The sequence below is a fragment of the Bubalus kerabau genome, chromosome 17 (genome assembly GCF_029407905.1).
Source record: "Bubalus kerabau isolate K-KA32 ecotype Philippines breed swamp buffalo chromosome 17, PCC_UOA_SB_1v2, whole genome shotgun sequence".
NCBI lineage: Eukaryota > Metazoa > Chordata > Mammalia > Artiodactyla > Bovidae > Bubalus > Bubalus kerabau.
The window spans coordinates 10,002,722-10,074,810 of record NC_073640.1 but is presented as its reverse complement, the minus strand read 5'-3'; the positions used below and the strand labels follow the sequence as shown (position 1 = coordinate 10,074,810).

General features: G+C 44.7%; 1 long non-coding RNA gene across 1 annotated transcript; it reads left to right on the top strand.

The window, feature by feature from the left end:
• Window positions 1–18,401: 18,401 nt before the first annotated feature.
• On the top strand, window positions 18,402–48,005 carry LOC129630846 (uncharacterized). The gene is made up of 4 exons (XR_008703781.1): window positions 18,402–18,724; window positions 43,328–43,467; window positions 44,179–44,419; window positions 47,761–48,005. It is a non-coding gene; the product is annotated as an uncharacterized LOC129630846 (long non-coding RNA).
• Window positions 48,006–72,089: the final 24,084 nt, after the last annotated feature.

Below are 72,089 nucleotides of genomic sequence, written 5' to 3'. Positions count from 1 at the left end.
AGAAGAGTCAAAATTTTGATATATCTTAAAGGAATAGCCAACAGGACTTACTGATGAGTTGGATGTAAGGACGATGGAAAGAAAGCAAGGACAGCTGCTTAGTTGTTGTTGTTGTTGTTTTTTTAATTGAGCAGCTAAGTACAAAGCAGTACCTTTTACCAAAAGGGTAAGGAATGAGTCTGAGGAGGGAAATCATGGATTCTAGTTTGCATTCTAATGTTTGAGATGTTTATTCATCATCCATGTGGATATGTCAACTATGCAGATGAATGTGAATCTGGATTTCCAGGGAGACATCAGAACTAGATATAAATTTAGAAGTCACCAGCAAAGAGTTGGTATTTAAAGCCAAGAGGCCATATGAGGTCATCTTGAGAATGAGTTGTGGCTATGGGAAAGAAGAACATTAAGGTCAAAATCCTTGAATGAATCAACATTAAAGATTGGGAAAAGACCAAAGAATTGGATGGGCCAATGATGCTGGAGGAAAACCATGGAAGTGTAGGGACTGAAAAGCTAAGATTTAAAAAAAAAAATGCTTTAAGAAGAAATACCCTGACCAAGTATACCAAATGACACTGAGAATTCAAAGACAATGCAGTCTAAGATGGGAACTGGGTTGAAGGAGAGGAAAATGATGGGGTTTCACAAGAGCTGTTTCAGTGGAGCAGTAGTGAGGTAAGCTTTGAAGTTTTCTGAAAGGGTGGCAAAGAAATGGGTTGAGTTAGAAATAAAAAGTTGTGAGGTCAAGAGAAAGTTTCTTCGTTTGTCAGAAGGACATCTTTTGGCATGTTCAAATGCCAATGGGAATGATTCACTCAGTTGATGACACAGGCGATGGAAAAGTAACTTTATGAACAAAGTCCTTGGATGGATAAGGGTGGGTAGGTTGAGAGAGCAATGGAGATGTTTGAGTCATCATAACAGCAGAGAAGAAAAGACTGAATCTATATGTAGAAATGCAGGTAGAATAGAGAAAATGCTCTTCTGATTGATAAGGTAAGAATCAAGGTCACCTATTGACAATGAGAGTTGGCTGCCTTAGGAGTCAAAAGACATGCCAGTGGTCATCTGGATAAACGGGAGAAGGTTTTGACTGGGGAATTGTGTTTAGCTTTTCAGATGGTGCTTAAGATCCACTTGTGATATGTGGTCATACATCTAAAGTGAGGCCAGTAAGCGTGTGCCTTTTCCTCCAGCCACATTCTGCTTCAGGCACGGAGGTCCTGTCATGGAGCAAGAAGAGACATGAGTTCTAACAGGGGTGAGGTTTACCATCGCAGCAACAGAGGGATGGGGCAGAAACTGAGAGGGAAAGAGTGTTATTGTAGGGATGGACTGTGGAATCCAAACTGGAGAAAGGTGGGTGATCATGTGTGAAGCTAGGATTGGGGTCTGTGTTGGGGGTAGGCACTGTTTGTTGGGGAGTGTAGATTAGAAGAAGTCATTTGTTCATTGCTGAAATGTCTGAATGTTATCACCTAGATATAGAAAATACTGTGGCTGCTAACAACATACAGATTTGAGGTGTAACTTTGGAAGAGGATGGCTGATGTGTGCTAGAGAAAAATCACTAGAAGATCACCATCCAGAGAGAAGAAAATATAATAAGAAAATATCGATGTTATTTTTAGACTGCAGCTACTGAAAAGAAAAAAGTTGGGGTGGGATGGATTCCTAACTTGAAAAAATTATTTTGACTAGTGATTCCTACCCAAATGCATTGTCTCTTTTCTTAGCAGTTTTGAGGTCTGTTCACGCAATTTGTTGCTAATAATGAAGTATTAGCAGTGAGATAAATGACTTTTTTTTTTTAAAGGAAGACAAGACACAGCTAATCTTAATAATAATCTGACAGCATATGACTCACGTTGACCATTTTTTCTTGAATGTGAGAGAAGAGACGAATTTAGAACAGGGTGGGAAATGCTATGGATTCCACAGCCTCTCTTGGCAATAATGCAAACTGCAGGGAGCGACCTTGAACTGACGTGCCATTAATAGTTGTGGTGATGGTGCATGTTTGTGGTGTTGTGTAATTCCCGTGTAATCTGTGGGGCTCACAGACATCTGGACACCCCACGGGGGCATGCTAGTCATGTGAATGACGCTCAGTGTGCGAGTCTCTGTGGAGACAAGAGGGAGGGGGTGTTGCGTGCTAAGCTGTAGGCAGACAATGTAGTCTCTTGTGGAACTGGCCCCCGTGGATCCCACTTGCTGTGCACACGCTCCTTCATGATGGGCCTTCACTCCTCTTTCCACCTAGAAATAGAGCTCATTTCCCACGATTTGTTCTGAGTTGACCTGTGGCTTGTTTTGACTAACAAAGCGTGGTCAAAAGGACATGGTGTGACTTCTGAGCATAGGCCTCAGGAGACCATGCAACTTCTGCTCTCGTTTTTCTGGAACATGGACACCTCCACATAAAACTCCAGGCTAACACTTCAAAGGGTGAGAGGCCCTACAGACAGCTGGCCCTGACAGCTGGACTTGTAAAGGAGGCTGCCTCTGTTAGGTCACTAACTGACTGCTGCCATATCCATGCCCCACACCAAGGCCAGTAGAACAGCCACCCTGCTGAGCTCAGCCCAAACTGGCAACCCTTGGAGCTATGAGCTGGGGAGTGGACTATTGTTTTATGCCACTAAGTTCTCTGGTTGTTACACAACAATAGAGAGTTGATGTAACCCGTAAGAGTTACTAACAACAGAAGCAAGGGAGGGGGAGACGTAACATTTATTGGGTACCTACATGGCTGTTAAGTAACTCCTGAGAATATTATCTTGATTTTTGCCTGAGAACACCTCTGTAAGGAGGGATCACAGTTTTCCCCAGGGAGGATACTTAGTAACTGCTCCAAAGTTGCATGTCTAATGAGTAATAGAGCTTAGATAAAACATGCCCAAATCTCACTCTTGAAATATATCAGTTTCACAACTTCAACTCTTAAAACATCTTCCTAAGTTTTGGCATATGTTTATACTATCAAAAGTACTATTTATTTAAGGCTATATTTTTTAATTGGCTCACATGAATAAGTAAACAAATAAATATATTTAAAGCAGAAGCACTTTGTTACTAGGACAATGGCCATGGCTAATGTTAATTGCATGCTTTCCCCAGGTGAGCTCCCTCCTGATTACTTTGTAGGAATTAATTGCTTTAATCCTCAACGCAGCTCATGGAGGTTGGAGCCACTGTGTTCATCATCCCCTTTCTGCAGACGAGGGAAATGAGGCACGGGATTAGGCGCATTGTCTAACTGACAGTTAGGCTCAGTGTCACTAAAGAAATAAGTGGCAAAGGCATGCTTTATGCTACTGTCACCCAGCAGGTGGAGGCCAGGGATGCCATGCTGAACGTCCAGTGAGGCACAGTGCAGCCTTCCCACCCCAAGAGAACAGCATCCAGCCCGAGTGTCAACAGCGCCAAGGTTAACAAATCCTGTTTCTGCCTTTCTAAATGGTACACAGAAGCAAGTATCACTTGCAGTGACTAGAAACTCTGCAAAAACCAAACAAGACTGAAGATTCTCTCCAGAAGCTGTTGCTTGCCAAGGCTAAGAGCCTTGGGATCTCTCTTTTTCTTGAAAAAGTGATTAGCAAAATGTTAGAGGGAAGGTAAAGGCTGGCCCCCTACAGAGACTTTCTCCTTGATATAATCAGAGGATTATGAGACTTAAATTGGAATGAACTCTTCTCATGTGTTTCTAAGTTATCTACACCATGTCTGTGTACCTATCAAATCATGCCATAATCCACTGGCACATAGGCTGTCTTGGGAAATGTGATGCTAGTGGGCAAATTGTGCTTCTCCAGCTCAGCCCCTGTTTTGTAGATAAAGTTTTATTGGAGCATAGTCACACTCATTTGGAGAAGGCAATGGCAACCAACTCCAGTACTCTTGCCTGGAAAATCCCATGGATGGAGGAGCCTGGTGGGCTGCGGTCCATGGGGTCGCTAAGAGTCAGACACAACTGAGTGTCTTCACTTGCACTTTTCACTTTCATTCGTTGGAGAAGGAAATGGCAACCCACTCCCTGGAGAACCCCAGGGACAGGGGAGCCTGAGTCGGACACGACTGAAGCGACTTAGCAGCAGCCGCAGTCACACTCAGTCATTCATGTATTGTGTCTGGGAGCTTTTGTGCTACAAAAAAGGGTGGCTTAATGGCTGGGGAGGCCATTGGCCTTCAAAGCCTAAAATATTTCCTCTCGGACCATTGACAGGAAAACCGTGCTGCCCTGCCTAGAACTATGCTTGATTCATAGTAGGCACTCAGTAAATATTTGCCTCATCAGTCAAGCCCAGGGAGACACCGTCTGGGGCTAAAATCCTCTTTCTCCATTTCTCTTTCCTCCCTTTCCAACAGCATTTCCCTTCATTATCTGTTAGTTTGTTTATTTCTTTTTGCATTTCCGTGTTGCTCATCACAAACGACAGCTCCATTCTTTAGAACAAACACTTTGTAGCTGAAACCGCGAGCTACTCCATTGTAGGGCTCAGAGATATAAATGGGTCTCCCTCTGAGGCGATGGTGATGGATCACCGGCATCCAGGAGTCTGAGCCCTTCCCATTCTCCTTGTAGCTGTTGGCATTCACCGCACTCTCTCAGCTCCAGCGCTAAGGGATATATAATAGACACGGGAAGACCTATAAAAGTAACATCTGAAACTGCCGCAGAGCTGAGTATTGATTTATTCATTACTATAAATTTTTTGTCATTACTATGCAATTGCTCTATCTCAGGAAGAATTGATAGATGTGGTTGGAAGCTGCAACCCACTGTGCAAAAACTTTTCCCCCCTTCTGTAATTTCCCGTAACTCTTCTAAAGAATCATTATTCCTTATTACATGGCTCTGGCATGCCACCTATTTAGATAAATGTGTGAACAAGTGTGCAGTAAATATTCATAGTGGCCCATGTGTCAACGATATATGTCACTAATTAGATAATTTAGTGGTTCAAATAAATAAATAAGAAAATAGAAGCACACCCAGGAAAATAGTGAAATAAAACACAGACTCCTTGTAGGAATCTGGGGGAAAAGGACAGCTTTTTGGGCTATAGTATCATCTTCTGTGCTGGCCAGTCAGAAGGCCACAGAAGGAGTGAATGAGGCTCTTTATACATGGGAGAAAGCCGGACCCACAAGGGCATAATCTGGCTGGGTCTTGTCAGCAAGTCGCATACTCGTTACCTAGACTTGTCCACTCTGGAAGGTCTCAGGGGGTTCGGTGGCTATTTGTCTCTTCCATCCTGTTTGTTCTGTTGAGTCTGCTACTAATGATTCCATTAATACAAAGAGAACTAGTCTCAGAGTCTGAAGATGATGAGTTCAAGTCTGACTCTAATGGGAAGCGGGTAAGTTCCTTATTCAACTCAGGCCTCAGTGTTCTTATCTGTAGAATGGGGATACTTATAATTTTGATGATAATAACAATGATGGTGATGCACAAATGAGGTAATGGAGGTGAAAGCCCTTTGCGGAGCTCAGAGTTTCAAACAGGCCTCAAAACAGGTTTCGTTTTGTTTTAAGCAAATTATCTCAAAGAAAGTGGAGCAGGCAGACCGAGCAGCTATTCAGGGACTCAGGAAAAGAGGAGCTACTGTTTACTGGGGCCTCTTTGTATCAGGCATTGAACTAGACCCCTTCTATGGGTTATCAAAATCCAACTCTGTACAGTAATGGATGTTTTTCACATTTTGCAGATGGGGAAACTGAGGATGAGGGACATTCCACGTACTTTGCCCAGGACCACAGACCTAGTAAGTGACACCTGACGCAAGTCTGTATCTCTCTGGCTTTCTCTGCACATCCTCTATACTACTACCAATGACATGCTGTGTTGCCTCCAGGTTCAAATTTAAATGACATTTTAAAAAAAAAAAAAAAATCAAAGACAAGACTCTAATCTATGTTGTTCAGATAGCATGACTGTCTTGACCAAACTCAAAGAGTGATCTTCCCCAACTGAACATTTGTGTACTGCTATCAGCCCTGGGATTTCTTTGGAAGGAATGATGCTAAAGCTGAAACTCCAGTACTTTGGCCACCTCATGCGAAGAGTTGACTCATTGGAAAAGACTCTGATGCTGGGTGGGATTGGGGGCAGGAGGAGAAGGGGATGACAGAGGATGAGATGGCTGGATTGCATCACTGACTCGATGGACGTGAGTCTGGGTGAACTCCGGGAGTTGGTGATGGACAGGGAGGCCTGGCGTGGTGCGATTCATGGGGTCGCCAAGAGTCAGACATGACTGAGCGACTGATCTGATCTGATACAAATGTAGTTACCCCAAACAGTCAGTTTGATTAAGGGCTTCTATGGAGACCTCATGAGGCGGTGTTAAACAAAAGTAATTGCAACTACTGAATTCTGCAGTCTGGCTGACTAGCTCCCAATCCATGAATCTAGCCTCAGCCCTTTCCAGTGGGGTGTTAGAATCTGAGGGAGAAGGCGTCACTCCATGAAACAGCTAAAGCCAAGTCTTGCAGACATGTCTAATCTAGCCATGGCCTTGCCTGGGCATGTTAATCGCTTAAATGTAGATAGGATGAGTCTTGCACACTACTATTAAGCAATCATACAGAAAGTGAACATGCTCATCTCAGCCCTAGGGCTGGCCAGATTATCTGATCAAGGGCCCGCCTTTCTGGTTTGGGTCTATCTAGTCATAACTGAGAACACTCATTCATTTAGCAAATATTTAATTTGCACTTGCTGTGTGTTAGTAGCTATGGAAGAGACTGGGAATGCAAGGATGAATTAAACGTATGTGATTACACCTACTCATGAAACGCTGGTTAGGAGCCCTTGCTGTAATTGTTGGACAATAAAAATGTAGACAAATGGATGGGTAAATGGAAGTGTCTTAATCACCTTGGCATTTTAAAGCTTCCTTCCGACCCTCAAGAAGGTTCTGAACCATTTATTAATATAACTATGACTGACTTTAGTACCAGAAGGAGTCTCCAATTCCAGACTCTTGTCTCTTGCTGACTTACTGTTTTGTAGCCAAGTCCTTCCCAACTGTTATTTTGGTCGCACTGTATGCAAGGAATAGAATCAGGGTTCATCTCTACTTATCTCTTTGAACCTCCTTGGGATCCACCCAGTAACCAATTGAGGGCCCACAGAGGTGGAATTCTACAAGCTGGATAAATGAATAGATGCCAGTCAATGGGAGACTGATGAGTGGAGAGGGGAACAGGAATCATATTGTTCATCCTTGTTCTTCCAACATCAAAATCATACCTGATATATAATAGGTTATTATAGGTTTAAAATATTATAGGTTTATAATGAGAAGGGGGCTTCCCTGCTGGCTCAGAGGGTAAAGTGTTTGCCTGCAATGTGGGAGACCTAGGTTCGATCCCTGGGTCGGGAAGATCCCTTGGAGACGGAAATGAGAGGGTGGTTAGGTGATTGAATAAATAAGCACTTGGGTGACTGAGGAAGTGATGCATGGAGGGATGCACCTATGCCTGGATAAATGGTTACCTTACTGGATTGGTTATTGGGTCAATGGGTGCATAAATGGAGGAACTGATACACAGTCGAGCAATTAAAACAGGGAGTATGGGTGGATGCCTGCATCATCATCAGTAAATGAGTGGGCAAGGGATGAAGAGCTGAATGGATGAGTGACTATATGGATGTATAGTTGCCTGGATGCAACTTGGGAGGATCAAGGGGTAAGCGTGAATAAAAACATGGATGGTGGGATGAATGCCTGGATTATAGCATTAAAGCCTGTTGGGTGCTGAGAGAGGACAGGCTGATACTTAAACTCTGTCCCGATTATGGCCAAAGTAAACAATCCTCCTGGTTTAGGGGAATGAGGATGCTGGCTTTGGGAGGATTAAGGGCATCACACACAAGGGCATGGAAAGTCTGACTGGCTGGCCAGAAGAGTGATAATGACTCGTGGTTTCCAAGCACTGTTTATAAAACAACCAAAGAGGCAATGAGTGTGTTTATTGGGTTCCTTGAGGCCACAGTGAGGAGGGCGGTAACCTCAGCAGGGACAGCCTCATGTAAAAGGCTGGCCAGCACAGAGTGCGTGACCGCTAGCCTGGAGGCTGCAGGCCCTCCGTAGCCACACGGCCTCCTTGCTATCTGCTAGCCTTTTTCTTTCTCGCTTCCTGTCTCTTTCTCCTTCCTCTTTCTCCCTCCCTCCCTCCTTCTTTCCTTCCTTCCTTTCCTGTTTCTTTGCTTTCTCATTATCAGACGTGGATGACCAAGGGCCAGGAAGACCCTTTTGGAAACTGCCCCATGCTTTGCCTTGATGTGTGGAACTTCACCCAGGAGGCATCTAGACTTCTGGTTGAGCCAGCTGGACGCTTTCCCTGCCCAGGGTGATTTACATCGTTTGTGTGCAGACTGACTGAGAGGAACTGTGCTACAGGAGGGTGAGGAAAGAGCTTGGAGCCAAACAGAAATTATAGTCTAGTGACCTTGGAGGGTTTTCTAAACTCTGATTCTGCTGTATCTGATAAACACAATGGAGAAAGAGTGTAAAACTAAAAACACTTGCTTCGTATGATTATTATATAAAAGAGATAATATGAAAAAGCAGTACTTGATTGACACATTCTAGGCGTCTTATAAAAGGTATCAATTCTTTTTTGTTGTTAACTGCTTGATCTCTCTTCTATAGTTAGGGCACACCTGCCCCCTATGAGACCTGGGTATAGGTGGGCTCACTCATCTGGTCTCTTCAAGACTTACAGAAGACAGTTTGGCAGCTTCTCAAAAAGTTAAACATGGAATTACCATATGATTCAGCAATCCCACGCTTAGGTATATCCTCCAAAGAGCTGGAAGCCAGAACTCAGGCAGGAACTTTTGCACCAGTGTTTTATAGCAGCGCTGTTCACACTAGCAAAGAGGTGGAAATAGCACAAATGTCCATGAACGGATGAATGAGTAAACAAAATGTGGTCTATCCAAATGATGGAATATTACTCAGCCTTAAAAAGTAGCGGGATTCTGGGTTGAGCTCCCTGTGTCCCACAGCAAATTCCCACTGGCTCTCTATTTTACATATGGAAGTGTATGCGCTTCCCCTGCCGCTCTCTCAGGGCCTGCCGCCCTCTCCATCCCACACTGTGTGCCCAGGTCTGTTCCCTAAGAGGGAGGGGACGTGAACACGTGAGGCTGATTCATGCTAATGTATGGCAGAAACCAGCACAATATTATAAAGCAATCATGCTCCAATGAAATTTTTTTAAGTAGTGAAATTCTGATAACACTATACAACATAGATGAACCTTGGAAACAGTAGCCTAAATGAAGTAAGCCAGGCACCAAAGGACGGTTATTGGATGATGCACTTATATGTGGTGACCTCGTAGAGACAGAAAGTAGACTAGAGGTTACCCCGGACTAGACGTTCCCTGGGGGAAGGAGGAGTTACTGTCTCATGGGTGCCCAAGCTCTGTTTGAGATCATGAAACGTTTTGGTAATGGATAGTGGTGTGGGTTGCACACATTGTGAATGCAAGTATACAACTGTATACTTACAAATCATTATAATGGCCGATTTTGTTGTGTGTATTTTAATCTCATTAAAAATCACCCCCCACCCCCACCTAAGAAAATCCTAAAAAAATAAAGCAACAACCATACCTGTGCCTGTGAGCTACAAAGGTGAAGACCCTGGTGCACCTCCATTCGTGGGTCAGAGACCCAGCTAAGGTAGTTAATCTCAAAATATAGTTAAGCTGTTCTAGCACAGGTTGGCTTTCCGGGATGGGAGGCAGGGGTGACCAGCATCAGTGGTCCTTTTTCTCATGTTCCTACAGGCACTGCTGTCTTATCGTTAATCTCACTGGCTTCAATGAGATAATTAATTATTAACTGTCCCTCGGACCACCAAGCCCATCAAGGGCAGGATCCTGCCAGGTCCCAAGATGAGTTGGGTCTCGAGACATGTTCTAGTTATGCTCCGAGCTTTGCCTCACATAGCGCTTGCGTGTTATGTAGTAATTGCTCGTGCAGGATCTCTCCTCCCCCACGGACATCACCATCCATAAGGAGAGACGGCATGTCAACTCGTTCACTGCTGGATGCCAGTAACACACACATAGGAGAGACTCCAGATGAAATGTTTAAGAAAATGAATGCGAAACTTGGTCTTCTTCAAAAAAAAATGTCCAGAGAGAGGTTTGGTTCACCATTCAATCCCCAGCTGCTAACACAATGTCTGGAAGGAGAGGATTTAGTTGGGGTTCTTTGATTGTAAGCAACGGAAGCCAACTCTGATGATCTGAAGCATAAAATGTGAGATGTGTTGAAAGACACTGGGCAGGTCACAGATTACAGGGAAGAGATGGACCACCAAGACTTGGAAAGGCCAGTGGCCTCGAATTCACAACCAGCCTCTTTAGCACAGAGACACTGGAAATGATTTAGCTGCCTTTGCTTTTGGACTGAGAGAGTGTGCTCAAAGTTTACATTTCTGAAAGTGAACGAATGACTTCACTACGATCTTAGCAGAAGGAGGAGAATGGGCTCTGGACAGACAAAGCCAAAGGTGCAACCCGTGGTCAGGAGACTGTCAAGGAAAGAAAATGCAAAAACCAAACTTGGAAATGCCCCATCCAGTGACGATGGAAGGGATAATGTCAGGACTGTCCTCACCCCTGCCCCCCGCCATCATCTCCGAGAAGCCTTGAAGACCGCCTTACCCCATCACCCTTCCTGTTCCCAGATACTTAGAAGCTTTGAAAAAGTGCCTGCGTCAGGCTGAGGAGGCCACAGTTGAACCAAGCAAGACTTTTCTGGCCCAAACATAGAATGGCATACGTGGAAAACCCGAGCCCTGCTGGAATCCTGTTACAATATGTGAAGAGCCAGAGCCTCAATTATGGGTACTCTGAGGGCAGAATTTCAGACTTTGCTCTGGCTTTTGTCAGCTTAAGACTCTTAAGGTAGTTTACACAGAGATTTGTATGTCTGAATTTTTCCCTGGCAGGTTCTCATTATAACCTAGATAACACAAACCCCAAATATTTGTGGTTGGCAACAATGAGGAATGTTCAAGTTGTCTGACATCTTCTAACCGTGCAGATCACCTCCCAGGATCAGCAGTCAGCCCTGAGACAAAGAGACACAGAAGGATGGTGGGAAATTTTTCCATGGTTTGTGCAGAGTCTGAGTTTAAACTTCTCTAACACCTTTGATCTCTCCCTCTGTCTCATCTAAGCCACACACACACACACACACACACACACACACCCCATACACCCCAAACCTTTTTGCCCTCCGAGCTAAGAAAGGACAATGTTGCTGTCTAATCACCTAATCTCGCATCACTAACTAATGCCTTCCAACAGTACAGGAGAGGAACGGGCCATCTCAGTTTGCTTTTTGCATTTTCTTTCCTTGGCAGTCTCCAGGCCATGGGTTATACCCTTTGCTTCCACAGCAAGCTGGTTTCAGATCTTCCTGAGTTGAGCAGAGCCACCAGACCACGTCGGTAAACAGAAGACTGTTTACATAAAAAATATAGATTTCCTTTAAGCACTTGGCTTAAGCCTTTAGTCAGTCGTATTTATGTTATTATTGTTTATGTTCCCAGAAGTCAGCAGGAGGATGGCCTTGCTGCAGTTTATGCGGTTTCATGATTCACACTTGATGAGGCAGCTATCTTGCAGGGCGGGGATGAGGCGGGGGTTGGGCAGAGTCAGGGAAGCACTGAGAAGATTAGAGCAAGCCCACTTGTGGGATCCATGGCCTTAACGTGATGGTCCAGCCAAGGGCCCGGGGATTTCTGAGTCAGTCTTTCAAATTCCCAGACATGTTTATCAGTTTTGAGTTTCAAAACGGGCCCACCCAGAATAAAGTTCTGTTTGCACCTGAAGTTTCATTTTGGCTGCATTTTGGGGGATTCTCCCCGATTTCCAAGCTCCTTCCCCAGCTGTCAGCCCGACAATGTGCTCGGCTCCTCCACCGTCTCTCGGGTCCTGTAAGCACCCGGCAGTGTCCTGCGGGGCCAGCCTGCAGGTGGCCGCTGGTGGAGCCCCTTCTCCGCACAAGAACTGCCCATCCTGCCGTGTCTCTGGACTTCGGTGGGAGCGGGTGTTGGAGAAGGGGCGCCTGATCCCCAGGGCCATAGGTTTGCCAGCATGGAAACTTGGTGGGTCATCCCGTGAGCTTTCACCCATGGCATGTCCAGCTCAGGGCCACGTTAACGAGTTCAGAGCCAGATTTCCAAGACAGGATGAGCCCTAGTAAGAAAGAGGGCACACTCTCTTTTATGAGCTTTGAACAGAGTGGACAAGAACCTGCATTTAGGAGACATTCAGATCTTTTTTGTTTGCTTGATTCTTTGTTGTTTTTGTTTTTAAGACCTCACTCTGCTTCTTGTTAGCCCTGTGGCTTTGGGGAAATTTCTTAACCTCTTTGTGCCTTGATTTTCTCGTCTGTAATTGAGACGGACTCTGTACCTCATAGGCTTCTGAGAGGATTAGATGAGATAATGAGTGGAAAGCACTTGGCATAGCAAGTGGTGAATAGTACATTCATAATGCCTAGTAGCAAGATATAAAAAGTATTTTTATTACTAAAGGCAGCTAGCAGAAAAACAGAGAGAACAGAGAGGCTTCTGAACCAGGAGGAGAATAAGCCAGGAGGAATTTCCTGGGCCAGCCATGTTGCCCATGGAGGTGTGTGTGTGTGTGTGTGTGTGTGTGTGTGTGTGTTGTTTATGGCTTTCATGTGAGATGCTGGGAATATTTCAAGGAACTTCAAGTTGCCAACTCTCCTAGGAGCTGTTTGAGAACCAGAATGCTTAGGGTATATATCCAATTATGGATGCCTTGTCCTCTCAGACCACAGAACCATCCTTTAATCAATTCTTCTGGGCCTCACATGCCCTGGACCCTTGATATTTTGACTTGGAAGCTTCCTCTGATTAAACCTCTGGTCACATGTGGCCACTAGATTTGAATTAGTGTTTGGGGGCAATGTCTATTATCAAAGTCGGCTGACTATAACCACCAGAACTCTCCTCTGAAGCTAAACCATTTGTTCCATGATTCCTTTATTACAAATATTTGTTGAGTACCTACCAAGTACCAGGCTTCATACTTAGTGCTGAGGATATTACAGTGAGTAAAACATACAAAACTTTATCATCATGAACATAGATTCTACTAAGGGAGACAATTATAAATGATCATAAAAAGAAATACAGAGTCTAGCTTGTTGTCAGTGCTATGCAGGAAAACTATAAGTTTCTACGAGAACATGTGGGAAGGTACCTCAGCATCTGGGGTGAGGGTTGTCAGGAAGGTTTCTCTGTGGGAAGAATGTTTGAGTTGAAAAATGAGAAGGAATTAGCAAAGCTAAATGGGCTGGATGGAGACTGAGAAGAGCCCGAGGGTGTTCTGGTTGCCTCCTGCTGTGTAAGAAATCACCCTGAAATGGTAGTGGCTTCTCACAGAACTTCAGTGAGAAGTTCCCCCAGTGCTGTGGTTGGCTGGGCTCAATTGGGTGGAATTTTGCTCGGGTTGCACATGGGTGTTGACTGGGACTGGACTGGACATCCAAGGCGGCTGTTCAGATAAGTGGCTGTTGCTGGTTGTGGGTTAGGAGCTCAACCAGGCTTGTTGACTAGAGCATCTCCATGTGGTCTCTGGGCTTACCAAAGCATGATGTCTGGGATCAGAGTGGGAGCATCCCGTGAGAGGTATCTGAGGGGTCCAGGTAGAACCTGCAAGACTCTGTATGACCTGGCCTCAGTAATTCCAGAATGTTACTCCTCTCTCATTCTGAGGCAGTTCAAGAGAGTTGCCAAAGCCAGCCCAAACTCAAGGACAAAAGGGAATCAGATTATACTTCCTGGTGGCAAGAAGGCATCAAGGTACAGGGAGGAAGGAACCACTGGAGCCATCTTGGGAACAAGTTATCACGCGTGGCTTTTGCCCTTGCTGTTTGTTCTGTCTGAAATGATCCTTCCCAAATATTCACATGATCTGCATTGTTTAGCTCTCAGCTCAAAAGATCTCCTCATTTGAAAATAGCTCCTCCTGAAAAAGGGCTTCACTGACCTTTGTATCCAGTCACTTTCTCTACCATGACCCTGTTTAATTATTTTCATAGTACTTATATGGCAAAATTATACCTTCATTGGCTCATTTGCTTCAGTCTTCTCACAGTGATCCTTGTCCTCATATGCCCATGAAGCATAAGCTCCGTGAGGTCACGTCACCACTGTGTCCCCTACCAAAGTGCCTGACACTTTTGAGTGGCTCTATTGAGTGAAGGATGAGGACCCAAAGCAACAAGAAATGGCCCATTCAGAGATCCTGAGGCAGAAAGGAAGCACGTGATCCAAGGCAACGGTAAAGCCACACACGTTGGCACACAGCGGCGAACAAGCAGCCACTGGCCAAGGGGCTCAGAGCAGGTCTTGCTTGTCCACAGCCAAACTGATCCAGCCCTAACCCTGGCCGCGATTTCTGAAATGCAAGTGTACTGACTTTCTGATATGTAAGCACTCCTGTTTGAATGTATCTGTGTGGCCAAAATTATTTATTCCATGGATACTTGGAACCCACTGAATTTGGGCTATTTCTTACTCTTTCCAGATATAACCAAAAGAACAAAACAAAAACCAAACAGACAATTGAGCCATGGCTTATGTTTTGAAAAGTTTTGTCCTTTTCCAGGTAGATACCAGGACTTTGTTTCGGTTATTTCTTACAACATGTCTATGAGGCTCATGTTTTAAACCCCTCATTTTAGTGCAAAAGATGACCCTAAGAACCCAGGAAAGTTGCTTGAGGTGCTCCAGCCTGATCCTCGTAGAAGCTGGGTTCAAACAGAGGCCTGCTTTACGTCAGAGCCCCACAAAGTTTTGGGTAATGGCCCAAGATGGAAGGAGAAAGAAATCAGGGAGATGAATGTCTAAACCAAACCCCAGAATGATATATTTCCCTGTGGCATTGAATTAACTTGCTGAGCCCCGTGATGAGTGGCCAGCTCTGATTATAAGGCAAGGATCTGATCCCTGCCTCAGTTATGACTGAATGACCACTAGTTAGGAATCATGGAAAGGTCCAGATGAAGGCATGGGATGAGGAGAAGGCTGCTGGCTGCCAGAGATGGAGGCAGAGGCCATTATAAGTGACGGCACTTCAGTCAAACCCAAACCGAAGCCACCAGAACATCATGTACACAACCAGGGCGAGGGGAGGGGAAGTGTGCTTGGGCAGTGTGTTGGCGATCCATCTGCCGTTCGCAGGCATCACTCTTGGTGAACAGAAGCGGGTGTTTAAGTCACCCTGGAGGGCTTCCAGCTGGTTGTCACTTACTGCCCAGCTCCAGGGCCCTCCCTACTAAACCTGTCTGAACCATGGTCATTTCCGTCATTTTGTGTGCTTGAGTAGCCTCTCACTTGATATCTCAGTCCATTCTTGAGCTATTTTTCTCTTTATTTTTGCTCCATATAGGGAAAACTTAAATACATTTTTTAAAAAAGGAGACGGCTATAAAAACTTTCCTTAAGCCAGACCATCTGTGTTGATGGAAACTTCAGCCTTTTGTCTGGGAAAGGAAATTTCTTTTTCTTCTTTTCTCCCATTCTTTGGGAAATCCATGGAATGGAAAAAAAAATACCTGCAAAGGAGAAAAAAAAAAATCTTTCATAGGAGATCTGGAAATAAGAGAAATTAAGATATCTAATGAACATTTCAACTCAAATATAAAGGGGGATACATTGAAGAATTCATATTGGGCTTGGACACTCACTTCTTACCTAGGTCGTGTGCGGCTAAAGCCAAGATCAACTTCTCGGAATAAATTCTAGGTAGGTTTGGAAACTGAGAAGAAAAGAAGAAAAAAGTGGTGGGTGGGAGGGGAAAATGGATTCAGCTAATGCTGCCCATCATTGAAGCTGGTCTTCTTGGCCTCGTCTTTTACTGCAACACCCTTCGAGGTAACTAACTGTGACCTCAGCTGAACCCCCACCTAACAGATGATACTCAGAGCCTTTAACCCCAGTTCTTGCCGGCCCCAGATCCTCCTCTGGCTCTTTCTTGTTCCCATCTTTGGCACTAAGGCTCACTCTGTGAATGAATCTACTGAGAATGGACTGCTGAGGTAACAAGAACCTCCGCACCCATGGGACCGACAAGTCAACAGCTGACGAAAGTCCAGTGGCTGCTCTTAGCAGTGATACGTTTGAACTCAGGCATGGATGGGAATTGAAGTGTCTCATTTTCTCACATCTGTTTAAAGCAAGCTATGGGTGGGCTTCTCAGGTATGCTAGTGGTAAAGAACCCACCTACCAATGCAGAAGACTTAAGAGGCATGGGTTCAGTCCCCGGGTCAGGAAGATCCCCTGGAGGAGGGCATGGCAACACACTCTAGTATTCTTTCCTGGAGAATCCCATGGACAGATGAGCCTGGCGGGTTGTGGCCCACAGGGTCACAAAAAGTGGGATATGACTGAAGCAACTTGGCATGCGACTTGGCACGCACGCATGGGCAAGGTGTGGTTTATGCCTGTTTTATAGAAGAGAAAATTGAGACTCAGGACTATTAACCTGTCTAAGGCCACCCAGTTCTTAAGTGGAAATGTGATTCTAGTCGAGGCCTCTCTGACTTCAGGGACTGAGTCCGTCAGTCACTTAAAATTGACCATAATGAACATCTAGCTGGAGGGAAGATATAACTTTATTCATTCATTCATCCATTCACTGTGTACTTATTTGAGAATTGCCCGCGAGGCTCACCAACTGACTTCCAGGCCCCAGGCTGCAGAAATAACAGAATAATAACAGAAAATAAAAATAATAAAAAATAACAAATAATAACATCTACCCTCACGGAACTCCTGGTCCACCTGAGTCTTTGCCACTCAAACAGTGGTCCACAGATCTTCATCTCTGAGTGCTTTTTAGAAATGTGGGGTCTCAGGCCTCACCCCAGAGTCCAAAATTAGAATGTTCATTTTAAGCCTGTCTCCAGGCCATTTGAGAATTCTAAAATTTGAGAAGATGAATAAAACCTAGAAGCAAGGCAGATGGAGCAGTGGAAAATGGAAAGTGGCCGTGCAGGCAGTGGGCAGGCTGTGCGCAAAGCATGAGCTATCTGAACATGGTCAGGAAAAGTGGGTGATAAACCAGAGCAGGACAGGAAGAGCAGGGAGAGAAATATTTGAATCCGGGCCAGACAGCTTCGGTATGTGGGCATGTCTGCCTCTCACTGGCTGCCAGACCTCACCCAGCCTCAGTTTCCTCAACTGTAAAATGGGGATAATATTAGTATCTGTTTCACAAAGTTGTAGCAAAAAATGAGCCAGTCTCTGTAAAGTGTGTCGTAGAGAACTTGGCATATGGCAAGTCCTAGGTGTATTGCGTATTGTTGTCGTTATTATTCCTGTGAACTGGCTGCTCTGAGGACTTCCTAGGTGGGGTACACTGCCTTCTCGAGGACCTGCAGCCGAGTAGAAGATGAAACAGGCACGTTAGCTGTTGAGACTGAAGGCAAAAGCCCAAGATACTTTCTAAATCATCCTCAGAAAGGAGCCCAAGCATCACCTCCTCTTAAAACATTCCATGTATTTATTCTTACATTTTTATTAGTGTTAACAATGTCACATCTAATTACATAATTACCTATAGATAACGTCAGGAAAGAAAATAGCCAGTGTTTACTGCACATCTGTTACGTGCACACGTGCTGTGTAAAGCCCTTCACAAGCATTGCATGTTGTGTGCTCAGGCACTCAGTTGTGTCCCACTCTTTGAGACCCCACGGACTGTTACCGCTCAGGCTCCTCTGTCCATGGAGTTCTCCAGGCAAGAATACTGGAACGGGTTGCTATTTCCTACTTCAGGGGATCTTCCCAACCCAGGAATCAAATCTGCATCTCTTGCACTTCCTGCATTGGCAGGCAGATTCTTGAGCACAAGCATCACCTGGGAAGCCCACCTCAATTTAATTCTCTGGAATCCCTATGAATAATCTCACCTCCAACTTCACAAATGGGGAAATTGAGACTTGGCAGATAGACAGGAAATCCATCTGTTGATGCTGTTGTATGGTGCAGGCACAGGCAGGGTGCTAGAGGGGCAAACAGAGGAGGGGCCGTCAGATGCTCAGCCCCTCCCCAACTTCTCTCCACCCACATCTCAGTCGCCCGTCGCCTCCTGCACCCATTTTTATCTCTGTAGTGAACCAGGTTCTAAAGATGTCCCCCGCAAAAGATTCTCACCCCTGATCATTTACTAAAATGCTAATCTAGGAACTGCTGTGAAGAGGTTTTGCAGATATAATTAGAGTCCCAAGTCACCGTAACATAGGGAGATTATCCACTTGGGCCTGACCCCATCAGATGAGCCCTTTGAAAGCAGAGACTTTTCTCTGGCTATCGGCAGAAGCGGAGTCAAAAAGTTTTAAAGCACCAGGAGGACTTGACATGCCATAACAGGCTTTGAAGATGAAAGAGGCCACATGATGAAGATCCTGAGAGGCTTCTAGAAGTTGAGAGTGGTCCTACTAACAGCCAGGAAGGAAGCTACCCCTTAGTCCTGCAACAGAGAAGAACTGGATTCCACGAATAAACTGAATGAATTTGGAAGGAGACTCCTCCCCCAAACCTCAGCGCCCCACCGGGCTGACACCTTGACTCTCGCCTTGTGAGACCCTAAGCAGGAACTCCAATGAGCCCACCTGGACTTCTCACCAGTGGAAACTGTCAGGTACTAAGAAGGTGTCATTTTAAGTGGCTAAATTTGGGGGAGTTTGTGACAGCCATAGCAGATGAACACAATCTCCATCCATGAACACATCACAGTATATCACACTGTTGGGTTTTCACTTCACAGCTCTTTTGGCTGCGAAATCAAAGGACATTGTTTCACTTGAAGTAAATGTAAAAGTGATCGAAGCGTGTTTCTTGAAAGAAAGACTGGGTGGGGGCATAGGTTTTTCTTCTTTTGACATCATGCTTCCCTGACTCAAAGTTCAAATTCTTCCCTTAGTAGTTGTCTGACCTTGAGTTTTTCGATCAGTCTCTCCAGGCCTCACTGTTTCATCCATAGAACTGGGATACTCATAGGGTTGTTAGGATTAAGTGATATAATACTCATAAAGCCCAGCACACAGTGATCACTGGATAAGTGTTATCTGTACATGGGATCTTTACGTGGGTGGGTTAATGAATGAATACATCCACAAAGAAGAAGATAAGACCATTAACATCATCACCATTAACACAGCTCTCAAGTTTTGCAATCCAGGCATGTTTTGTACTAGGTCAGATCAACACATATTCCCAGATCCATAAAGCTGATGGATGAGTCTCACAACAGATCCTGGAATACAAAGCCAGATCCTAAAAGAAAGATGGACAGTCCAACTGGAGACCCGGAGAGCCACAGGGCTCATCTGGGATGCCTCTGCAGGTATTGGAACCACTAACCCTTCAGACATCCAAACTGCTACCCCTGGGACTAGGCTACCCACAGAGGGGCCACTGAATCACAAGACTCCCATTCCTTCAAACTGGTTGAGCCAGCAACTCCAGGTGGACAAAGTCAGATTTAACTCTAGCCTCGTTCCCGGCATCTATTCATTTCAAGCCTCTCCAAGGAGCCAAAGGTAGAAATCTACAAACATGTTTCTGTTTTAACTGTGTATCATTCCATCTTTTTAATTTTTCTAAAGGAGAGGTAATCTGGACCAACGTTGGTATGGCCTGTCGTTGTTGTTTTAAAATCTACTTTTTTTTTTTTCTTTGTCAAAGACACATGCATCATAAAAGAAAACAGTTTGTCACTGGAAGAAAAAACAAATATTTCAGGTCAACCCCCAGTCCCGTGCACAACAGTAACTGGATTTTATTAGAGCTGGGTATAAGCTGACATCCTAAAATAAGCCACATAGGGAAAGGAGGAGGGTTTCCTCCACGCCCAGACAATGACTAGCGTCTCTCTTGCAATTTCCCCCCAACCAGCTCTTATTTGCAGAGGCCCTCATGCAGGTACTGTTGTGGCCACGCGTTCCGGGAAACAAACTCAGTTAGAAGGATGATGCAGATAGTGGAGTGCAGTTTAGTACACCGGCAGGCCCAAGGCAGAGTCTCCGCTTAGCCAAGGACTCCGGCCAGTTTTTGTGAAAACCTTATATACCCTAAGTGTACGTGCCCAAACCCACCTCCCCAAATTCTCTGAAACTAGTCTGAACAAAGGAAAAGAAAGATACAATCAAAGTTAACCTGTGATTTATATGCCTTAAACCCGTGGTTCGTACGCCTTAAGTCTGGCCAAGTTAACAGTGGACAATTATCAATAGGCCTGTGGTCATACCCTAGTAAGCATAATAGAGTTTATGATTCTATTTGGTTACATGGATAATTAGTGTATTCTTTTAGGCGATGGAAAGTCTAGATACGAGCCCTGGGGCTCTTCCATCCGCGGGCGGTGGGGAGGGTCTGGTTTTCCAGTTGGTTTGCCGTTTCCATAGATACTGGGCATAGAGCTCAAGTCCACAGCCCGGCCCAAGGTGGAGTCCTGCCTTCAGGATGGAGCCTGTTCTGTTTACTCCTTCAGTACCTCTTTCTACCTTTCTTCCCCCAAGTCCCTATTCTCTAGTTCTGGCAAGTTAGGAAAGATCGTGGCACGCTGTGGAGGAGGAAGCTGGAACACTTGTAAATAACCAGCGGATGCAAAGATCCAATTCAGCTGAAGGGAAAAGGAAGAATGCAGGGTGCGCGTGGTCCCTGCATGGGTGTGCATTCAGGGTCTGGAGCACAGAGGAGGGGACAAAAGCAGAGAGGGCTGGTCAGAACAATGGGCCGTCACAAATGCCACGTTATGTAACTGGGTTATTTGAATTCACAATTGTGAAGGCCACAATTGTAGGAGAAGGCCTGTCCCCCCAGCCCCGTGGTGGGAGGAAAGCAGGCTCCTGTGCCCCCACCCAGGTGCCTCGGGAGCCGGCTCTGACCCTCCCTGTTAGGCCAGCAGCCGCCACTCAGGACAGAAGGGCAGGGCTACTCCTGACAGCACGGAGGTGCCCGGTCACTGTGAAGTAGTATCTTTGGGTATTGGCAACAGAAAAAGGCAATGAGCCCATCATACACCTTTCCCCAAGCGGCAGTGGGCCATTTTGAATGACCTGATTCTTTCCATTCAGTGTACGCTCCTTGAGCTCAAATGGTGTTCTCTAGAGAGTGCTGTTCCACAGCAGGGTCAAGGTGTATGGACATGGATTTGCAGAAATTCATAGCATTGCAGGGAGGCCACAGAAGCTTCTTGGGAGAGCTGAGCTTTGAACACAGCTTGGCTGTGGTCAAGGTAAAGACATTCAGGGTCACTTTGAGGGCTGCTTTCCATTTTGGTGACTTGTGTGTAGCACCTGATGAAATGGGCAGGAGTCGTGAAAAGACTCCCAGGTTCTTGGCCAGTGCCCTTGTCTGCAAGCCCTGAGCTGCGGTGATGCCCAAGAATGCCAGGGGCGCCTTTCCCACCCCCTCATTCCTGACTGTCCAGCTCCTCCAGCCCTCAGACCTCATTGGTTTACATGTTCTCTTTCCTGGGCTCTCATAACTCCACGTGTTTAGTTCCTGCAAGCTCTTCTGTCACCCCACAAGCCTGGTCAACTTGCAGCCCTGCCTTCTCCACTGGAGTGCGCCCTGCATAAGGGCCGAGGCCGTGTCTTCCCACTTCTTTATCTCTCATGTTCAGCTCTAAGGTGGCTTTATAAGAGGTTGTTGTTTTTATTTTCCTGGATTCTGCGTGGTTGTAAAGAAGCTTTAGAATCAGTAAGCTCACTTGCAGATGCAGGCTGAATCCTTTCTTCCTTGCCCTCGTGGCTGTGTTGCTCTTGTGCATGTAAGCTGGGCGTGCAGAGTGCTGGCTCTGACTCTTCAGCAATCCTACCTGTCTGGGCAGTTTGTCGGTCTGATGTAGCTGATTTTTGGTTCCTACTGGAGAGCTTTCCAGGCAGGAATGGGGAACAATAACTCAGATATCTGCTCACTCCCTGGGGTCTTCAGATGGAAACGGGGACGATGCTGATGGTGCTGATGATGTTGGTGACGATGCCAATCACTTGAATAGGCGTTTCTGGGTGCTTAAGACCTTTCCACTTCTTTTTCTTGCTCACGTCACAGAGGATGGGTATGATTATTCTCTTTTTCCTTCCTTGAAAAAAACACTATTGAGGTATGATTCATGTGTAAAAAACTGTCTGTGTTTAACATGTACAACTCAGTGTGTTTGGGGAAGAGTGGGCTTCCCTGGTGGCCCAGTGGGTAAAGTGTCTGCCTGCCATCTGGGAGACCCGGGTTTGATCCCTGGGTTGGGAAGTTCCCCTGGAGAAAGAAATGGCAACCTACTCCAGTACTCTTGCCTGGAAAATTCCATGCATGAAGGAGCATGGAAAATTCCATGGATGGAGGAGCCTGGTAAGCTACAGTCTATGGGATTGCAAACAGTGTACCCATGAACCCATTACCACCATCAAGGCCAAAGATATACCCATCACTTCCCAAAATTTCCTTCTACTTCCTTCATTAGAGTTATTGCTATGTTGTTATGATTATTGTATGAATTCCTAACATATTCTACCCTCCTCGAGAATGTTGACTACAACTGAGTATTGCCAGCTACGAGCACTATGCTGTATAGCAAATCTCCAGAAATCATTGATCTTGCATAAAACTTACATAATGCCCCTCCCTCAAGCTCCTGGCAACACCATTCTACTCTCTGCTTCTACAAGTGTGACTGCAAAAGTCACACATCTGAGGGAAGGAAACACTGGTGCTGGAGCAGCCCCATTCCAGGGGTCTACATACTTCTTATCGCTGCTGCAACAAGTCTAAGCACGTGCACCCTTCTGCTCATGTGCAAACGTGTGCGGGTACTTGCAGAATTGGGTGTGTTACGTATGCTTGAGTGCACGTGAGTAGGCATGTTCCAGGGTGCGTGTGATTTTGTCTGTTCACAATAGAATGTCTGTCTACATGTGCAACATGTGTGTATGTGTCTCTCTCAACTTGGAAAAAGCTTCAGAGTCCAAACAGGGCCATTATTAATACAAGGAAAGTCTCCCCTGGTGTGGGTGCCCCACCCCTGGCTTGGTGGCCACCCCACCATCCTTGTCCACTCTGAATCAAGGAGACATTAGGCAGAGTCTGCCCTGGGGAGGGTGTTCATCTTCACCTCACCCCAATCAGTGCTGCAGAGAGAGTTACACATTTGGGGGAGGTAAACTTCCACCAGTGAAGACTCGCTTTTCAATGGGAAATTTACATTTCAATGCACCCTGTCATTTTTAATCTCAGGCACTTGGCACCATCACCTTCCAGGAGCAGACTATTTGTAGGGCTTACTTCCAGCCCTGCAACACCCAGGCTGCAGGAGCCCATCGAGGACTCCAGGGCCCAGAGGCATGTATGGGTGCGGATGGAGCCGCCTGGGGACGTATGCAAATTTCACTGTCAGGGGCAACTCAAATGCAGGCCTAGGATAGTGCCAAGGGGCATTTTTGTGTTACCAGGCCATGGGCGGTGTCCCCGGAGACAGGAATCCTCCTGGTAGGAGGTCGGAGTGCTGAGTGCCTTGTTCAGTCCCATTAAAGGTGAGAATGCATTGAAGGCAGCTGACAAGGCGAAGTTGCTGTTTGTCTCATAAAGACAAACAGTAGACAGTTCAAAGAGAGAAGCGAGCTTCCTCCAAGTTGCCCTCGCTGCTCCCAATTCAGGGCACAGGAACCTGGCTGGGCTTATTTTTCCTTCATTGTCAGAAAGTGAGCTGCTCACTCCCAGGGTTTATTTTGTTTTGTTTTATTTCACATTATTTTATTTTGTTCAGATTTTCAAGTTAGCGATTACTGGCCACGCCCTCATGGAGCCTAGTAAATAGGTGCACGTTAGGTCTTTATTTCTACGCCCTGTAACTGCTCATCTTGAGTCTGTATAAAATCTTCCTACATTTTCAAAAGTCCCTATCTGAATTAAAAGCTCACAGCCTTTCTTACAGCATCAAGCAATCTGAAAGGAGTTTTCTAACGTTTGCTGTGGGTCTAGAGTGTGAAAAGCCTTTTTGTTTTACACAGAAAGACACTGAACTCAAGGTCTGGCAGCATGCCTGAGGCCACTCAGTAAGTAGCCTTAGTAGAGCCAAGAACCTCAATGTGACAGGCAAAAATATCCAGAAAAAGTTTCAACTTGTAAACTTTGGCAGACCACTGGGTGATGTGAAATGAACCATCTATCATGGAGGATCATTTCAGAGAGTAGAGGGTCAGGAACAAGACTTGAGTCTTTATAAGTCTATCGGGTGAATGTCAGGTACGGAAAATAGTAAAGGCACGGAACAGCTGCTGATTTCGGAAATTCTGAAATAGTGCTTTTTCATTATATATTTAAATCTGGAGGCATGGTGGCTAGAAGGTATGAAGAAGGGATTAAAAAAAAATTTATATTTACATCACACAGATGTAACCCAGATTTCCTTCTAGTCTTTTTTCTGCTCGTGTGAGAATAGCGATCCTGGAGTTGGAGGACGGCTGAGGTCCCAGTGGTCTGTGGGACAGTGGAATATATTTCGGTTATAATCCACTCAGTTGGTGGTACCTTGTTATGGCAGCCCAGGAAACTTAATACAGTCGGATTCTTGTTTCTGTCCCTGCGTGAGCACTGGACACCATTTTTGCTGGCTGGTTTGTTTGCCTTGGCTCTTGATAGAAAGACCACAGGTCATAAGATGTAAACATTTGGAACCCGTGAGATGAGAGAATTCCTAGGGCTCAGCAAAGTACACGAAGAGCTCCTAGAACAGAGACTCAATGCCTTGTGTGTGCTAACCCGTTCCTCTTCCTGGCTAAGGTGATGACAAGCCTTCAAAGTCTCTATCGCAATTTCTCTTTTTCCACTGCTGTGACCTTGGAGGAAACTGCTCTATGCGCACAGAGACAAGTGGAGCGGAGCCGTCCACTCCCCGCCAGACTTTGTGCGCCTGAGAAAGAAACTTTATTTGTGTCCTGCTGGATTTGGGGCTTTATTTGTAACTTAGAAAATCCTACCCCCCATTCTGCCCCGTTCTGTTACCCCACCAGGGGTTGCTCCCTGAAAGGTTCAAAAGGGAGTCAATGTTCAGAGGGTGAGAATACAGCATGGTTGACCCTGGTGGCACAGACTTTTAAAAGAAGTCCACACTCTGAGACCCATCTCCTCCTCCCACCCGTATTCTCGCAGTTTGAAGAAAATGTCTTTAAACAAAGTGCAGTAATTATGGGCTTGGGCTCCAGAGTAAGAAATCCTGGATTTGAATGTATACTAGCTATATGACCCTCAGTTTACTTGTGTGTGTCATAGGTTGCAAGTATCTCTTGTTGAGAGGTTTCAAGCAAATGTTGCTGCTGCTGCTGCTAAGTTGCGTCAGTCGTGTCCGACTCTGTGCAACCCCATAGATGGCAGCCCACCAGGCTCCTCTGTCCCTGGGATTCTCCAGGCAAGAACAACGGAGTGGGTTGCCATTTCCTTCTCCAATGCATGAAAGTGAAAAGTGAAAGTGAAGTCGCTCAGTTGTGTCCAACTCTTAGCGACCACATGGACTATAGCCTACCAGGCTCCTCCGTCCATGGGATTCTCAAGGCAAGAACACTGGAGTGGGGTGCCATTGCCTTCTCCATCAAGCAAATGAGCTGTGTGCAAATGAGCTATGTGATGGTGATTGATAGCATCCATTCACTGATAAATCATTAAGCATGGTGCCTGGCACTGTATCAGTTTGATTGTGTGTGCACACTCAGTCATGTCTGACTCTTTGCAACCTCATAGACTGTAGCCCACCAGGCTCCTCTGTCCATGGGATTCTCCAGGCAAGAATACTGGAGTGGGTTGCCATTTCCTACTCCAGAGGATCTTCCCGACCCAGGGATTAAACTAGTGTCTCTTAGCCTCCTGCATTGGCAGGTGGGTTCTTACCACTAGCACCACCCAGGAAGGCCGTCCGTTTGACTAGCATGCCTTTATTTTATCAGGAAGGCTGCTGTCTTTGGTGATCAGGATGAGTTCTCTCGCTGGTGGTTCATAAATTTGTATATCTGAACACCAGTGTATATGTGCAGACCTATGAACTTCCTTCACAGTTAGGTCTCTCTCTCTTTCTTAAATTTTTATTTTATATTGAAGTGTAGTTGATTAGTAGCTAGTAGCTAGTAGCTCAGTCATGTCCGACTCTTTGCGACCCCATGGACTGTAGCCTATCAGGCTCCTCTGTCCATGGGATTTTCCAGGCAAGAGTGCTGGAGTGGATTGCCATTTCCTTCTCCAGGGGATCCTCCCGACCCAGGAATCGAACCCCGGGTCTCCTGCCTTGCAGGCATAGTAGATTAGGGCTTCCCAAGTGGCATAGTGGTGAAGAATCCACCTGCCAATGCAGGAGACACAAGAAACGTGGGTTCGATCCTGGGTCAGGAGGATCCCCTGGAAAATGTGAGGATCCCCTCATATTTTGTCCTGAAAATCTGGTGCAGAGGCCAGCCTGTTAACTGCATGGAATCACAGATTAGAGGTGATTAAAATCAGTAAGAGCAAGAGGGAGGTGTCTCTTTGGGTGGGGATTTTAAAAGACCAACTTCCTGAGTCACAGTCTCTGCAACAAAGGAACCTCCTCACACAGCCAGTGGGCCCGCTCACATTTCTAAATGTGCTACGATGCCCTAGCCGTTCAAAATGCCATCTCCTCACGGACCCTTTCCCCTCAGAACAACTCCTACTTTTCTTTCAGGAGTTTCATAGTTTTTGTTTGTTTGTTTTGCTTTCATGGCTAACAATCCTCTCTGGAATGGTTCTTTTCACAGGGTAATCCAAAGGTCAGTAGACCCGGCACCTCCTACACTAGAGGGTGTGCCCCCAAAGGGCTCGTACCGATACATCACATTCATCTCAGTATCCCAGGGTCTAGATTCAGGAACACTGTCTAGCCCGTAGCAGGCACATGACTTAAAGAATAATCAAATGGTGAATCAATAGGGAGTTTGGTCCTTCTGAGTTAGGCCTAGGGATTTCACAAACCGAGGAATCCCTGTGCCAGCCCTCCAACTGTGTTACAAATAAAAACATCAGTGCGATGTGTCCAGCCATTTGCTGTCGCCCCCCGGATCATTGCGTCATGGGAGAGTCACTTCAGCTTGGAGCCTGAGCCCCGGCTGACAGAGGCATGTCATCGTCTGCTCCATTAAGAGGATCCCCCCTCCCCCAGTAATTACAGGGTAAATGACTTGTTAAATCCGAAGCCCTCAGAGTACATCTCCCGACGTGTAGTTCATATTCCTTGGGTGGGTTATCGCACTTTGGAGTGGTACATATTTTATAGAGAACGGAGAGCTCTCCAATTAATAGTAATTGTGATCGAAGCGGTAATGCTCGTCTCCAGCCTCATTCCGCAAGAGGAGACTGGAAGGCCCACCTTAATTGCCACAAAGAGCTATGTCTATCCGTGGCAGTATATAAATAATAAATTAGAGGAAGGGAGAGCACTGCAATTCTTATGGTCTTCGAGGAGGTACGGATATTTATGTAGTGCTGATTGCTAAAAAAAATCCTCTCCAAGTAATTATTAGTAAAAGCAGAATGTCTACATTTGTAAGGGAATTTTAATTAAGGGGAAGGTGACTCTCATTATGGGGAAGAAGTAGCATGTGGGGATTAAAATGCAGGTCCCGGACGGCAGCGGCAGGCTCTGATTGGCCCTCCCTGCTGCCACTTGGACAAAGGTAGGAAACTCAGCTCCCCTGGGTTCAATTTCCCTAGTTTTTAAATCAAGGGAAATAAAGCAGTTATAAGTGCCCGAGTTCCACTGGATAAGAAGTCCCACAGTTGAAGGCTTCTGATCTCCTGGCAGGGATGGGGCGTGCCGCCACTCTTCCGAGCCTCCGTTTCTTCCTCTGTGACATGCGAATATCACCATTCGCACAGTGACTTTAGATGGAACAAGGGAGACCCAGTACCAGGAGGACGTGCGGCCACTTCCTGTATAACACAGGCATTAAGTAACATTGTGAGAACAGCTTCTATTGGCTCAGTTTCCTAAAGGGAATGCAATGGAAATATTTTGGCTCTCGTGATTCAGAAATAAGGAGGGCGTTTCATGGTTCTTGACCCCCCAAGTTGCTCACCATCTACAACAGAATGAAGTTCTCCCAATTCCTGGTCACTCTTCATTTCCCCATTGAGTATAGTGGTTCTTAAACTTTATTTGTTTTTGGTAGGAGCTAATATAGGCCATGCAGTCTCCTCTAGAAAAACTGCACATATTTTGCGGAATTCCAGATATCTCATGAAGCCCTGTGTTGGCCATCCACGTACCTTCAGTAGAGGACCCTTGGCCCAGAGGGCTGGGCTGTGGAGATTTATAGAGCTGAGTGCAGGAAATGGAGAAGCAAATGACCCCAGGTGAGGAGCGGGTCCCTCTTGCCCTGCAGGAAAACAGGTTAATTTCAGACTTAGTCCAGCCCCTTCTGCACACACCAAAGAGGAAGCACTTATATCCTAGACATGCATCCTTTGACAGGTGGGCAGGGATTCTCATTCGGCCTGCGGGAAACACCGTTTAGCTTTGTCTCCCAATCGTCTCAACTACTTGTGGACACAGACAATCAAGAAATAACAACATTTAAAGGGTCTGACCCTTAAAAGGGAGGAACAAATTCAAACAGAAGAGGTAATGTACAAGGAAATAGACTTAACAGGAAATAGACAAGTTTAAATTTATCCACCATCCCTTGACTGATTCAGAGTGACAACATAATATTAATATAAAGACAACTCTGTTGTTAAAGATTTGAGTTCCCTGAAATACAATTTGCAGTTAGTTAAGGGACTGACTGGCAGAAACTGTATGTTTCAGGCCAGATAAATACACTAGAACAGGGGTTGGAAAACTTCTTAAAGGACTGGAAAGTACGTATATACGGTTCTTTGGACCACAAAATCCCCATCACAACGATTCAGTTTTGCCATCATATCTTGAAAGCACCCCCAGACAACAGGTGAATGAAGGAGTGTGGCTGTTTTCCAACAAAATTTCACTTGTGAACATTGAAAGTAGAGCTTCATGTAATTTTCATGTCACAAAATATTCTTCTTTTTATTTTTTATAACCACTTAAGAACCTTAAAGCCATTATTAGCTCCTGAGTTTTACAAAAATGTGTAATGGGCTGGTTGCCTGCAGGCCATAGTGTGTTGACCTCCAACACAGAAAATGAGGCTGAGTGATTTTTTAAAATCAATTGGAAATGGACAGCGGTATAGAAATTAGGAGCAAGAAAAGAAAAGTAGAAGATAAGTCCAGCTAACTTTTTTTCTCACTGAAGTTAAAAATGTGTACCACTATATTTTTAAAAATCATTCATTCACTCATTCATTCACACTACCCTGAATAACTGGAAAATAAAGAGAGAAATTAACAATTGATCAATCGGTTTTAACAGGTTCATAAACATGTTATTTGTGTGCCCGACCTTCCTGCAGGGTGAGCGTGATCTCAGGTTTCAAGGTAAGGCGCCTGATACGGAACGGAAAGTTGGTCCCGTGAGCAGGGCTGCCAGCTAAGTCCAGGGGTGTCCGCTTCCGAAGCCCATTCACCTGCTACTTCACCGTGTGAGGGTTTTAATGATTCTTGACCTGCTTTTGGGCCCAGTACTTTATATTCTGTGTGCCATTTATTATCTCATTATAGTTGCGAAAGTCAGCGGTTACGAGGGAATTTCAGTCCTGTCGAGCTGGTATATGGCAGAACCAGGAGTCAGCATTAAGAACCTAAATTTACCAAAGGCACAAACAAACCCACCAACCTTAGAAAGTTGATACCGTAATGACGCAGATGGTTTTTCATTGCATGGAATGTAAGTTGCGAGGCCGTACAGAGGTGAGGGGGCCCTTCTGTGAAAGTGGTGGTAGCCTGCAGGCTTGGGTAGCTCCTCTTTGCCAGGAACTGTGATGAGAGCATCTCGTGCACGTGGCGGCAAACACTACTTCAGTCCCGGTTTTGGAGAAAGGAAACCCAGGCACAAAGAGGCTGAGTAACTTGGGCTCTGGAATTACTTGTAGGTGCTCATTACCTTGTTCATCATCACATCTCTCCTTTAGAATGTATTTTTCATACAGAAAGCATTTTCCTCTGACTTGCAGTTATATTTCTAGAATTTCAAATAGTGCTGCATGTATCAATACTTCAAAAATATTTGCGAAATAACAGAATGAGGAAAGAAATGAATGAATGAGTAGATGAGTGAGTGAATTTACCCACTGTGACACAGTGAACAGATCCCAGAGCAGCGGTGGATGAATGTCCACATCTCATTAACAAACTTCAGCTCCTGCAAAGAAACGGTAACAGGCATGTGAAGAATTACTGACCATCAGAAATGAAGAGAATGGTGATCATCTCTGGATTTATAATAAGCTCTGTGAAAATAGTACGATTTATGAAAACCCAGTATCCACTTTCATGGCCATATCTGAGCTGCAAAGCCAAGTATTGTGCCCACGATTAGACAGAGCAGTGGTGTTTTCTAAACCACATCATGTTTTCTTAATGTGTTTTAAGCAAAGGAACTCATCTAGGAAGCACTTCATAAATATTTGCTGTTAGGATTAGTACAGGGTACAAGAGGTGGTTTGTTGGTATGGCCAAGGGGAAAGACTTAGTACAAGTGGCTGCAGACGGTTGTGTCTGAGCTGGGCATTCAGAGAGGAGAGCAGGGAGGAAAAAGGAAGGCAGGAGGGGGGCAGCGGGGAAGAATTGGTGATTCGAGCTGGGGGGTGGGTATACCAATAAGCATATGGAAGCAGCCAGGGAGTGTTCTAGTTTCTGAGATTTCGTCAGTCTATTCTTGTCGACAAGGGGGTATACCTGCAGCATTTCTATTGAACTTGTGCTGGAGCCAGAGGGGCCTGGAGACCTATAGAGCAGGCTGATGAAGTGCTCCCAGGAGATGGCCTGGTGGCCACACAGGAAAGGGCAGTGATTCGGTCACATTGAGATTGGAGCCCCCGGCGGGCACCGAAGAACCACCGCAGCGGACATCTGCTGGGAGCCCCTGGAGTCCTGCCCGGCGCGGGGCTTCCTGCGGGCCGTCCATCTGCTCACGTGGCAGCTCACAGGCTGTGGTGTGTGGAGGGGGCCTGGGGCCTGGGGCCTGGCGGCTTTGGGCTGGTGTCTCCTCTAGGGGGGTTTCACCACCTCGACCGGACCTCTTGGACAGTGGTGTGCACACATGCTCCACACACACACACACACATTTATATAGTTGCTCTACACACTCTTGCATGCTCCTGCCTACTCACACACGTATACACTCACATACACGATAGTCCCCAGAATACTCTTATGCACATTCATATACTCACACGCACACAGACTCAAGTAAACATAGCCACGCATGCACACGCCACACACACAAAACTCAGAGAGACATAAACATTCAGCATACACACTCTCACATGTAACTCTCCCTCCCCCACACACCCTCATGCATATACACATTCACACATATACACTTTCACATGTGCACAACCTCACAATCCACACACACATATGACACTCACAATGACATATACACATACGCATGTACACACACACACAATGTGCCCACACACTTGTACATAGGAATACTCACATCTGTACCTGCTCACACACACAGAGACAGACATGCACAATCACTCATGTACATGCTGACCCAGATGCACTCACACACGCTTGGACACACGTTCTCCTGAACGTGGTGTTAGTCTCAAGCCTCAGAATTCACGTACAGTCCCAGAGGGAATTTGTAAGCCATGCGCCATGAATATGACCCACATGTCTCTCGCAGGAAGATTCCTGCTCGCGGGAGTCAGTCCGAGTCGGCCAGGCTACCTGCCAGGTTCAGGTTGCCGCCCCTGCTAGAAAATTCTCGAAGAACCAGATTAGACAAATTCAGGGCAAAGCTGGCTAGGGTCAGGGGGAAGGGCCCTCTCTCTGCTCAATAACGTGGCCATTTGTGCAGCCGCTATTGTGCACCCGCCTTGGCATTATTCAGAAATCCATACATGGTGTTTGCCTTTTGTGTCCTGGGTCCAACAGGCCTCGCTTTGTCATCGTTACAAAGGCCAATCCACTCTGTGTGGCAAATAAGTTTCAGGGACTTCTGGGCATGATGACTAATTGTAACGCAGTCTATATCCTCGAGACCATAAGCTGATATGAGAAGACAATGGCAGAGAGGGAGCCCATTGAGATGAGAGAGTCCCCTGGTCCCCCCCCAGGGGGCCGAGATGGGCAACAAGGCGGCTATTGATGACGGCCACCCCAGCTCAGACCCCGGCCGAGGGGGCGTGGGTGGCATGACCACATCGCTCGGCTCGAATGCTGCTTTTGTTTGCCTGGCAGTGAAAACTGGCACATTAGAATTCGTTCTGTTTAGATTGCTCAGAAACTCAGAGAAGAAAATTTTTGAAAAAGAGAGAGGGAGGCCTTCCCAGCCCCCTCCCCGGCCCCAGGCGTGAACCCCGGCGGCTCCTTGGCTACAGGACCATGAAGTTGAGCTCAACTGTGATGGATGTTAGAGAGATATGGAGGAGGAAGCTGAGGGGTGCCCATCTACCTTCCTCTCACTGGAACTATCCCTTCCACCTGGCTCCTCTCCTCCCTGTCACTGGGGCACCTGCCCTCCTGTGATGACGGTGTCATCGTCTGTGCCCAAGTCTCCGATGCTTAGTTCCTGGAGGAGAGTGGTCCTTCCTCCAGAGGCAAATAGCACTTGTTTACTCATTCGACAGGTGTTCCCACATGCCTTCTGAATGCCAGGTACCCTAGGAAGAGGGCTGGGAGAGGCTGGTGCACTCCTCACCCATATTCTCACTCTCTCTTTTTTTTTTTAATAATAGTCTTGATTTAATTTATTATTTTCTGATTTAAAAATGATTTCCATTTTGAAAAAAAAAAAACACAAAATGTCACTGAACAACTAACTTTGGCATACAGTGTTCAGCCAGACACGAGCAGGAACAACCTGGACCACCAGAAATTCTGAAAGCAAATCAATATGTTGGGTTTTATTCATTCTGATGCTACTTCTGATTAAAGTGGGCCCCTGACAAAATGACCATTAGGACACTGCATATAATTTGCTATTTTAGTTTTCTGTCCGTTGTTACTCATTAGATTCCCTCCTCTCATTCATGGTGTGGAGACTGGAATAGACCTCAGCTTCTTATCCTAGCCTACTTTTCGGCTGAAGGTCACGAAAGTTTTTATAAAAGGCAGTGGGCTTCAGAACGTAAGAAAATGTCGGAAGCTGCTACATCTATAACTTACTTACAGGAAAGCAAGTTTGTAATGGAGAAGTCTCCCCAACAAAACGCCAAGACATTATCAAAACTCTACATTTATATCCATTTTAAACAAACACCTTTAACAGCATTACTAATTGTTAAGCTGTGATTTTTTTTTTACATTTTTTTACATTTTTAAGATCAGCTTAAATTGTCCCTCCTAAAGGATGTAATTTCCCTGCCCTGTTGGACGTCCTGTTAGGAGAGGAAGAAGGCCCCTGCGGACAGAGGGAGACAGGTATTCAGAGAGAGAGCGGGCATGGGGACCAGGTGGGAGGAAGGACAGGAATGGGCAGTCCTCACAGAGCCCTGGAGGCCTCCTAACAGATGTGACTTTGTTTTTATTTTTATTTTTTTGAAAAAACAAAATGTATTTATTCAATACATAACATTAATGAATAAGAAAGACCAATAGTAATGGATACAGAAAAGATATTTTAAAATTCAGCATCTATTTGAACTAATTAAGAGAAATGTTAGTATAAGAGAAATTTTTTTATATAAATTTATTTACTTTAATTGGAGGTTAATTACTTTACAATATTGTACTGGTTTTGCCATACATCAACATGAATCCACCACAGATGTACACGTGTTCCCCATCCTGAACCCCCCCTCCCTCCTCCCTCCCCATACCATCCCTCTGGGTCATCCCAGTGCACCAGCCCCAAGCAACCAGTATCATGCATCAAACTTGGACTGGCGATTCGTTTCATATATGATATTATACATGTTTCAATGCCATTCTCCCAAATCATCCCACCCTCGCCCTCTCCCACAGAGTCCAAAAGACTGTTCTATACATCTGTGTCTCTTTTGCTGTCTCGCATACAGGGTTATCGTTACCATCTTTCTAAATTCCATGTATACGTGTTAGTATACTGTATTGGTGTTTTTCTTTCTGGCTTACTTAATTCTGTATAATAGGCTCCAGTTTCATCCACCGCATAGAACTGATTCAAATGTATTCTTTTTAATGGATGAGTAATACTCCATTGTGTATATGTACCATAGCTTTCTGATCCATTCATCTGCTGATGGACATCTAGGTTGCTTCCATGTCCTGGCTATTATAAATAGTGCTGCGATGAACATTGGGGTACACGTGTCTCCTTCAATTTTGGTTTCCTCGGTGTGTATGCCCAGCAGTGGGATTGCTGGGTCATAAGGCAGGTTAGGTCAACCACTTGTAAAAGAATGAAACTAGAACACTTTTTAACACCATACACAAAAATAAACTCAAAATGGATTAAAGATCTAAATGTAAGACCAGAAACTATAAAACTCCTAGAGGAGAACATAGGCAAAACACTCTCCGACATAAATCACAGCCACTCTCCGACATAAATCACAGCAGGATCCTCTATGACCCACCTCCCAGAATATTGGAAATAAAAGCAAAAATAAACAAATGGGACCTAATTAAACTTAAAAGCTTCTCCCCAACAAAGGAAACTCTAAGCAAGGTGAAAAGACAGCCTTCAGAATGGGAGAAAATAATAGCAAATGAAGCAACTGACAAACAACTAATCTCAAAAATATACAAGCAACTCCTGCAGCTCAATTCCAGAAAAATAAACGACCCAATCAAAAAATGGGCCAAAGAACTAAATAGACATTTCTCCAAAGAAGACATACAGATGGCTAACAAACACACGAAAAGATGCTCAACATCTCTCATTATCAGAGAAATGCAAATTAAAACCACAATGAGGTACCATTTCACGGCAGTCAGAATGGCTGCGATCCAAAAGTCTACAAGCAATAAATGCTGGAGAGGGTGTGAAGAAAAGGGAACCCTCTTATACTGTTGGTGGGAATGCAAACTAGTACAGCCACTATGGAGAACAGTGTGGAGATTCCTTAAAACGCTGGAAATAGAATAGACGTGACTTTGAACTGGACCGCAGGGCTGAGAAGCAGCCCGTGCAGAGAAGTCTCTGAGGGGCACGTTAGGAGGTGAGAAGGCTCTGGGCCCGGCTGTGTAAGGCGTGCGGAGGAGGTGGCCGGGGCGGCAGCCTGCTGGTAGGGGGGTGGGGGGAGGAGCTGAGCTGAGGGGGTGTGGCCAACTTGGGTGCGGGGCACACTCCCCCTCCGCACGCTGAATAGCAGTCCCTAGGTCTGAATCCCACTTCCTTCATCCCTTACTTCCTGTATGCGTGCTGGTGGATGAGTCTCTTAAAGTCCCCGAGCTTTATTTCACTTGTTTCTAAAACGGGTAAGCAATGGTTGCCTTCGGACGGCATTGATGACATCGTCCATAGACTAGTGCAGTGGCCGGCATCTGTTCAACATGAAGCCCAGACAGTGTCATCTAACGGTCGGAACTACGAATATTATTGTTAATAGTAAATGTGGTGATGATGTTGTCTGGTTCAAATACTCCTCTCAAGCCAAAGTACAATCTAGAGCAGAAATCCATGGGGTTGGGGAGGCCTTTCTAAGTCCTCAGTGTTTGCCAACCTCAGTCTCTAGTGCCGGGTATAAGGAGATGTCAAAAGATTAAGGGAGGTCACAAACTAACAAGAGAAGTAGATTACAGTGTCCAAAAAAATTCAATAAAATGTGTTACTGGATGCTGGGGAACACTGAGGGAGGCACTGAGCCAGTCGGAAAAGGAACAGACTAGCTCGGATGAGATGGTTGCATGGCATCACTGACTCAATGGGCGTGAGTTTGAGCACTCTCCGGGAGATGGTGACAGACAGGGAAGCCTGGTGTGCTGCAGTCCAGGAGATCGCAAGGAGCTGGACACGACTGAGCGACTGAACGACAGCAGTGCTCCTTGGAGCAGGTGATAGTTGCCAGAGCAGAAATTTCTAATGGGAACTAGTCTGGCCGAGAAGGGGGAAACCGGGTGGGCTCCAGGTCCTGCACATTCAAAGGGAGGAAGACTCAGGTGCCCTTGGCATTCCTGTGAACTCCCTGGCAGAATGGTCAGCTAGAATACAAAGCGTGGAGATAGAGGAGATGAGGGCATGAGGTGGGTGTGGGGGTAACCGGGAAGCCCCCCTGCAAAGCCAGAAGGCAGAGGAGAGAGGCTCTGAAGGCAGTGTCAGTCACCCTCGCCCGGCCCAGAGTTTGGTTATAACCTAATAAACTTCCCTCTTTGCTTAAGCTATTGTAGCCCGCCAGGCTCCTCTGTTGGAGAAGGCGATGGCACCCCACTCCAGTACTCTTGCCTAGAAAATCCCATGGACGGCAGAGCCTGGTGGGCAGCAGTCTATGGGGTTGCTAAGAGTCGGACACGACTCAGCAACTTCACTTTCACTTTTCACTTTCATGCATTGGAGAAGAAAATGGCAACCCACTCCAGTGTTCTTGCCTGGAGAATCCCAGGGACAGGGGAGCCTGGTGGGCTGCCATCTATGGGGTCATACAGAGTCAGACACGACTGAAGTGACTTAGCAGCAGCAGCAGCAGCAGGCTCCTCTGTCTGTGGGATTCTGCAGGCAAGAGTACTGGAGTGGGTTGCCATGCCTTTCTCCAGAGGATCTTCCCGACCCAGGGATCAAACCCTGGTCTCCCACATTACAGGCAGATTCTTTACAGTCTGAGCCGCCAGGGAAGTTGTGGTATTAAGAGTCTGAAACTGGGTTTTTCTCATTCCCACCTATGTGATCCTTACACAATGACGGGATAAGTGGAAGGCTTTTCAGAGCAGAGCAACAGGCGCCCTCAACTCTACTGTGACCCACTCAGAGCCACAGAGCCCTTGACTGGTGCTCTGAGGAGTCATCAGCCACCAAGTAAATCCAATTTTCAAAAATTAATTACACAGAATAACCTGTCAAATTGACGGGCATGGTGTTTGATTCTCTCTCTCTCTGGCATTTAAAAATTACATCACGTAACTCTCTCCCAGCTTACTGCAATTTGTAACTGGCCTCCAGGGTCTCAAATCTTGCGCGCTTAGCAACCTCCCCACGCCCTCTGCATCCCCTTTTGGCCAAATGAATTGAATCCTGTGCAGAGCAAACCAGGCCCCTCTCCCTCTCCCAAGTGAGCTCAGAAGAAAGTGCAAAGGGCTTCTTGTGGATTATGAGGCTCTCGATAATCTGCGCCTTCCTCCTCTCCAGCTTCTTCTCTCATAAGGCTCTCCAGCCTCCGTTCTCCAGGCCCGCTCAGTCACACTGAAATCATTTCCAGTCTCTAGAATGCGCTCTGCTGTTCTATCCAGACCCTTGAACGCTGTTAACCATGATGGAGCTTCAACTGGAGATCGTGTCCTTCCCGCATCCTTTCCTTTACCTCTGCATGTCTCCAAGGTTTCTCCTTGGATGGCCCTTTCTCTGGGGCATTAGAATCAGGAACGCTTTCCTCAGATGCTTGAAAAACCATATCCTTCCCGTGCTGTGTGGCAAAGACGCCAAATGACTTGTGTTCTCTTCTTGGGGTCATGGCTAGTCTAAATACCCCAGCTTCCCTAGCAGTTTGGTGGGTTGTGTGATGGACTTCTAGCCAGTGAAAGAAGAGGTCAACGTCAGTAACAAGCAGTAGATGGAATGTAGACCCTGTCCTTGTCATCATCTGTTCTAGTAAGGCAGGATAGTCAACAAATAGGAAATCAAAGAAAATCTCAGCTAACAACCTGTATAATGGGGGCTTCCCCACTGACTCAGTGGGTCAAGAGTCCACTTGCAGTGCAGGAGACACAGGAGACATGGGTTTGATTCCTGGGTCAGAAAGATCCCCTGGAGGAGGACGTGGCAACCCACTGCAGTATTCTTGCCTGGGAAATCCCATGGACAGAGGAGCCTGAGAGGCTACAATCCAAAGGGTTGTAAAGGGTCAGATACGACTGAGCAACTTAGCACATAAAGGGAACGCAGGGTAGTGGGTTCCATGTCTGTGGGTGTCAGAGATCAGGGGAAGCCTGTAGCTGAGGTGTCCAGAGAAACCTCAGCTAGATTACAACAAGAGAAGGAAGCGTGATGGGAGATCAGTGCCAGTCAGGGGTGAGCAAAGGCACGTTCATGGTAGGGCGAGTTAAGAAATCTGAGTTTTATTTTGATTGCAGCTGGACATCACTGGAGTAGTGTCTTGGGAAATCAGATCTGATTTAAACTTTTCAGATACTCTGTGGAAACAGTAGGGAGGGGTTGATAGAAGAAGCTACTGTGGGAAGGAATCGAGGAGAGAGGATGGGAGCTTAAACCAGAGTGAAAAGGGGAAGACATTAAAAAAAATTGGGTTCCAGATGTGTTCTGGACATAGAACCATCATGGTGGGGTGGTAAAAGGAAAAATAGGAATTAAGAGTGACTTTTATGATTTGGGGTCTGGCCACAGAGTGGACATAGAAAAAAATGCCAGCAAAATGATTTGGAGTTGGGGAATTAAGAGTTCTGTTTTAAACACATCCTGTTAGAAATTCTTAGTCAATCTCCAAGTGAAGAAGTCAGGGCTGACCTTGGTTGACTCCTGTGGGACTCAAAGTAGAAGACTGAGTTGGAAATATAAGTGAGAGAAGCGTCAGTGTTTATAGACGGTATTTGAAAGCTGCAGTGTTTTCAGAAGTGACAGGTCAGCTGTGTCAAACGCAGTTGAGTCATTGAGTAAAAGGAGTTCAGATACCTGACCAAAGACCCTACCAAGATAGTACCTTAATAATGCTGCTTAGTTGCCTATGGAAAGAGTGGAGGTTGAGGAAGTGGAGAATATGGATATGAGATGGCTCTGGAGGAGTTTTAAACTTAAAAGGGATGAAGAAATTAGACCAGCTGAAGTGCACCGTGGAAGGTCTTTTTTTTAATTGTATTTAAGGTGGGCCATAAATGAATGGATGAATGGGTCAGCTTTGATGCCTTAGGAGAAGCCCAGAGCCAATTGCTTGGTGCTGTGCACACCCTGCAAACAGAACTCCGGCCCCATGGGCTCCACACAGCGCATTGTTTGGCATTGGCTTATCAAAGACGTGGTTCATTTCTCAAAAGCCTTCATGGAAAAACAGCCGTAAATTTTCCTTTCAGGCCCGGGGCTATTTCCAGGTGTTTCCTGGATGGTCCAGGTGGGTCTGTGAAAGTACTTCCCAGGGAGGCCTGGTACTTTCCTTGCCCGGCAGGCTGGGTTCTGAGAAATCCTGTTCAGTTATCAGACACACAGTTCGCATTGTGTCTGCAAATAGGTAGCAGTCCACAGAAACAGCTTGCAGTAGAAAAACCAGGCTTGATGTCAATATTCTTCCCAACAGCCTGCCTTAATTTTTTCCCCATAATTTTTTTTTTCTCCTTCCTTAAAAAAGAAAAAAAAGGAGGAAAAGAAATTTGAGGAAGAAAAACATGCAAATGGAAAAAACCTCTCTGTTTTTCAAATTAGCCCAAAGCAAGCAACATCAAATCAGGACCCCTCTCCCGCAATCTATTATTTCGGTGAGTGTTTCACTCCCCGGCACCTGAGTAATGTTCTTTGAAGGCTGCTTCATCAATAAACCACTCTGGTGAAGTTTTGCAGGCCTAGAATAATGAATAACAATTAGAGGCATTTAAAAAGTAATATTTTTTCCTGCAATTTGGAAATTGATTTATGAATTTGGGGATCCTCCAACTTCATCAAATAAATGGTTTCTTCAATCGAGTTCTTTTGCCAGCTGAGAAAAGCCCCCTGAAGGCTGGCAAGCTTGTGGAACTTTCTTGCCAGTTTATTGATTTTGATAGAAAAGAAACTTGTGACATTTAAGAAAATTTGACTATGTCCATGAAGAAAAACCAGAGTCATTTTCACCTAGGTAATTACTACGTGGAAATCATTACTCAAGCAGTTTGGATTTCTCATCACTTGATCCGTTTTCTCAAGAGGACTTGCCTAAGGAGCTTTAGAATGTTTTATAAATATGTCTCAAAAATGTATGAAAAAGGATAGAGTCTATTCTGTCATCATTAGAAAGTGGTAGATGATTGACAAATAGGTGATATATGATAGGTAGGTAGGTATATCGATAGATAGTAGATAAATAGATGATACCACATTAAGAGAAAACATCACGCCTCTAGACCTGTGGTTCTTTTTTTCTTCTGGCTGCGCTGATTCTTTGCTGCTGGGGGTGGGCTCTCTCGCGCTGCGGTGCGGGGGCTTCTCGTTGCAGGGCTCCCTTGTTGCAGGGCACAGGCTCTGGGCATGCAGGCTTCACTAGTTGCTATGGCCTCAGCAGTTGTGGCACCGTTGTCCTGTGGCATGTGGCATCTTCCCAGACCAGGGATCAGACCGAGACCCCTGCATTGGCAGGTGGATTGTTAACCACTGGATCACCAGGGAAGTCCCTGGATCTGTGATTCTTGGCATTAGAAATAAAATTGACTTTGTCTCAAAGTTCTCCTCCTCCCTTTCCAAGCTTTTCCCACCATCAGCAGGCTACTTCCTTCCATGGTCCACCTTTCTTGAACGTTGTCACGGCTATGGCTGCCTCATGAGCCTCCTACAAAGTGAAAGACATTAAGAAGAATTAGAGATGTGTCCAGATTTGGCTTCTCATACATTTTCCTCCTCTGTCTGCTTAGACTTTCTTGATTCATTTTGACAAACTTGAATCATTTCATCACTATACAACTCCCATGATCCTTTAACTTAGAAGGATAGTTCAATCAACAAACCTTTATTGAGCTTTCACAGTGCTCCAAGAACTGACATGTGCTTTAAGGATACAGAAATAGACCTAAAAGGATTCTCAATCTAGACTCTAGAGCAACAGAGAGAAAATGAAACAACTACAGTAATATAAACATAAATGTCTGCCTCTTTTCCTTTTTACTTGATAGTCTCATGACAACAGAGAGTAGGTTCACTTATAATAAAAATACAGAACTTTTTTTTTGGTACTTTGGTCTAGAGGTTGCCTCCCTGATGTCATACCCACATCATCTTTCTGAATTGACTTGACTCTTTGAAATCAATGATGTTAAACCACAAAGTCCACCAACATCTCAAGTGTACTATGGAGCATAGCAGCTGCCAAGTAGCAAGTTGCAAGTCTGGGCTGATCCCTTGTACTTCAGTGGGTTGAGCTCTCTATAGTCTCTGTCCCTATTGGGCTCTATGCGCCAAGGAAGGCCACAGGATTGATCTTTGTGCCATGGGCAAGGTTCTCACTAAAATAATATTCAAGTGCTCTTTGAGGACTGTTTTATCACTGAGAGGCAAAATATTTTAACAACCAAAAGTCCATCCTGTTCTTTGGAATTCTCTACTTCCATGTTCCTTGCCTAGGTTATCCTTACAGAAGCAATATCTCAATTTTCAAGCTCCTGTTGAAGATTTCAGGTCTTTATTTTTACTCCCAGCCTCAATCTGCTTTATGAATCTGGATATTGGGACACATGCTCCCAACAACTCCTCTTGGATCGTCTACAAGTGTTTGAAATGAACAAAGCTGAGGAAGCCACTTGTCTGGCATCTAGAAGCTGCAGACCTGGGTCCTAGCTTTAGGCTGGGTGTTTACGACTGGGTGTATGAAATTGGGGAGTACCTGCGTTGTTGATTTAATTAGTGTAGGGCGAGGCTGCCTGTGTGTTCCTTCACCTGTTTCCTAGGTGATTTTAATACAGTGGATCTCAACCTTGTCTGTTTCAAATATCCCAGTGTGCAACCTGTGCCCCACTTTAATTAAATTGGAAACCCTGGGAGTGGAACCCAAGCACCAGTATTTTTGAAAGCTCCCAGATGATTTCACTGAGCAGTCCAAATGGAAACCAGTGCCCCAGCCCTGCTGGTTATTAGCCGTGTAATCTTAGTCAATAGCTTAACCTGACTAAGCCTCAGTCTACTAATCTGTTAATTGAGGATAATTATCATGCCTGTTTCAGAGAGTGTTATAAAGATTATGTGACATGATTTATGGAAAGAACTTCAGTGTTTAGCGCATAATAAATACTCGATAAATAAAACTATCCCCATCTTAGTCAGCTCGGGCTGTCATAACAAAATACCATGGACTGGATGGCTGAAACAACAGAATCCTATTTTCTCACAGTCCTGGAGGCTGGCAGTGCAAGATCCAGATTAGGTTCTGGAGAGGGCTCTCTTCTGGCTTACAGACGGGCTTCTTGCTGTGTCCTCACATGGCAGAGCTCCCTCTCCCTTCCTCGTCCTCTGAGGCCACAGTCCCATCAAATTAAGACCCTATCCTTAGAACCTCATTTAACTTTATCTCCTAAAGACCTCAGCTCCAGATAAGTCACACTGAGGGTTGAGGCTTCAACATATGAGCTTTGAAGGGGGATACCGTTCAGTCCATAGCAATCAAATTATCTATTTCCAAAACTTTACCGCTTGGGTGACTAAACGTCCAGATTTGCCCAGTGTGTTCCTGGTTTCAGTGCTTAAAATCCTTTATCCCAGGAAACCTCTGTTGCAGTGTACCCTATATCTAAGACAGAATCCATTGCTGGCCTGGAATTTTCTCTTGAATCTACTTTCTAACTCTGATTGATCATCAAATCTAAGCAACTCTAACTTTTAAAAATATAGGTTAGTTTTGCCTGCATATTCCTACTTTTACTCCTACCTCCATTGTTATGCCCTCGTAATCTCCCACCCAGAGGGTTGCAGGGCCCCTCCCCACTCTTCACTCTAAACCAAACCCGAGCACAAGTTAAAATCCCCTGAGGTCTTGTTAAAGCAGAGATCACTGTCTCTCTTTTCTTCCCTGAGGTCTGATTGGGTAGGTCTGGAGCACTGAGAATTTGCCCTTCTAACAGGTGATGCTGATGCTTTTGGTTCCCCAACTTTTGGGTCCTGAACTGAGAGGCTGGGTGGTTTCCCCTCTGCCCATCCACAGCCATTGGAGAGATGGAGCCCGCTGGAGATTCCAGAAGCGTGTGGGTCATGCAGCAGCAACGTGCCCATCCAGGGCCCCTTTGTGGGTTGCAGAATTCCATGTCAGCAGGAAAGCCCTGGCACCAAACAGGCCTATTATCAAGTGACCTGCTCAGCTGTGAACTCTCTTTATCCCATCCTCATTCCTGTTCCCAACAGTTACTCCTCACTTAAAATGCTGAGTCAGCTGCTCTTCACAAACGATTTAGGTTGGGACACCCCCGACTTGTGAATTGTGCCGTGTTGTCATTCAGCATGCTCAAGACCTCAAGATGACCCAGACTCCTCACCAGCTCAAGGTAGAGTCGATGTCTCTGAACAACTGGGAAATTGCTTCTCCTGAAAAATCTTCATCAGGTCTAAATATATTTACTAACATATTCAGTCAGGATAAATTGTACATTCTCTGTATCCATTCATTCATCCTTTCTTTCATTTCTTCAGTATTTGTGGTACCTGCTATGTACCAGGATCAGCCATGTAGCAGTAATGAGGTCATTCAGAGATTCTTCCAAATCCCATGATGTTTAGAGTCTAGGGAAATAAGTTCCTTGATGTCTGAAACTTCAGCAGAAACTCAACTTCCCCGATTCTGGTATTCTCTCTTAGGTAAAAAGCAAAACTTTTCCCCCTCTGCTCTTTGGCCTCAGCATAAACAATCTGATCAACCCCTAAAGTTTCTACCAGCTGCCATGTTCTTAAGATATGGATACACATACTCCCTACATGCATGTATCTTCCATGTCTTACTAAGCACCACTTCTTTGGTGAACTTTCCATCACCTTATTGTATTAGATATTATTGTTACTTAATAAATTCTCTCTAACCTTCTCAGCTTAAAATAGCACATATATCTCCAGGTTTCTCTGAAATAAGAATCTGGGTGCAGCTTAGCTGGGCCTCCGCTTCACGGTGTCTCACGTGGCTGCAGGCAAGGTGTCAGTTGAGGGTCTGTAGTCTAATCTGAAGATGCAGCTGAAAGAGGATTCATTCAAAACATCCTTGCTAGGTATTGGCAGCATTCAGTGCCTCGTGGGCCACTGGACTGAAGACCTCAGCTCTCCTCTGAGCGATGAGTGCTGGCCATGCCCTGTTCTCCATCCTGTGGCCTCTCCCACATGGTAGCTTGCTTCACCAAGAAGATGGTAGAGAGAATCAGCCAGCAAGATGGAAGTCACAACTTTTCTAATGAAATCCCAGGGATGACATCCCATCACCTCCGGTCTGTCTTCTTCGTTTGAAACCGATCGGTAAGTCCAGTCCACATTCAAGGCAGAGAAGTGTGACTATAAGGAGACGGGGCTCCCAGTGGGAAGCCTGCCTGCCGCGTCCGCAGACGGCCCTTCTCTTGCGTGCTCTTGTAGCACTGGTCCTCGACAGCAGTGGGCCCTGGGTGGTCATGCGCCACGTGCTCAGTCACGTCCGACTCTTTGCAGCCCCTTGGACTGTAGCCCACCAGGCTCCTCTGTCCATGGAATTTTCCCAGCAAGACTACTGGAGTGGGTTGCCCTTTCCTCCTCCAGGGGAATCTTCCCCAGCCAGGGATTGAACCTTCATCTCCTATGTCTCCTCCATTGCAGGCAGATTCTTTACCTGCTGAGCCATTGGGAAAGCCCTGTGCTTTATATGTCAATAGAACTAGGTGTTATACGTCAGCCAGACTCAGTCATGATGTTTGGGCAAACACCAATCCAAATGTCACTGTGTAGGTTTATTTTCTGTGAGATCAATATTTAAGTCAGTAATAATTTAATAATAATAATTAACGTAGGTGACCTTAATGCTATCAGTTGAAAACCTTAAGAAATCAAAGACTGAGGTCCCTCAAGGAAGAGAGGTTTTTGCTTTCAGATGACTTTTGTATTGAAGCTGCAACAGCAACTCTTTCCTGGGTCTCCAGAGTATCAGCCTGCCCTGTAGATTTTGTACTTGTCAGCCCCACAATCTCAAGAGCTGAACTCTTAAAGTAAATCTCAATCTCCCTCTCTCTCCCCCAAGATAGGTACATAGATAGATAGATAGATCTACACACACACACCCCATACACACAACCCTACTGATTCTGTTCCTCTGGAGTAGTATGACTAATAAAGCCTCTAACCATATTGAGTCAGTTATTTATTTATATAATATTTGTTTTCCCCACACACCTCAATGTTCCTTGAGCCTCTTGTTTCCTACCATACTTCCTGTGGCCATAGTGGACTTGACACTGAAAATGTAGTCAATGAATGTAGAATTCACATATACACATGTGTAGTCTACAAGGTGGAGAAGGCAATGGCACCCCACTCCAGTACTCTTGCCTGGAAAATCCCATGGACGGCGGAGCCTGGTGGGCTATAGTCCATGGGGTCGCGAAGAGTCAGACACGACTGAGCGACTTCACTTTCACTTTTCACGCTCATGCACTGGAGAAGGAAATGGCAACCCACTCCAGTATTCTTGCCTGGAGAATCCCAGGGATGGGAGCCTGGTGGGCAGCCGTCTGTGGGGTTGCACAGAGTCGGACATGACTGACGTGACTCAGCAGCAGCAGCAGTCTACAAGGTTCACTAAATGTTTGAAATCTTAAGTGGCATCATTTTGTACCAGTTAATTCCACCGGAAGTCACACTGTATATTTTAGCCATGTATATACAGGTGTCGTTAGAGTCTTTTCAAATTCTAGGAGACAGGGAGTGAGCTTGCCTAGCCCCAGGAAGTTGCCTGTCACCTCCGGGGAAAGGTGACACGGGTGGAAAGACGCATCTGTTATATTAGATAGTAACCCATTTCATCACTTCTTTGGAAACCCAAGGTTTGAGAGGGATTCTCCTTGTGGTAACTGGACTTCAAGCTTATTTCCAAGAGAGGAATATGAAGGTCAGCTATAGTTAACTTGGGGTGGAGCTTGGCAAGCGCTAGCTGGTTGGCATGCGGGCTCCCGCACTGTCCCGAGGAGGCGGCAGACCGCAGGCTGCCAGGTGCTGCAGCCGTCGCTCGGGACGGGCCTGGAGAACACCACCGTCCAGGAGACGGCTCTGTCTCAGCTGTCACTCCCTCAGAAGCTGCTCCCTGACAAGGGCTCTTGCAGCACGACGGGGCCAGAGACAGGAGTCCGAACACCAGACACACCTCTTAGTATCTCGCTGACCTGTCACCGTGGCAGGTGTGCGATTTGCAGTGCTCAGGCCCACTGCGGGTTTTAAGGTGTGAAGCTGCACGGCTGGGACACAGACTGACCTGTAAGGCAGGGTGATTAGTGGCTTACTTAGTGCGATAACATCAAATTGAGAGCACTTCCTAGGATCCATTCCCACTGATAAGAACGTATCAGTGCGTGTATTGATCGGAGATTTATCTGTACCATCTGTGGCTCTGGAAACGAATGGTTGGGCCTGTGTTTCCTCCAGAGTGAAATGCTAAGCGGCACTGAGAAGCCGGGTAGGAAGCCTGTGCTGATAACGTGTGTACCCCAGCCAGTACTGCAGTGTATTCTCCGGTACTCCTGGGACTGCCAGCCAAAAACGTGCAGGGACAGCTCATCCCAGACTCAGAAAAGCTGGTCTCAGCCCAGAGCTCCACACGGTTCCCACAGTGATGAGATTTCAAGGAAGATTTCAAGGCCCACACCTTCAGCACAAAAAGGGCCTAAAATGTGAACTCTTAGCCATGTGTATCTGGCCAAAAATCTGTTTATGGCCTGAGGACGTTTCTGGGGCAGTCGTGGAAGCAGGGGGCCTCTGCCCGGAGCCTTCTGTAAGGACAGCGTCAGTGCCCCAGCAAACCTTCCATGAGCTGAGTACACGGGGGCCTTAGAACAGCCGGGTGGGTGCCCCGAGGATGAGGCGAAGAGAATGGAGACTCACAAGTAATTATGATGCTTGACAAAGGTCCTGGCTGGTCAGACAGCTACAGCGGGGCTGCACGGGGCCGCGTGAGCCCAGTGTGGATGGGACATGCTTTAGATACCCTAAACCACAAACTGGGGTTGCTGATGCACGGTCTAAGTAGTGAGAGGTGGGGCAAAGTAAGTACATATCTTAACACTAAGACACTAAAAATGCATATAAGTTACTGGTAACTTACTTTAGGGTCAGGGTTTGTGCTAACGACATCATGCATGTAGCGTGTGTCCACCCTGGCACCGTGCCAATCAAGTATTAGTTCCTCTCCCCAGTTTAATAAGCAAACCAAGTCTTGAGATACTTGAGAAAAATGTTAGGATTAAACACGTACTACATGGTAAACTTGGGATTGAACTCAGATTATTTCACAATAGGCTTCAAGCTCTATCACGCCATCGAGCTATACAACGTTCTGGAGATGGGCAGCATTTTGTTCGTTGAGCTTCAACAGAAGTTCTTAGACATCATTTCTGTTAGAGCCTTACTCATTTTTTGTTTCAATATTCTAGGAATAGGAAGCTCAGTAATTCCTAGTAATTGAGCTCAGTTAATTGAGCCAAGGTAAGGCTCAATTTACTGGGGAATGGAAGAAAATATTTTAAGTTCTTCTTCATATTAATATATATATATATATATATATATATATATATATATATATATAAATAATTTACATTTTCTTCTCACTTCTTTCCATCCTGCAGTTTCCATCAGAAATCTATGATGCTTTTTAAAAAATGCAGATATGCATCCCTTTAGGAACTCAGATGTCTGTTTTGTGAAAAATCATCCTGAAGAGATTCTGAAGCATAACCCTACTTAAGAACTTCTTTACAGCAGTGGGTTGGCAAATTATGATCAGCAAGCAAAATCTGGCTTCTTTTTCATTTTTTTTTTCTTTTTGTTGTTGTTGAATCTGTTTTTGTAAATAAAGCTTTATTGGTCCATAGCCATGCCTGCTCACCGATGTCTTGTCTATGGCTTTAAAGGTACGATGGGCAGAATTGAGCAGTCCTGACAGAGACTGACTGGCCCGCAGAAACAGAAATATCTACTATTTGGTCCTTTCCAGAACAAGCTTGCTGCCCTCTTTGTTCTGAAACATGAGTACCCATTAAAAAAAAAAAATCACCTGGAGAAATAGTTAAAAATGTTCAGTGAGCTGGGAGAAGAGATTTCAATGGCTTTGGCGTAGCAGGTACGAGATGCGAAGGCAGGAAAGAGCCTGGTACATTCATGAGACCGAAAGGCGTTCTGCGTTTCTGGAGCGAAGAGAATGAGGGGAGGACGGGGGCCACGTCACACAGGATCTGGGAGGCTTTGGAAGATGTCTGGACTGTTTCCCATGTATTAGAACAGATGAAGGGCTTAAAGTAAGGAAGTAATATGAACCCAGTTATATTTTAAAAGGATTACACCAGCTGCATGAAGTAGGGAGACTAGATTGGGGAGGGGCAGGAAAGGACACAGGATGACCAGTGCAGACCTCTGTCACCCAGCTGAATAACAATGGTGACTCGGACTAGGCTGTCCCAAGCCATATATCCTGGCGAGAAGTTCAACTGCGTTTGATGGAAAGAATGGCACAGTGTGAGCTCTGGGCAGCAAGGAAATCTTCATAGAAGGCGTTGAGAGGGAGCTTAAAAGATGGCAGGAGACCCAAGAAAAGTCAAGTGGCTTCTCTCTCTCCACATTCTATTATAATTTAGGAACTGGTCTTTAAAAAAAACCATGGGGAATGGGCAATAATTCTTGGTAAAAATTCCTGAATTGGTATTTCCTTTTCTTGGCAAAATAGCCACCATCGTATCAGAGTTACACTTGTACACAGTTCAGCATTTTTTTTTTTTCCTCCAACAACCTTGAGTTTTACTTTAGGAGTCTGCCATGTTGACTGTTTCATATTAATCCATCTCCAATAACAATTACAGATGGAATGTTTACTTTGCTTGATAACATTTATAGTTCTGGTTGGCTAATATTTGTTATTCTTTTTTTCAAAGCCCTATTATTAGGAAATGCTTGCAGCGTTGAACTTTTGAGCATTTCATTTGATTCTGAAGCACGTTACGCTTCGTACTGTGGACCGCAGTGCTTACATGTGGCCAGTGTCACAGACACACAGGCAGGAAAAGAGAGTCTTTTCTGACAAAAGTCATAGGAGGACCAGTCTCCATTCAACACCAGCAAATGCATTTTGTAACTGTGGTCACTGAACCTCTTGGGGGTTAGCTCTTTGTCTTGTGACATGGGGAAACTCATGACCAAAAGGTTGAGTATGCCAGTGAGACTTGCTTTGCTGTTCTCTCTTCTTCCCCACTGTCTGGGATCAGCTACCACCTCTGATGGTTTGATCCCGTATTCTAAACAGATGGCCAGGTAGGATACATGAGGGTCTTGTGCAAAGGACGTGTCATCTGGGACATAGTCTGAGCCCCATGAGTGATCAGTTTCAAGGGAGACGAGAGAGACCATACAGGATGCTTTACTGATGTTCCATATCAATAAAACTAGCGGGGGTGGTAAAGTCTCTATTCATGGCAGAGCACCCAAGAATAATCCGTACATGGAGGAGGAAAAGTGACAGAGTGGGGACGATAGCTGAGGCTGTTCGCTGACCTGGCCGGGCTCTGGGGAGGGGGGACTCCCTGTTGAGCAGACCCCTGCATTGAAATGGGTGGAGGCCGCTCAGAACCCCTCTTGGCAGCCATGGTGAGAAAGGAAAAGAAGGTTGAGGAAGGCCACGCTGGAAGGCACTCATTCCCTGTGAGAAAATGGTGACTGGAAATAGCTCTTGTCCTGGCCAAAGGACACACCAGAAGACACTGGCGAGTGTCATAGCTATGGCCAGGAAACATCTGGCTCAGTCAGGAAGCGGATGGGATTTGGACATTGGCGCATCTGTGGTGATGGTGGGGTGGGATCCAAGAATAGAAGAAATTTCAACTTTGGGGAGAAGAGATATAATTGAAAAAGTAAGAAGAGAAAAATATCTAATAACCCATGTTCTTCTCCATGCCCCCCCCGCCCCCCTCAATTCTTAACAAAGTCTTATTTTTTAATCTTAGTTGGACAGGGTTTACATTGGGTATGTTAAGAACGCCGATTTAAAAGACTCAGGAGAACACATTTCCAGAGAGAAAGATTCAAGAAAGAAGCCAACCAAAGTCTTTTTGGAAGAGATATCTCAAACTCAGTTTTTCTGCAAAACTATTATCAGGGCCCACTTGGGAAATGGTAGATTAGATGCCTAATTAACACATGGCCCTGTGGTTATACTCGATGGCTACTCTCCAGTAGGAAAGAAAACTTCTTCCAAATATTTTAAAGATTGCTGAGTCAGATAAGACTTTAAAAAAAGGATTAAACAACTCAAAGTCAGAGAAGCAAAATGGAAATTAACGATGAGGCGATTTGGACGCTTTCAAGTGCAGAGGAAGCAGCAAGATATCAACGAGGCATCAGGGGCAATTTAATAAGTCAGGAGCCAGAAGCCCCCATCTGGGGAGGTTTGCATCTCCCACTAATTTGATTCACCCCTGACTGCACATCTCCCTATCTTACTCCTCCCCCACCCACCCCCAAACCCCCCCACCATTATTAGTGTTAGGCCTCAGGGCTAAGGAATGGAGTAGGGAAGAAATAAAGTGAAGAAAGGGTCTGAGAAATCAATAAAAGGAAGGCTTCACAGCAGCATCTTGGAAGCTTACATCTTTTGTAAGCTTCGGTTGTGAATTTTGCTCAAGCTTGGGGGCAGAATGGTCCAAAACATCAACTATTACATGGAAACAACTCCAGGCTGCTAGTGGAGACATGGGAGAGAACTTCATGGGAATGAAATTGACCCAAACGGGACTCTGCCATTGGAGGTGAAAAGGAGAGAAAGTTGAGACAGGACCCTTTTCAAATCTGAACTCAGGATCCAGTGAGGACAGGTTCTAGCACTTTCCTAGAAGCTAGCATGTCCCTGGATCAGCATCTCCCAGAGTTGGAACTGGGTGTTTTGTTTTGGAGGCAATGGACAGTGTCATAGGTGAAAGTAAAATCCAGCAGGACTGAGTACTCCTTTTTAAGTCATGAACTCCTTGGTGAGAGGGCCTCTCTGGTTTTAATCTGAATCCTGCTAACTCAATTTAGTGCTCAGTAACTACTGGTTGACCTGAGTACCCCTTGTAGAGCCTTGCACACAGCTCATAGACACTACTGTGGCCACCTATGGGAGGGACGCAAAGGGACATGCCCTGTCCTCACCTTCTGCAGGCCTTTCATCAACTGGAGATGACACACCCGCCTGGGAAGACTCTCCTGAGACAGCAGACTTAGCTTGGGTCAGGTAGCAACAGTTCTCTTAGCCCTTTTCTTTCTCAGTCTCCCTCAGTTCAGGGTCTGCTGAAAAAAGCCAAAGTGTCTCCTGGTGCAGAATCAGCTTGATTTGTGTGGGAAAAGCCAAACACAAGGGCCTCGGGCGAGGTCCACATTGTCGCATCAGATCCATCTGTCCCTCTTCACCAAGGCTGCATCCTGTGGGTACCACGGCCTGGGGCCTGGGAGGATGCTCAGGGGGCCGGGTGCCAAAGAGGCCAATAATTCTGTCAAGGGGTGGAGGAGATACAATGGGGCCCACGGGCCCAGAGCCAGCAGCAGGCCTCGCTCAGCACAGGGCAGCCCGCCGTCTACGCCGGCCCCGCTGGTTCTCCTGCTTCTCCTCACCAAGCCCTGGGGTCTCTCCTGTCTCTGGTTTTCATCAGTCTGTTCTTTGTTTTGTGAAGTGGACACAGGAAGACGGTGCGCTCGGGAAGGGTTTGCAGTGACGGGTCTGTCTGGGCATTAACGTCTGAGCCAGCCGAGCCGGTTGGCACCCATCCAATCAGGGCTCTTTGGGAGGCAGGGTGGCAAGTGGTGAAGCCCTCAGGCTTTGAAATTGGGCTGACCCGGTCACCACTTCCGTCCCTCCCCTGCTGGGCGGAGGGTCTAGGCGTGCCCGGCCCTGACCAGCTTCCGGAGCCGGTGCCGAGACACATCTCCCTGCTCCAAAGTTGAGTCCCATGTCCCTGGGCTCTCCTTCCTCCTAAGGAGGCATTGAGGTTTCACACCAGCTTTGACTCCTGCCTCCTGCCCTTGCTTGCTGAATGACCTTGGAGGGGTGGGTGGGGGGGAATCCCTTCATCTCTACAGTCTCAATTTCCTCGAAGGGAACTAATATTACGTGTTGGAGGATTAAACTAGATATAGTTAGTAAAGCATCTAGCAGGGTTTCTTTCCCAAGGTGAGCTTTTAATACATGCTAGCTATCATCCTTTTTCTCTTAGCCGGGGCCATCTTACCGCCAGTATACACAAGGCTTGATCACTTTGTTCAGGGCTTTGATGAGAAACTACTTTTTTTTGAGTGAGGTCTTCCAGGATCAGTTATAAAACACTGAATTTCACCCTTGCCACTGCATTACCCCCATTCTTTCTTCTGGCTTATTTTCCTCTACTTTTCACAATCTTTGACTATTCTTTCGATGTATCTGTCTATGTATCTATTTATGTATTTTGGCCATCTGATGCAAAGAGCTGACTCACTGGAAAAGACCCTGATGCTGGGAAAGATTAAATGCAGGAGGAGAAGGGAGTGACAGAGGATGAGATGGTAGGATGGCATCACCGACTCAATGGACATGGGCTTGAGCAAGCTCTGGGAGACAGTGAAGGACAGGGAAGCCTGGCCTTGGGGTTGCAAAGAGTCCGACACGACTGAGTGACTGAACAACGATCTATCTATGTATATATCCATCCACCTATCCATCCATACATCAGTCCGTCCATCCATCTTACTTTCTAGCCATTCATCTATCCATCATCCATCTAGCTGGCTAGCTAGTTATATCTATCTTGTCTGTATCCTCCTAAAATATAAGAGCAAACATGTCAGGCATTTTCATCTATTTTTTTAAACTGCTGTAGCCACAGAATCTAGCTAGGTGCCTAGCACTTAGCAGAGATGCAATAAATATTGATGGCTTAATGAATATTACTATTGTTGTTATTATTCTTTAGGCTGGCACTCTGTGGTAGCAACAGAAGGCTTAGTTCACAGTCACTGATCTGAAAGCTAGCGGTGATAACAATGGGGTACCATCGGACCCCCCTTCTGGAAGCACACAGGCATTCATTCCTCCAGCTGCTGGGAGTATTGTCGCTTTGAGAGTTGCCCTGGGCCTTGTTAAAAGTCATGACTTTTTCCTAAAGGCAGCTCATATCAAATGACTTGTAGATGCACTTGTATAAAGGGCCGACCCATTTGCCCTGATTCAGGACAAGTCTCAAGGGCAGTCCCAGATCGCCGAGAGGCTGGCTGAAGCCTCCCTGACGACTGCATGCCAGCCCAGCTTCTCCCTCTGCACAGCCCTGCTTCCTTCCCTCCCATGCATGTGTTGATCCTGAGAGTTTTCTCCTGATTAAGTGTCTGCTTTTGTAAATCTTCATCTCAGAATCTGCTCCCCACTGACCTGGGATGGTAACCTGTTGTTAATGATTTATGGAAACTTAGATTCTTTGCGTGTGCAAATGCCCCAAATTCACATTACACAGAGGATCATATGCTCATCATATGCTTTCTCAAAGGCAATGCTTCTTTCTGGCATAATACATGTGATGCCTCACGACTTGTTTTACCTGAGATGAGATTATTTTGTTCACCCAGTGAATAGATGCTGAACATTTGCTGTGTGCCCAGCACCATGCTAGGCTTGCTAACTGGAGAAGTCAGATCTGTTTCTAGGTGTTCCACTATGGTCCACCTTTTTCTGTGACTGAAGGGTTATATTCCACTCTCTTCATAATACTGGAAGTGGCACTCATTAGCTGTGATCCCAGGATGGGGCATAATCGTCTATTCCATTTGGCTCCCCAGACCACCTTCTTTAGATCAGCTCAGGAGTGTGACTCTGTCTAAATGTAGACACATATCAAATCTAAAAATAAGTTGGGTTATTCTAGGTTCTTCTCTTTATTTGTCTAATGTATCCTTGAGATTTGTCCAAGTTCATTCATTCAGGTCTCCCGCATTCTTCTGTGAGACTCAATAGTAAAGCTGCCTAGTTTTTATTATTATTTATAACCTACACATAGTAATAATAAATAATTTATTTTATGAATAATAAATAAATAATAATTTAATTATTTAACAAATATGTATCAAGTGCTTCTAAAGCCAGTATACCTTTTGAACTCCAAAGAAGACCAATGGCATCTATAGTACCCATTTAAATGTACTATAGTACAGCCCTAAATAAAATATTTTTCTTCCCTACTTCCTTGATTCCTAGAAGAAAGGCTTCTCTAAAGATGTCAATAACCACTTGGTGTTCAGAAATTCTCATTCATCTCAGTAGGCTCCTCAGCTGTCTGTCCAGTGTGTAGGGTCTTCTTTCTTTGTGTTACCGCTAACTCTTGGTGATAGTGGGCTTCCCCAGTGGCTCAGAGGTAAAGAATCTGCCTGCAATGCAAAAGACACAGGAGATGCAGTTTCAATCCCTGGGTCGGGAGGATTCCCCTGGAGGAGGGCATGGCAACCCACTCCAGTATCGTTGCTTGGAGAATCCCACGGACAGAGGAGCCTGGCGGGCTATAGTCCGTAGGATCTCAAAGAGTCAGACACGACTGAAGCGACTGTGCACACACACACACGCTTGATCATACTATAACCACTGGAAAGGGCTTAGCAATCTAGGGCCTCATTCCCCCAGTTCCATTCCTAGCATTGTCCTCTGGGCACACCCCTGCTTGGAACAGCATCGTGCTGACTGATGCTCCCACCTTCCCAAGGGGTAATAGATAAGCTTATTTGGGAGAGACAATACGATAGGAAGAATGGAGACTCAAAGTCAAGCTTTTGAAATCTGTGTTTGAAATCTCCTCTTGTGTTGACCAGACATGTTGCCTTGGGCAAAATATTCAATACAAACATTATATGAGCTTTGTTTGGCTTCTCCTGATTTGCAGCATGAGTTGCAGGGCCAGAATTCGGGCCCTGAGGATTAGGGTGAGGTGAGTGGGGCATTTGCTGCAGGTCCAAAACTTAAGGGGGCATTAAAAAAATCCCTGTGATCAATGTCAATAATATGTAAATGCAATATTTAAAGAAATTTAAAGGTAATACAAAAAAAATCCATGCTTAAAAAAATAAAAAAAAATTAAATAAAGACAGGATCTGACAGGACCAGGATTAGGATAAGGCAAGAGAGCCTGAGTTATGCCAATATAAGGTGCCTCCTTAAATTTTGACGCTGAAGCTAAAACTTGTCTCAGTCACTCCAACACAGGGCCCTAACTGGCCTAATACCATTCCTTGATAGATCTATTATGAAAGGACATCTTGATAATCAAGGTAAAGAATCTTATACAGCAACTCATACCCACTGAAGACATTCTTCTCCCCCATTCTCCCCATCTTTGACGCCCCACCCTGATCTGCCTCCCCCAGATGATGCAAGATGGAGTGAGCCCTCCACTCACTGAGGACTTAACAGTGCTGTGTTCAACTCATCAGCCCACCTAAGTCCCAGAACATTCGTCCAGCCAAGAGTCAGATGCCTCTAAGTGCTTTTCTTGCATATGGATCTCTCTCCTTCTCTCCTAATACAATGTTGGCAGTCCATTTATTTACTCTCTGCAACAAAACTGCTGCAGTCCTAGGCTGGGACTGTCTCTGGCTCCACGAGACTTACCCAGACATTGTCTAGATCTATGACTTGAAACCCTTCCCATCAGCCTCCCTCCCTTGCACCAACCGAGGCATCCTGCGCACTCATCACCTCCAAGCCCATGCCAGGTTCTTGCTTTATGCGCACAATTTCAGATCCATCGGCCATTTGGGCAAGAATCCCGATACGAGCTCTTAAGTATCTTCTTGGCACCACTTCCCTAGCTGGTGCTGTTTCCAACCTCCTCCTCCCCCACAGCATTCTCCAGACCCACTGACATAGAAGATGCAGGTTTTCTAAGCTTTCAACAGTCTGTTAGTCTTTTTGTGTTCCTTCATCATCACACAGCACTCCCAGACCCACCGATTCCTTCCTGCAGTCTCTGACCTTCCAATGCTGGTGGTCTGTGCTGATCTCAACGTGGGGCACAAGACAGCCACACCATCTTCTTAACGAGCTTATCTAACCATGTCAATCCCACCTTATAATGCTCCAGAGTCTTCCTTTGTTGGACAAGTTAAGAGTATACCAAAATCCCAGTGCCTTAACCCAGTGGAGGTTCACTTATTGCTCATGCGAAGCCCACTGTGAGTCTAAGCAACTGTTGAGGATAACTTTCCTCCAGTGTTTGTGGCCATGCCTTCCAACCGAAAGCTCCTTGGAGTTTTGAGGAGGAGAGGGAGAGAGGGGATTCAAGCCCACCTGCTGTTAATTGTACCTTGGGAAAGAGAGCTCTCACGTCTGCCCGTACACCACTGCCCAGAGCTGGTCACAGGGCTGCCCTGTGAGGCGGACGCAGAAACGAGTGTGAGTGGGTAGAATAAGTGACTGCCATTTCCTCTGCCACACTCTCCATCATCAGAATCAAAACAAAATTCCCCTGGCTTTCATCTGGTTATCTCACTACTGACTTATCTCGCACCAGTTTCTACCTTCTGTTGTGAAATGCTGGTAATTCCCTAGGTACATCAGGAACTAGCATGCATCTATGCCTTTGCCAGGGTCTTCCTTCTCAACAGATGCCGAGTCCCTCCTTGTCCACTTGACAACCTCCTGTGATTCTTAAAAGTCTCAGTCTCTCAGAGGGCTCTCTTTTAGGGGTGATGAACGTTCAGGGCATGAAGGAGATCTTGTTATTTTCCTGCAGGGACTCCACTGCTGTTCCTCATATCCCACAGGTGGTGTTGGAGCCCAAAGTCTTCCCCATCATTAGTTTTAAGCCATACTTCACAGTGACCTTAATAAAAATTTAAAGACCATATAACATACATTATCCTGTAGGTGTGTTAATTAGTCTTATATATGACATCATCTCTGCTCCTGGGATTTTTTATGGCTGTCATATATCTCAAAGGAAAGACTTAGCCATTCTCGACATAACTACATAAAATTCTGTTTCGTTTGCCAGGCATGACAAAGGAAATATATCTTCTGAAGCATCACTATGTATTTTGAATAGTGCAATAATTAGAGAACAATATTTGGAGAATATTATCTCTCTCAAATAAATATATAAACTTTCAATTATTAATTTTCATAATTAAAACTGATGTGTCATCATTTCATGATGCTTTAGTTGTTTTAAAACATTTTTAATATTTTGAACAATCTCTAAAATGTATGTATAAGCACAACTTTAAATGTACATATAATGTTGTCAATTTTTGCCTTTAACTCACCATGCCAGTCCTCTGAAAAAGTCTGCCAGTCTTCCTGATGTTCGTTTGGTATATAGATTTAAAAAATGTAGCTGAATCTTTCCAGCTTCTCTTAGCATCTAGCAGTTATGACAGCAGCCCTTACTCTTCAAACCCGTATTGAATTGTCTTGAAAGGAAGGCAATAGAATGGATTGGAAATTTAGAATATTTTTTGAAAAATGACTCAAGCATTATTTCAGATAGTCTGAGTAGCATCTTTAGAAATGCGTGCATTTAACAACCATAGATTTAGTGTGTACTATGTCCGAAAAATAGGGTCATGTAAAATTAAAAATATATCATATTTTTCATCTGGTTCATATCAGTTTGATTGGTTTTTCTGTTTCCATTGTAAATTCCTCAAGGCAAAGAAAGAACTGTCTCTATCCTGTTGGTGTGGACCTTCATGTAGCGCCTTGAGTGTATTAAACATCATGCTTTCCCGAAGGCGTGCAGATAATTTAACCAACAGAATAAATGTAGTTCTCCTACTTTCCATTGAGAATTTTAACATATGGTCTTCATTCTCCCAAGAAGAGATACAAACAGAATGCATAATTATATTCAAAAGGGTTTGGAGGAATGTATGGAAGTCAGAGAATGTCATATATTACCCTTAGGGGTCACAGAAGTGATAGGGAGGATGGGTCGTTGGTGTCTTTGTTTGAATTCCTACTAAGCTGCAAGTTCCTTGATGGCAAAGAACCTGACAATAGGCATGAGTTTATTGATCTTGAAAATATTTATGGAGTGCCCACTATGTGTCCAACACTGAGCTAAGTAAATAAATTCTTAATTACCATTTCTACTTCCTATAATTTATTCAAAGGAGTTAGAGTTATTTTTCTAGTGATGCTGACTACCTTGGCACCCTTTAATCTTCTACCTGTGCAGTCAGTGGCGCAAGACAGCAAGGAGCTGGCAGCCTGGGGTGGGGCTGTTGATCCTGATCCTGCCCAGGAAGCGGGAATCAGGCCGACAGCCCCAACAGGAAATGACCCTCGCAAGTAGCACCCTGTTTCAACCCATCAGATCCCCCATCCATAACTATTATCTGGAGTACATCTCTAGCAAACAGACATTGTTGACTGACCCAATGAAAAAGCGTGAGCAGGTGTCAGGGTGACCTCAGGTCTCCATGACAACCCCATCCAGTATGTAAGACTTGTTCATAATATAATGCCTTTGTGGTAAGATAAAGAAGCATACAAAGGTGTTTGCTTTTTTAGAGTACGGGCAGCCACTGGGCACAGAATGCTAGAAAGGGGGCTTGTTAAAATTGGTTTTGAAGTTCTAAAGAAATACACTTATCTAGGCCATGCGACTATTGCTGGGGGTGAGATTTTAGTGTACTTCCTGTTGACTGGGAGTCGGGGATGGGAGGGGTAGGAATGTCAGGCAGTAGAAACGAAGTGTTAGAACTTATTAATGAATTAAACCCTATCAGTTAATGGAAGAAAAGGTTTAGATTGGAGGACTAGTAAAGAAGCCCAAAAAGGTAAAAGCCCACCGTAATTAGTTTGAACAGTTTTTGTTGTTTGCGTTTTAGGTATCAGATCAATAAAGCAACATTAATAATTAAAGATCAGGATAAATATACCAATTCCAGATTAGAGCTTTAAGCTTTAAATTGCTTGTGCCAAAGGCTTTTTTTTTTTTTTTTTAATAGACTCTAATCTTTCCAGATGTACTGAAGGGCTATAATGTGACTTCTTAAGCTGTGGATTTGGTGAGAAATAAGAGATTCTTCTAGATGAGGGCTGTGGAAAGGTCCCAGAGCAGGCCTCCGGGGCCAGGGTGGGGGGCCAGGGGGTTCTGTGGCAGGAAGGGACAAGTATGTCTCATTTAAAAGAGCTGTATCTCTCCTTTGCTCTCCTTCAGATTCAGTTTACACACACACACACACACACACAGAAGTCGCTCAGTCGTGTCCGACTCTTTGCAACCCCATGGATTGTAGCCCACCAGGCTCCTTGGTCCATGGGATTTTCCAGGCATGAATACTGGAGTGGGTTGACGTTTCCTTCTCCAGGGGATCTTCCTGACCCAGGGATCGAACCCCAGTCTCCCGCATTGTAGGCAGACGCTTTACCATCTGAGCCACCAGGGAAGCCCATCAAAAACACAGAAGAGTAGTAGTAAGTTTCAAAAGGACATCAGTTGAGATCTTTTATAGATGAAATCTACTTCCTAGAAGTCAACTCGCCAATTATATGCACAGCTGGAGACAAGAGGCTGCAAAAGTGGCTTGTAAAACAATGGGGAGAAATAGAACTTTCTATTCATGGGCAGCCAGCTGGAATTCTGTCTTGAGAAGTCAAAGATCAGAAAAAGAAGAAGGGAAGACCTGATTAAGAATTGCCTAGGAAAGTGCTTCTAGGGTTTAGATTCCTCAGGGTATTGGATGGACACGGGTGATGCAATGGAAAGGCAAATCCGACCAAGGACAGGTTATGACCCGCCAGGAGGGAATTAGGAAGTGGTGCTTGACACTAGGATAGGGTGATGACTTTCCCCAAGGCTGGGGATGGAGCATCGGAGACCGAACGTGCTCTTCCTAAGTCGTCTTCATCCAAGGAGATGCGTACCAAGCAGCGGTGCCCCGGGATGGAGAGACGGCAGTTACTCCATGAGGTCGGTGCACTCAGGGACAGGCTCTGTCATGAAGAGCCAGCCTGTCTGAATCCACATTTCCTGTGAAGCCTTCTGGATGGATTTCCTGAGGCGCTCTTCCCATCGGGAAGGAAGTTGACTATGTCCACACTGGCCTGGCCTCAGGCCAGGAACATCTCACACTTAACAATAAAAGACACACCCACATCCACCACTACTTCATGTCCTTCCCATTCTTTCTGGCTCTCATTTTACTGTTTAGTTCTCCCATTGTCCAGCTGTGCTTTTTTTTTTTTTTTTTTAATAAACTCATTTTTAAATTTAAATTTTATTTTTTAAAAATAGGGAGAGGGTGGGAAGATTTGGGAGAATGGCATTGAAACATGTAAAATATCATGTATGAAACGAGTTGCCAGTCCAGGTTCGATGCACGATACTGGATGCTTGGGGCTGGTGCACTGGGACGACCCAGAGGGATGGAATGGGGAGGGAGGAGGGAGGAGGGTTCAGGATGGGGAACACATGTATACCTGTGGCGGATTCATTTTGATATTTGGCAAAACTAATACAGTTATGTAAAGTTTAAAAATAAAATAAAATTTAAAAAAAAATTAAAATAAAATAAAATAAAATAAAATAAAGATATTCATTTTTATTGATGTGTAGTTGATTTACAATGTTAGTTTCGGGTATATAACACAGTGATTCGATACTTTTATAGATTACACTCCATTGAAAGTCATTACAAAACGGTGACTATGTTTCCCTGTGCTGTACAATATGTCCTTGTTGTTTATGTATTTTACACATTATAGTTTGTATCTCTTAGTCTCATACCCCAAGATTACCCTTCCCCCTTTCCCTCTCACCACCAGCAACAATTAGTTTGGTTCTGTCTGGTTATATACATTCATTTAAACAAATTTTTTAGATTCCATATATAAGTGATAACACGGAGTATTTGTGTTTGTCTGACTTATTTCACTAAGCATGATACCCTCTGGATTCATCCATGATGTTGTAATGGTAGGATTTCATTCTTTTTATGGCAGGGTAATATTCCATTACACATATACATATATGTATACATACATATGTATAGATAGATAAATGCCACGTCTTCTTTATCCATTCATTTGTTGATGGACTCATAGGTTGGCTGTTGTAAATGACTGGGGTGCATGTTATCTTTTTGAATTAGTGTTTTTGTTCTCTTCAGATATGTACACCCAGCAGAGGAATTTCTGGATCATATGGTAGTTCCATTTTTACTTTTTAAGAACCTCCATACGATTTTCCATAGTGCCTGCACCAGTTTACATTCGAACCAGCAGTGTGGGAGGGTTCCTGTTATTCCACATGCACACCAACACTCGTTATTTGTAAACTTTTTGGTGATAGCCATTATGAGAGGTGTGAGGTGATACCTAATGTGGTTTTGATTACATTTCTCTGATGATTAGTGATGCTGAGCATTTTTTGTGTGTGCCTGTTGTCTTCTATTTTATATATATATATATATATATATATATCCTCTTTGGGAAAAAAAATGCCTCTTCACATCTTCTGCCCATATCTTAATTGGGTTATTTATTTGATACTGAGTTATATGAGCTGTTTATACATTTGGGGCATTAACCCCTTATTAGTCATATCATTTGTAAATATGTTCTCTGATTCAGTCGGTTTTCTTTGAGTTTTGTTGATGGTTTTCTTTGCTGTGTGAAAGTTTTTAAGATTAATTAGGTCCCATTTGTTTAATTTCGCTTTTGTTTCTTTTGATTTGGGAGGCAGACCCGCAAAGCTGTCAGTGTGGTTTGCGTCAGGGAGCGTTCTCTGTGCACTGTCTGATGCCCTGTTTCCTATGCCCACTGCTCTGTTCACGTCTTAGTCACTCAGAGACTTCTCTGCAAGCTCAGTGCCTTTATTTCCCTCTTTCTCCTCTTTCATCCCCTCTAGTTAACAGTCCATAATTTTGCTATGATGTCTGTACTCTTGGTTGTATCTCATTATGAACTCTATTAAGTTTGACCACTGCTAGGAACATTGTTGTGGTTTTCTTATATGGATTCATGGAATCTTCAAGTTGAAAATAATTTGGAGATCGTGTGCACATGTGTTTCCTAAAACCATTTAATCACAAGTCTCTTACCTGTCCCCAGCATCTTGTAAAAATTTTCTATTTTTTCCATAGGGAGTGATACATACTAATATCCCCTCTTGGAGGCAGAGTGCTTAAGATTTTTGTGACATGTTTTACTTAGTTTAATTTAATGTTTCCCAAACTTCCTTGACCAACAAATTATCTTTTATATTTTTCTCTATAAAAATAAAATATCATGTGAATACGATATGAAATCATATGAATATCATGTGAATATGATATGAAATCATATGAATATCATATGAACATGGGGGCTATCATATGAAAATGGGGGTGTTGACTTAACCTAACACCTTTATTCTTTCTACAGCATTCCTGGTGGGTCATTGTCCATTGCCATTTTGATGCCTCAAGTGATACAGAGCTCACTACCTGTCAAGACAGGATAAGTCCATCGCCAACAATAACCGCTAGCATCTTTTCACCAGTGTTGGCACCTTCGACTTTAATTGTGTTGCTTACTGTAGATACAGGTTCAGGGTAGTGCTTATGTCTTTCTTCAACCTTTAGTTCCTTCAACTGTTCTCTTTCATATCATGTACTATCTTCCCTTTTCTGAATGTGATCCCCTCTTTTTCCTGAAACCCATTTAGGAACATTTTTCTACTCATTCTCCAGCGTGTTGAAACACTCCTGAAAATGTAAAAGGCAGGCAGAGTTCTTGATCAACGCCTATTTCGGGAATTTTCCTGAGTTCAAACACAAGGATTTGTTCATTTCAGTCACATTTTCAGATCTTGGGAAATAAATTTCAACTGTATTCATTGATCAGCAAAGGGAGCTTTTCTTCCTGTATATGTCACACCCTCTAATTTTTCTTGCAGAGAAATCCAAGCCCATGTTTCAGACTGCTAGTAGGTCTATTAAATTACACTATCATCTATCCTACACACCTGGTTCAATAATTGGTTTAATAATACATCATGTTTATTTACCCTCCAACCTTTATACAATTTGCTGTTAGGAGAATCATCTATTACTACTCTTTTCTTACTGCATAGAAGGAACCCACCTTCCCCTTATAAAAATCTCTCATGTAAGAGCTCATTCTAGGAGCTTCTACATTTATAAACAGATTCCCACTCCACAGGTATTTAATTCACCCATACAGTTCCCCCTCTTTGCTCAGTCTTATTTTTTGGAACTGAACTGACCCTGAGATCTTCAGTTCTGAAAGTATCATGCGTTACACCCTGCTTGTGATAATTATACTAACATATTGATTAAATGTTATCATGGGCAAGAAACACTTGGCTGAGTGTTTTACATATGCTGTTTTATTTTCTCATGATAACAACTCTAAAAGGAAAATATCATTTCCCTCATTTGAAAGATAAGAAAAATGAGGATTATCAGGCTATGTAAACTTGTACATAGAGCGAAAGTGAAGGAAGTGAAAGTGAAAGTCACTCAGTCATGTCTGACTCTTTGCAACCCCATGGACTAGACAGTCCATGGAATTCTCCAGGCCAGAATACTGGAGGGGGTAGCTTTTACCTTCTCCAGGGGATCTTCCCATCCCAGGGATCGAACCCAGGTTTCCCACATTGCAGGCAGATTCTTTACCAGCTGAGCCACCAGGGAAGCCCATGGTCCCCCTTATACATAAACCTAGAGTTGGACTGCTGCTGCTGCTGCTGCTGCTAAGTCGCTTCAGTCGTGTCTGACTGTGTGACCCCATAGATGGCAGCCCACCAGGCTCCCTTGTCCCTGGGATTCTCCAGGCAAGAACACTGGAGTGGGTTGCCATTTCCTTCTCCAATGCATGAAAGTGAAGAGTGAAAGGGAAGTCGCTCAGTCTTGAAACAGCCCAATTCTAATTGTAGAATTGTAGTGAAAAATCTAGCTTGTTCAACTGTACTTTCTTTTGGAGACTTTATTCCTGTCTGCAGTGAACTCTTCCCTCCCTCCCATCTTCTCCCTCTCCTTCTTCCTTTCTTCCTCCTTCCCTCTCTTGATCCCTTCCTCCAGCCACCCCCTTTTTCATGCATCCCTCCTCTCCTTACCCTCTTCTTTTCGTTCTCACCTTTTTTTTTGTAATACTACTAATTTTATTCAAGTTTTCCCTCCCCTTTTCATTTCTCCTCTTTAAACTATACATGTGCCTTTTCCAACAAGGCTGAAAGGGACTCAGAAATAGCTGTGCTAATCTACTCTCACCCCAGGTTCTTAACTCGCTCACTGTCTCCCTAGAAGGAGTTTGACAGACCACAGATGTTTATTATTTTCCAGGCACAGGAGGTATGAAAAACTAAAATATGGCTGCTATGTGCTGAGCTGTACTAGTTGCCTAGTTCTGTGCCAACCCCTTTCCAAGCCTTTCCTCATGTTATGTTTTATTTTCAGTAAAGTCCACCTAGATAAAGTGTTTTCTTCCCACTTAACAAAGAAAGCAAGCCGTGGTCGTAGGCCCCATATCCACATTTAGTAAATGGTGGAGCTGGGACTCTGACCCAGGCTCCATGTTCCAAACTCCCATTCTGCAAACCACTGCACCACTGTGGACCCCGCAAAACTGTGCGATATCAAGAGGTGTTATGCGGAATTTGGGAACATTCTGGGTTAAATAAAATTCAGTTAGAGCACACTGGTGCTAAGTGGCAGTTCGCAATTCAAGCCAGGAACCTTGTCTCCACCCTGGTTTTCATCCTATAATACTATACTACCTCTTCTGTGGTTTCCGGGGGAAAACTTGAAAATATATTTGAGCTTAAAAATATACCATATGTAAGACTATGTAGAACCCAAAGGCATTAATAAGAATGCATACTTATGCTAAACGACATTGCAAATGTAAATGTCATGTGTCCATATTTTTTCCAAGGATAATTCATAACCAAACAGTGGGTACATGCTTCAGTGGTGACGACAGCAGAACAATTCTTTACAACCAATTGCCGCCTTTTTAGTAATTAACATGCCCCATATAGATTGAAAGGTCGTTTCTTATCCTCTTTCTCTAGCAGTCTTTAATATTTACCAAATAGTGTTGCATTGTTGGAAATGTCACGGGCTCTACAGTGCAGGGCTGATTCCACACAGTGATTCATGATGACTTAGTTCATTAAGAAAATTACAACTCATTTATTTGGTCACTATATCTCTTCTGCTCTCAAAGAATTCTCTGTGATTAAAAAAGTGAATTATGTTGACTTGTTTTGTATTGTAGGTGGCTTTAATTAAAATAAAAAGATAATGTGTCTTAGCCTTAAGTATTTCCTTTTCAGTGACCATTAGAAGTTTCAGTAGAGGAGTTGTGATGGCAAATGCAAAGCAATTCAGGGATGAATTCACTTTCCTTTTTTCCAACCACTAGAATCTCATTACATGACATCTCCCTTAAACCTGTTTGTTGATTTGGGAGAATGGCATTGAAACATGTATAATATCATATAAGAAACAGATCGCCAGTCCAGGTTCGATGTATGATACAGGATGCTCAGGGCTGCTGCACTGGGATGACCCAGAGGGATGGTATGGGGGGGAGGTGTGAGGGGGGTTCAGGATTGGGAACACATGTACACCCGTGGCAGATTCATGTTGATGTATGGCAAAACCAATACAATATTGTAAAGTAATGAGCCTCCAATTAAAATAAATTTTTAAAATTAAATAAATAAATAAAAAGAAAAAAAAATACCTGTTTGTCTAACCTGGGAGCTAGGAGCCATCTGAGAAACCCACCTCTCTTTCTTCCCCACCATTAACTCATCATAATTTAAATCCGTCCCTTCTTTCCACTTTCATGACACTGTTGTAGCCCATGCCACTGCCACCAACTTAAGTCTCCCAATTCATCCCCCTTCTTCCAACCCCCTCCTTCTTCCTGGTCTGCATGGTAATCAGAGAAGTGTTTTACACTATCTATGGTGAAAAACTAGATATTTTTTCCCCAGTTCATCATGGACCAGTATTCTTGTAAAATAGTAAAAAAAAAAAAAAAAAAGTTAAAATGTGCTTAGATGTTGCTTTCATTTTTCACTTTCCTGCATTGGAGAAGGAAATGGCAACCCACTCCAGTGTTGTTGCCTGGAGAATCCCAGGGACGCGGGAGCCTGGTGGGCTGCCGTCTCTAGGGTCGCACAGACTTGGACACGACTGAAGTGACTTAGCAGTAGATGTTGCAGAGGTCAAAAACACTACAAGTTTCTTAATGCTTATGTTCTATTTCTGCACGTATTTTATTGTGATCTGATAACAAATTTTTGCAGTCTGACATTGATCTGAGGTTCACATTTTGAATGTCACTGAACTAAAGGGATTTTAAAAACATATAAATCAGATCACACCCATGCCTCCCTATTTCTGATTTCTTTTAAAAATTCAAACTAAAAGAGTTAACATCACCTACATGGCTCAGGCAGCTAGGCTCTTGTGCTTCCTCCCAATATGTCCTCCAGGCTTGCCATCCTCAGCCACATTGACTTTCTTTCAAGTCCTCAAAACGCCAAGTCTCCACACTGAGGTCGCATACTCCTTTCTGCCTGAAATGCTTTCCCCTCTCTGCTCAATCTGGCTGTCTCTTATGTTCTTCAGGTCTCATCTTAAATATTTCTTATGCAGAAGGATGCTACCTCCTCCTACTACCATTACCATTGCTTTAAATTATCTGTTACTCCTTCCATTGAAAGGTGGGATCTATATCTACCCCCTTGAATCTGGGCAGGCTCTGTGACCTCTTATCCTGTAGAATATGGTAGAAGAGCTACTATGCCAGTTTCCAAGCTCAGCATCTAACATGAACCACTCACACTAGATGTCTCTTGGATTGAATGGTAGAAGAACACAGTCACCTTGTAAAAAGTCTGACTGCCCAGAAACCTCCGTGCTATGAGGAAGCCCACGCTAGCCATGCAGAGAAGCTTTGTTTAGAGACAGATGCCCATTCACACATCAGGGAGAAGAGTGAAGAAACCTTCGGTTGACTCTAATCTCAGCTGACCCCTCCCTGTATCCATAGAAGGGATCTCAGGTGAGAACGTATCAGCTGAACTTGTCCACCCCAGATCCAGAATAGATAATAATGTACTATTATTATTATTAGACACTCAGTTTTGCTTGTTATGTAACAATAGACAGATGGAGGAGTTTCCCTGCTGTGTTATTTGTTGGTATCTTGTTAGTTTTTCATTCATGGAATATACATGCTGCTGCTCTGTGCGACCCCATAGACAGCAGCCCACCAGGCTCCCCCATCCCTGGGATTCTCCAGGCAAGAACTCTGGAGAGGGTTGCCATTTCCTTCTCCAATGCATGTAAGTGAAAAGTGAAAGTGAAGTCGCTCAGTCGTGTCCGACTCTTAGCGACCCCATGGACTGCAGCCTACCAGGCTCCTCCATCCATGGGATTTTCCAGGCAAGAGTACTGGAGCGGGGTGCCATTGCCTTCCCCAGGAATATACATGGTGAACACTAATATGAGTTTGTCTTGGTTTAGATTTCCCTCAGAAACAGAACCTGAAGCAATGATTTCATTGCAGGTGGTTCCTAGGTCAAATAAAAAGAGAATATTTCCTGGATGAAGTATCTATTTCTTTTCTTCTGCCCAATAAAATTGTCAGTACAAAATGGTCATGGTACTCAAAGAGCAGAGCAGTTTGTAGTTGCATTTTCCTTGTTTTTGTCCTTATCCCCAGGGAGATGATCGCAGGAGGCCAGATGAGCAGAATAATGATGGATCCTCTGGGGTCCACTGAGTTTCCATCCTGCTGGGGACCCTCTAGAGACTGTTGGGACTTGGCTCACAATTGTCCCACTGCCAGTAGGAGGGTTGCAAGAAAGCTGGGAGATGGATCAGCCAACTCTCACCATCCTTGGTTAAGAGTTGCTTTTAGAATGTTAATTCTCTGACACACTAGCCTGTAAGTAAGGGATTCAGCAAATGCCTGAAGCTGGAGAATGGCCTCAGGATGAGAGATGCAGGATGTGTGTTCAGAAAGGTCCGAAGAGGTCCCTGCAGTGGAAGGGGGGGATGGGCAGGAGGCAGGTCTAATTCATCCCCTGCTGTGCAGGTAGGGCTTGGTGCCTACAGGGGATGCAACGGACATTTATTGAATAAGTAAAGGAGTAGTAAAGGCATTTCATTTTAGAAAGATTGTAGCAATAATCTATACTCTAGACGGGTCAGATTTTGCTGTTGACCTTGGCAAGCCCACTCCTCTCTCTGGGCCTTCTTCCTCTGAATTTGTGATAAAGGGTTTGGGAGTCATCATTTCATGAGCCCTTCCAGGTACAGTATCCTATGGCTCATGACTAGAATATATGTAGCCTCATTAGGCCAAGAGCTCATATTCCAAGTTCAAGAAATTAGTTGGTTTTTTTCCCTAGAAGTGGAGTGAATATTTAAACAAGAAAGTGTAATTAATGGAATAATGAGAATTGCATTGTGATCTTCTGTCCCTCTAAAATGGAAGGTTAATTACTGCATAAATTGGGCTACATATACACAATAGAATTATTTAACAGCCATTAAAAACCAAGTTTATGAGGGCTGATTTATAATATAGAAATGTAAGCATATATGTATAAAGCATGTGTGTGTGTACGTGTGTGTGTGTGTGTTTGTGAATATGTATCTGGACAAAAAAAGGAAGATCTGAGTTATCATTTTAGGTTGGTGGGATAATGTGTGATTTTTACTTTCAGATTTAAACTTATGTATACCTTCCAAATTGTGAGAGATAGGTATGCATTATTTTTATGATCAGAATTTATATAACAAATGTGCATGTAAGTGTGTTTAAATGGTACAAAAAAAGGGGGAAGGAAATGTAGGCAGGGAAGTATTAGAGGCCCCTCTGACATCCCTCACTCACTCAGGGGAAACTGAAGCACTGGCCTCGTGTAAACCTTGAAGTTACTTACACACGATGAATGAAGAGTCTGCATATAATATAATTTCTAGTTGCACATTCAGGCATTTTCATGAGACCTATATCTCTGTTAAACTCTTATGTCCTCAGTATCTATCTATATAATGGGTCTGCTGCTGCCGCCAAGTCGCTTCAGTCGTGTCCGACTCTGTGCGACTCCGTGGACTGCAGCCTTCCAGGCTTCTCCGTCCATGGGATTCTCCAGGCAAGAACACTGGAGTGGGTTGCCATTTCCTTCTCCAATATAATGGGTCTATATATATCTATATCAAATTCACATGATCATTGTAAAGATTAAAGAATTTTAATAATAAAAATATGGGTACATTTAAGGACAATTAAGGTTTCATGAAAGGTAATGAGAAGAAGAAAATAGAAAACTATTATTAATGGCAGAATACTTTACAGAGCTTTCCTGGTGGCTCAGACAGTAAAGAATCTGCCTGCTATCCAGGAATCCCAGGTTCCATCCCTGGGTGGGAAAGAGCCCCTGGAGAAGGGAATGGCTACTTTAAAGAGGGGATTAAGTTAAAAATGAGACTGTTAGGGTAGCCTGAGCTGACTAATACAGATAACATTAACTGATTGATTAATTTGTATCATCAACACATATATAGGCCAATACTTATATAGATCTACAGGGACAAGACACAGTAGAGTGTGTCTTTGTCAGCTTTGGATCCTGTTACAAAACACAATCCATGGAGTGGCTTAAACAGCAGACTTTTCTTCCTTATAGTTCTGAGGCTGTCGGTCCAAGATCAAGGTTTTGGCACCTTCAGTCATGGGTGAGGGCTCTCTCCCTGGCTCCCAGACAGCCTCCTTCTCACTGTGTGCTCACATAGCTCTTCTCGCTTCCTGTTTTTATAAGACTAATCCTATTGCTAAAGACACACCCTCACGACCTCATCCAAACCTAATTACTTCCTGAGTCCCCACCCCCAAATACCACCAGTTTGGGGTTTGGGGCTTCCGCGTATGCATTTTGGGCAAACACATTCCATCTATAACAAGGCACTAGGAATGGATCATGAAAAAGCCAGAGGAGGTTAGATTTTGATTCTCCCTGAAAAGCAGCATGGGCTCAGAGCAAAATGGGAGTGGCTGCACGTGAATGCGTTTACTTAGTACCCGCTTCACCCCAGACCCTGTCTGGGTTGTTCCCTACTGCCCTGGAGAATCCACTTCTAACATCAGAACAATGAGTTTATGTTAGAAAATATTTTCAGAGATGATCATGTACATCTCATATGCTTTCTTACCCTGCACTGCTGATATGTCCCATCTAGAAGTGCCGTCTATATTTCTTATCCTTGAGTTCAGAGAGCCTACATGTGAAGCTTCATGATTTCTGCTGCTGCTGCTGTTGCTAAGTAGGGAAGAAAAGAGAAGATGGCATTCACCCGGGATTCTCTCTTGGGACATGGTCCTTGGGTGCCCTGAGCCAACACACATACAGGCCAGCTCCTCTGAACTCTGTGCTGGGCAGTCTGCAGAGAGAGACCGAACAGAGGCCCATGGAGATGCTCAGGGCGCCCCTGCTGCCCCAGCCCCGCTCTGGTCGAGTCTCCCCAGCCCAGCACCAGCTATGAGAGTGAAGCACCCTCTGAGATGGTCCCAGTCCAGATCAGCACCCACCACAGCTGCACGGGAGACCCCAGAGAGACTGCCTTGCCTCTCCTGAATCCCTGACCCCTAGAATCCATGGGAGGAGGAAATCCATGAATATTGTAGTGTTAAGCCAATAAGTTTTGGCGTGATGCATTCACAGCGATAGGTAAATAATCAGCATTAGACAATGGGGAAGGTGTAACCTGACATATCACTGAGCCGCCTCTAATTCCAAGTCTCTGCTTGCGTCATCGTCATTCATTTATTACAACCAACAGAATACAACCGAAGGTCTCTCCGCAGGCAGGCAGGGTTCAGGGAGGAAGCCAGGGTCTCCGATAATACCGCTGCCCTCTCACCTCTGATGCTGTTTTAAATGATGACTTATGCATGTGTATTGTGCCTTTCACTTTGTTTCGCCCTGTGTAAACACATTTCTCTAACCTCACTATTAACAATGACCAAGTAGAAATTAATCAGTGGAACGAGAGCCAGCTCTTCCATTGATGCCTGTGAATGTGGACTTGGGACGAGGCCCCAGTGAAGCACACAGCTGCATGACACCTTTACATTTTTCCTTGTTATCTTTTCCTACCACTAATTCATAAGTACAGACACACAATCTATTAAGACAGTGCAGAAACCTCTCTAAAGGAGGTGAACATAGACAGTTGTTTGCTACTTAAAATTTACTGGAATTTGAAAAAATGTTCCTCCTTAGGACATTGGCTTCTTTTTGGATTGACTTGCCAAATGCCCTGAGTAGTTTGGCACAATGTGGGAATTAATATATTGTCTCACTAATTCTCCATTTTCATCCATAACAACAGTTTCAGTAATTGAGAATATAGAATATTGTACTGATTTTGCCTAAACAGAAAAATCTAAGACAAATATCATAATATGAGAAAGTGTCTAGAACATATATATTTGTTTGTGCATTTGTCAAGGTAGGTGATGTGTGTGTGTGTCTCCTACCATGTGGCAAGCATTGTTCTAGCCACTGGAGATGCTATGGTGAAAACAAAACAAAAAAAAAGGCAAGGCATATGTGGTTCTCATCCTCATGAAATTTAGTCTAGTTGAAAATATAAACATTAACTGGATAAAAAATATCATCGTTGTTTTCTTGAGGCTACAGAACAGCCAGAAGTTTCTTGTATGACTGGTTGAAGAATACATTAGGACAACCGTGCTTAGAAAACCCATTCAGCATTATACTAAAACCAGACACTCTTGTGTATATACCCGGCTAAAATGTGTACACATATGCGCCAAGAAGAGTACCTGCGGATGTTCCCAGCAGCACTATTTGCTACAGCCCCAAAACTCAAGGGACATAAGGGTATCCATCAGCTGTTGTTGCTCTTCAGCTGCTAAGTCGTG